The sequence below is a fragment of the Acomys minous genome (assembly GCF_964271855.1).
Source record: "Acomys minous genome assembly, chromosome: 2".
NCBI lineage: Eukaryota > Metazoa > Chordata > Mammalia > Rodentia > Muridae > Acomys > Acomys minous.
Genome location: NC_140484.1, coordinates 121,926,400 through 121,998,488, shown reverse-complemented (window position 1 = coordinate 121,998,488; position 72,089 = coordinate 121,926,400).

The window sequence follows — 72,089 nt, the reverse complement described above, 5'->3', positions numbered from 1 at the left end:
AAGAGAACTCCTTCCTGCTATTGTAAATGGGACCCAGACCCCATGGTTGACTATGTCATTGGCCCCAGGGGAGAAACTAATATTATTCCGTTTAACTCATAGTTAAATCTTTAAACACATGATTATTGAAAGCTGTTGCATAAAGTCTCTAGTTTCTGGCTTCTTTGTCTTTTTATTTTTCTTGTAGGCTGGTTTGCCTGCAACTAGACTTGATATTGACTTTTTTTGATGTTCTGAAAAGTCAAGAGGAGGATTGATGTGTAAAGAGGGCAGTACTTACGTTATACCCAACAGGGCACTGGCATTTGGCCAGGTGTCCCTCTTAATGTTGGTGTCTTTCCAATCTCAGAAATTTTTGCTGGACAAGCTGTGCCAAATGCAAACTTCAGGCCATTCTTGACATTCATGGAAGGACCTCATCTACCATGCCATGCCATGCCATAGGCTCACATGTCCTCTAACCTTCTACTCAAATATTTGACTTCATGCTTTTTGACCTCCTTGTGTGTTGTTAGACAGCACTGCTCATCAGAGCACCTGCTTTCTTACTCCTTTATGTGTCAGCTCTTTAGAGTTGGCTTTGTCTTTTCTCTATGAGCATTTTTTTTACAACCTTCCTCTCCAAATACATATTCCTGAAGTTGAATTTTACTAGTTATCAAGTTATTACCCAGAAAAACAAGACAACAAAATATGCAGCATCTCAGTTTAATGTAATAGGAGCATTTTTCCACATAGAGTAAGTAGATTATGGCTTAATATAAGCCCTGGGGGGAACAGATGGGATCCTAGGGAGAGCACAGATTTGCCCTTGGTGCTAAAGCTTAGCTAACGCACCAGGAGGGAAGCATTAAAATTTTAAACCATTTACTCCAACACAATTATGGGCACATATTTTTAAATGAGTTTTTTGGGGGCATCAACATAATTCTGAAGGGAAGCAGCAAACATTTCCACCACTTTTCTAAACAGCTGGTAGAATTTAGACTTGCAGTTAAAGCTTTAAAAACATGATTATTGAAAGTTATTGCATAAAGTCTCTAGCTTCTGGCTTCTTTGTGTGGCTGGTTTGCCTGTAACTAGACATAATACTGATTTTTTTTTTTGGTGTTAGGAAAAGTAAGGAGGAGGAATGGCAGTGACGGTCAAATTCATCGATTGCAGCCTGCTCTACTTTCCTTTCTGCTGTTGATAAAATTCTCTGACCAAAAGCTCCTTATGGAAGGGAAGTATTTATTTGGATTATACTTCCAGGCTGCAGTCCATCAATGCAGGAAATCTGAACAGGAACTCAAGCAGAGGCTTAAAGCAGAAACCATGCGTAATGTTTGTTGTCTTACTCAAAGACTCATGCTTAACCGGCCTTCTCATACAGCCTAGGACCACATGGCCAGGGAAGAGCATTGTCTACAGTGGGCTGGGCCCTCCTACATCAATTATCAGTTAAGACAGCTCTCCACAGGCATGCCCACAGGCCAACCTGATCTGGGTAATTCCTGAACTTCTAAAGTGACTGCAGGCTGGTTCCAGTTGACAGTTAAAGCCAACTGGAACACTGTTGGTCTTCTTGTTGACACTCATGTCCCCTTGTGTCCCTCTATCCTTCCTCCCCATTCTTCCACAAGACTCCCCAGGGGGCACTTGCAGAGATTGAAATACCAACCAAAGACCATGCATGGACTGGACAGAGGCCCCCTATGCAGTTGTAGCCAATGGGCAGCTCCGTCTTCATGTGGGGCCCATAGTAAAGGGAGAGGAGGCTGTCTCTCACACAGACTCTGTTGCACTCCCCGCCTGGTTGGGGCTGCCTCACCAGGCCACAGGGGAAGAGGACACAGACCATGGTCAGTCCTGATGTGACTTGATCTGCAGGGTGGGTTGGTGAGGGGCTCTCTCCTATTCTAAGGAGTAGGGAAGGAGGCATAGGGGGAAGAGGAAGGGAGAGTGAGGACCAGGAGGAGAGGAAGGAGGGGCCTGCGATTGGGATGTAAAGTGAATAAATAAATAAACATTAAAAATGCTGTGATAGCCACAAAGATTGTTGCTTGTGTCAGGCACTTATTAGGTATTTGGCTTCCATAAGATGTATTATCTGGTTTAGTCATCACAATAGGTGTTGGGGGGCAGGCTTTACTTGGTCTGTAGATAGATGAGCTTCAACAAAACTATGTCATTCTTTTTCCACAAGAGATAAGATACAAGCCAGTATTTATTGATTTGGTATATAATAGAGCCATTTTAAAACTTGGATCAAATTTAGTGTAGAAACAATTTATAGAGTAAAGAGGCATTTTTTTTGTAAAGGTCTACAAGTAGTTTCATATCATATTTTCTGAAAGAGGAAGGTAGTTCTAAACCTGTTATTCAAAGAAATAATTCCTGCTAACAAAAATGAATTTGAAGACTGTTTCATCTTTGCTCCTGCAGGCCCATATCTATACTAAGCAAAAAACAAACAACTGCTCCTCATTCCTGGAGTACTTGTTTGTCTTATTGCCGTCCTATTGCATCCAGTCACCGTCTTCAATGCATGCCCTTGACAAGGGAATTTTATAGGACAAACAGAGACCACAAGTCTCAGCTCTCTATCTGTAATTTGGGACAACAAAATTAGTTCATGAATTAAGTGACAAAATTAGGACTTATTTAGTAATTTTGGACAATAAAGAGAAATATGACACATGGATAGACTAATTGGTGCTGGTCTTGAAATCTTTCAAGAAAACTATACATATGTGTATGTGTGTGTGTGTGTGAGAGAGAGAGAGAGAGAGAGAGAGAGAGAGAGAGGGAGAGGGAGAGGGAGAGGGAGAGGGAGAGGGAGAGGGAGAGGGAGAGGGAGAGGGAGAGGGAGAGGGAGAGGGAGAGAGGAGTTGGAGTTACATACTCTTGTGAACCTGGATAAATTGAACTCTGGTTCTCTGGAAAACAATATATGCTCTTATCTGCTGGGCCTTCTTTCTAGCAGCTTAACTCATGATTAAATTAAAGTAAAAAAAATGATTTTTGCTTGCTGCTTATTGCAAAGAGAAGCTTCTCTAACCAAAGTTGAGAGTGTCCAAAGCCCATGGGTGTAAACATAAATACTTTGAAGGCATTTTGACAGCATGAGCATTTAGCAAAACAGCAATAGGTTCTATCCCAGGGCTTATATTGCAGCCACAGCTTTTGTGACCAGGGTGACAGTGCTAGGGATGCTAATCTCTCCTGCGGATGAGCAAGCCTAAAGTCCAATTAGAAGGCAGTTACTTAGCTCACAACATTTATGCTACCATGATACCAGTGGTTGCAGTTCTCCTGGCAGGTTGTTATGGTAGCATGCTGGGAACAGTGCTGGGTAAGATGCTGATGTCTTTTCTTCCCCAGCCACCAACATAGCTCTACCCAGCACTGTGAAATCTAGCCAGTAGGAAGGAAGTTTTCAGGTTAGTTTGAGATTGAGCTTTCTATGTCCTGCAGCCAAAGTTTGTGGTGTCCTCAGGAATGTGGTTTTACTTTATTGAATAAATACAAATCTCTGTTGGGCAAATTCAATGAAAAAATGAAAAGTGATTGAAACTAAAGATAAAAGGGATTTGCTGATACAAGTATAGAAATATTTAAAACCTTTAAAAATGTCTCACTAGTCCTATGAAGTGTTATACCTATGTGCCTAATTTGCACAGAAACTGCTTTTAAGACTAAGAGAAACAACTTAATGATTAGAGATGTTGCAAACATTTTTTGGTTCCTAAACTACCATTTGGTACCTTGTCAGTCACTTTTTAATCTTATATGCTATATCCCTATTAATCTATATTTCTCCTCAAACAGTGATTATAATGTTTTTTTTCAGAGTTTCTAGGCTTTAACCATTGTGCAAAAACAATGGTAGACATACTTAGTGTCTTATGTATGCCAGCCATGGTGCTAAGGCTACACAGACTCCAGTGACTCACAGGAAATCAATCTCCACGGACTTAGTCTCAAGTAAGTCTCATGAAGTTGAAGACTGTGTTTCCATTAGGTTTTGCATATTCAGACAAAGCTGACAATAGTCAGGCAAGAAGAAATAATACAAGTATTTTTAGTTTTTAATGACTCTGATAATAAGATATTAATAATAAGTAGGCAAGGCATGGGGCATTTTCATGTTCTCTGAAAGTAAAATAGAGAAAGTTGCTGGTACATGATGAATAGTGGGTAGGCCTTTGAATTTTGCTTCAAGGGCAAAAAAGACTCTAGATTTATTTTATCCTAAAGTAGGAAGCTTTTGTGATGTTCTTTCAGTGTAGATACATTATATTCTTGCTCTTTCTAAAGATTTATCATTGGAGCATGCCAAGCAAGAAACGATGAAAATATTTATAAAATGAAGGAGACTAAAATAAAAATGATGAAAAGGTAGAGGAGGAAGAGCTGAGGACCCGTCCAGGATTTTTATGTAATGAAACATGGGTTTGAGGGGCAGTGAAAAGAGAGTGGTCGGAAGTCAGAAGTGAGCTGACTGAAGACTAAAGGCCTGACTCTATGGTTAAGTAGCCATGTAACATTGCAGAAGATTCTGAGCTTAGCTTCCCAGTCACCTGATACTAGGGTCACATGATTGCTACGAGTGTCTTAGATAGATTTCCCAAATATCTCATGATGTCAAACATCTCTATTTGTGAGTAGGTAAATATTAATTTAGGTCAGAATGAGATGAGGTTATTTTAATTGCTAATCATATGTCTTTATTTTAAAATATGAAATTGTGTTCATTGGAAAGTACACACTGTATCCTTCCTGACATTTTTCTTTAAAATGATTCTACCCTTTGCTGAAGACTTGTCCTATATGGTCTTGCTAGAATTCTTTTTTTGTTTGTTTGTTTGTTTTTTCTTTTTTTTAAATTTTTTCTCCTTTATTAATTTATTCTTGTTACATCTCAATAGTTATCCTATCCCTTGTATCCTCCCATTCTTCCCTCCCTCCCATTTTCCCCTTATTCCCCTCCCCTATGACTGTTCCTGAGGGGGATTACCTCCCCCTGTATATGTTCATAGGGTATCAAGTCTCTTCTTGGTAACCTGCTGTCCTTCCTCTTAATGAATAGTCTGGAGACTTGTTTGTCCAATCCAGTCATATTCTTAATCTGGTATAGTGTGAATTTGTTCATATAATCTGACATCTTTCAAGTTGGTCAGTGTTGGGACACAGACCTGGAACAAGCAGCTGAGGTGGCATTTGAACTTAGGTGGACCTGACCTCCAGATTCTCCCAGAATTCCCCAGTTCCAACCTGTTACTGGGCATGACTGGCATACCCTTCCCTCTACCCTAAGCTCTCCAGCCCAGGGAGCCCCAGCCCCAGAGGTTTTTCACTATATAATCCAGAAATTTTGGTTCCTTCCCCCCCCTCTGTCTCTCTCTGTCTCTGTCTCTGTCTCTCTCTCTCTCTCTCTCTCTCTCTCTCTCTCTCTCTCTCTCTCTCTCTCTGTGTGTGTGTGTGTGTGTGTGTGCATTTCCTCTCTTCTCACTGCTTGCCCTCTTTCTTCTCTTTGCACTTTCTCTTTCCTTGCTTTTCTGTGCCCCACTGCTCCCACATGGCAGCTTCCATGGCCCAGGTCCTTTCCAACAAACCTGCATTTAAATACTTAACTGTGTCTTGAATTATCAGAAGAGATAACCTATCAGTCAGATATTAAAAATTAGATCTTGCCATGTATGTGTCAAGTTCTGGGTTTGACCCCTCCCCCCAGTAACACACACACACACACACACACACACACACACACACACACACACACACACACACACACGCTGGATGCCTGCTAACTGTTCTCTAGGAACATCAAAGGAATATCGCAGAACAAATACTAAACTCAGGGTTAGCAGGAGAATGCACCTTTTGTTTATGATTCTGACTGTCTTGATGGATTGATTAAAAGTGTTAAGAAGAATGTATCAACAAGAAAGGAAAATGTAGAAAATTCAAATCTTCTGATCATATATCTATTGGTTGTGAACTGAACTAGTATAGTCCATTTTCTTTTAGATAGTTCTTTAACAAGGCAGTTAACCTGGAAGGCTTGAAAACCTGGCTAGAACCTGTGGTAGGATGCAGGATGGAAATGCCTGGCTCAGTAAGTGAGGAATACCTGTTGCCGTGCTGCTTTGGGTAGCTGAGGATAAAAACTTCAAGAAACCATAAAAAGGACTAAATTGTGCTTCTTACATTATGAGAAATAATTTATTGATGAAATAGGACTTCTAACGTTAGCAGATTCTACAAGCCAGATCCAAAACGTTAAAACCCTGACAAGACTGAATACATTAATTACTAAGGCAGACTAGTCCCTAAAGTATTGTATTTGACATTGTGTAAAATTGTTGAATTAATGATCATTAAAGTATCAGAAGTTCTAGAAAACCCAACTTTGTGGTTGCATCGATGAAACCAAACCACCAAAAAGATTTGTTCTGTTTTGTCTCTTTGGCTTGTTTCCTGTTGGGCAGAGGGACAGATGTATTGATACGTAGGCAACCCCCCTTTGTCAGCTCCAATAAAGGAAGAATAGTTTGCAATAAAGTGCTGTGTGCTTAACAAGACATCTACTGTGCTTGCATTGTATGTATGATATAGCAAGTTGCTTTGTAATGTTTCTTATTGTAGCAGTAAAAGCTACATTTTCATATGGTATGGGATTCCATGCAATGGATTTTAAACATCTAGACAATCTTCAAATGAAAATTTAAAATAGAATGTTTCTTAATGATTCTCAGGGTCTTTGTCTTTATAGATCCAAGGACGTTAGAGCAGATGGTGGGGAAGAGGGCTCTCATAGTTGACTCTGCAGAGTCAGTTCTCAATGCTCATACATCAGTCTTCTTCTTGTGCTAACAGCCCTGTCAGCACAGCAGCCAAGCTACAGTGACTCTGTCACTCTGGAACACTGAGACTAATATTAGTCATAACAAAATTCTAGCTCTCACCTGTGTATAGTGGACTGGCAACTTCTTGTTGAATTCTTCTTTTACTGAGGCTTGGGAAAAGAAAATAAACCAGTCTGTTTTAGCACCTAACCTTTCCTCTTCTAGGACGTCTTTCCAGTCATTCCTACTTGCTGACTCCTAGGAGTGCCTTTTTATACATTTGATGTGGATTTTTTATATGTAGGAACGTCAAATTCTTTTCCTGTTCTTTAGCTGTTCTCTATGTGAATACCAAACTGAATCTTAAATCCTCAAACTGTTCCTCAGTCCTCTCCTAGTCAAAGGTGCTCTTAGTAGGTCTAGAATCACAAGCTACAGCTTTACAACCATGGCTTCAGCACAGAACCACTCTGATGCTGGTGTCAGCTACATCCCATTCCTGGAGGCAGCTATCAACCTATTCCTGTGGCCTTGTAGTTGAAATGGGGTCCTAGAACAGAGGCGTCTTCTTTGGAGCCAGCTATTGCAAACTTGCTGTGTGGTTTCTAGATTCTAAGAGTCCAAGACAATCCGTGATCATTCTTCTGATAGATTCAGTTTGCTCAAAATTTAGAATGCATTTATTCTTTCTCCTATGGACCCTCTAGTCCTTGGCTTAACAGCATTGTGGCCTTTGCCCATGCAGCACAGTACTTGAAGCAAGGAGGTCTCTCTATCAATATGTGTGCTTTACAGGGCAGCCACAGTGACAGGCACACCTGCTCTTATGCACACTCTGAAAACTACCTAATATGAAGGTGGAGCTCTGTGACAGAAGTTTGGGAGAGCCAAGCTTTTGTCTCATTTAGCATTTCTTATTTAAAACTAACACCCTGATCTTTTTTAAAAAAAGTTTGCTTTGAAGTTTTTCCTACCATATATATTGTTTGTTAAACTTATTCCTTCTGTAGCCTCCATCTTACCTTTCCTCATGTCTTCACCCTCCTGTTTGTCTCCCCTTCTCCTCTTCCTCTCTGGAACCTTGGACTTCTACTTTCATGTCATATACACATCTATGACTTTATGCATATATTTAAAATCTAGAAACCCCAAAAGAGAGAAAACATGTTATTTGTCCTTCTAAAATTGGCTTAATTCACTTAATATGATGCTCTACAGTTATTCCCATTTTCCTCCAGATAGCATGAATTTCAGAAATCTAATATATATCTTTAGATATATTATACATTATTATAAAGACTCCCCTTTGCCCGGCGTTTGTTGTCATTTGTTTTCTCAATGGCTGCCATTCTCAGAGTAGTGACAATAGTGAATTCTAATATTGAACACTCATTCTTCATTTTCATCCTCCTCTCCTTGTACTTTTACTGTTTACTGTTTTTGAACTACTGTAATACTTTCTTAATAACAGGCTTGAGTGAACTTGTTGGGTGCCACCATGTCAATTATTTCTTTAAAGAAGCATCAGGTTTTTCACTGCTCACAGCAACTTATTGTCGAAAGTGAGGGTCATGTTGCTGAAGCAGAGAGAATAGTTTTAATTTCATTTTCCTAATTCCCTTTTGCAGTCCCTTACAGGAAGGCAACACTCACTGCTGTCTTGCTTCCTTCTCTGTGCACAGCTCTGGAAGTGTTTTAGATTCTCACCTGCAGATGCAGAGGAATTATTCACTATGGTCCCTTCTCTGTAGTAAGAAACATAAACCTTTTGGTGGCTTGCAGGATCATCCATCTTCTACAACTATTACCTTTATAAGATGCTTTCTATTTTATATCCAGAGTTAACTGTTCTTCATAATCCCATGAACAAATTCCTATTTTAAAACTTATCACCCACGCTGTCAATCTTACTCTGTGACTTTAGTTTCATGCACGTATTGACAAATAAGTCAAGAGAGTGGTGCATTTATAACACACTATGATTACTACCTAAATATTTAACCAAAATGTTAGGATTTCAGAAGTCCAACCCCCACCCATCAAAAGGCAGGCTATCTCTTGGATGACATGGTACAATTTCACCTCAGTGTCCCCTCTTAATTAATTTCAGGGTACAACCCAAAGGGACCATGAAAAGGTGACATGAAAATAAGACACCTCAAGCCTGTTCAACCCCCCACTCCCCTCCCCTGAACTAATATCTCCTAAAATTGGAAGTCAGAATCCAGGTGTTGGCATAGTATTTGCCTCAGGAGATGTGAGAGTAGAGGTCATGCTGTAGAGTGCCACCAAAGCATGAATATTGCATGAGGGATTAATTGCTAAGAGCATGTGAGAATTATGACAGTAATATGCAGAGTCTGAGCAATCATCATTGTGGGAAAATGGTCGCTTGTCTCCAAACACAGGAGTGCTCTAAAACAGTGATGAAAAAGGTAATAGCCTCTCTCCTCATGGATGCTAGATGTTACAAAGGGAAACCATCAGCGGTGAGGAGCATTATGATACTTCACCGGAGTTCTTTACAGGTTCAGTTCTGAACAGTATGGTAATTGAGTCCCTCTTTACAGAACAGCAGAGGGATACCTTGAGGTGAACCTAGATTTAGTGGTTTACCTTCCAGTCAAGGTTGCTTATTTTGTGAATTTATAACAATAATGCTGTACGCTGAAGATCTACTTTAACCATCCAAAGCTTGAGGCATAATTAAACCTTAAGCACTAAATGGTAATTCAGTTATGTTCTTTCCATCCTATTTACCAAGGCAGCAAATTGAAATAATTTGTCTTGGAACAGGGTTTTTTTTTGCTTGTGGGTGGGTATGGGCCATAAGAAATGCCCCTTCCCCGCAAATCCACAGCATGTCCTTCCAGGGCGTATTTGGAAAAAATTTTAATATAAAACTTTAAAATTAAACACTACGAAGTACATTTCTTCTGTGATGTAAACCATGGCAGAAAAGCTGAAGGAAACTTCTAGGTTAATGAAGCTTCACAGATTAACTGTGCTTTATTTCTCAGGGATTCGGTTATGGAGAGGAGAGTAAGGTGTCTGGGTACAAAGTGCTAAGGGAGAAGCCCTGAGCATGGGAGGAGATCTTTACATCCAAGAGTGAACTTAGGTTTGAAAAAGGTAGAATCAAAGTCCTATGACAAGGATCCTGAGAGATAGGTCTCATATACGGATGTCATGCTTACCCTTCAGTTAACTGGGAAATTCAAGTTAACAGAGACTTTCTGAACAGCGTACTTAACAGAGGATCTACTGTCCCACATTCGATCCCCCTCCTCTTTGCATGGACTATTTTTGGTAGGATATAAACCTCACCTTTATGAAATGGTCTGTTTGAGGCCAGAGGGTATTGCAGAATTCTGTTCAGCTTGATGGGGCATAAGAGAGAAGAATTATAAGAAAGAAATAGCCCTTTTGGGTTGCTTCTGAGCAATCTGGAATAAGAGTGTTCAGCATTGCTTAGAGTATATTATATCTGTTTTCTTCCATAAGGTTTTCTTCCATCTTTTAATTTCTCACTAAGCTTGTTAGAATATATAACATGCAGAAGCTCCATCAAAAAAAATTTTTTTTTTCAAATCTAGCATGGTTTAAAGTTACAAAGCCACCCTGCGAATCTGAGAAAAAGAAGAAAACTCGGTAAGTCATATAAGTCTCATAGTTTGAGGAGTATTGGTTTTATCTATATTTTCATTTTAATCCCAATATCTTATGCCAATGGTGGTCTGTAATCTTCCATATAAGGTCAATAATCTAGGAATTTGTATCAGCTGAGTTCACAGGTAAATGTTGCATTAGCTTTGAGAATAATATATGTTCAGGGAATGGAGGGACAGCTCAATTGGCTAAGAATTCCTGCTGCTTTTGCAGAGGACTCAGGTTCAGTTCTCAGCACCCATTTGTAGGCTCACAGTTCTGTCTGTCACTTGAGTTCCAAGGGGGCTGGTGTCAACTTCTGGCCTCTCAAACACCAGATACGCATGTGGTGCACATATATCCCCATTAAAAATAGTATATTTTTCCTTTTACATTTTTAATTTGATGACAGTTCTGACAAGAAACAGTTTATAAATGTCAATTTTGTTTTTCTGATTGTTAGAAATGCCTTCTTTGATATGGATATAGATCAGAAGTGAATCGTGCTACATGATGCACTAATCCCAGGTGTAGAAAGACTCCTTACATATGGCTGGATTTCTCAGGTTAGGAAGAATCTGGAGAAATATATAATCCAGAAATATCAATAGAGAAGGTGAAAGATCTGAATTCCAACACGAAGGCCCACAAACAGATATTGTTTATGTACTTGGGAGGAAACTTGGTATGCCAGGTTGGGGGTCTAGCCAGTACTTGTCACCAAAGTTCTAAAGGCTTTCAAGAGAGAGGATGTTTGTGTGGCAGATGTGTAGCTGTCAACCATCTTGATAGAGGCATGACTTCTAAGCACTTATTGAGACAGATACCATGATGCAAAAATGTATGGCCAAATGTCACTCTTCTATGCAAACGTGTCCGCTTATGCCAGAGCTTAACAGAATAAACTGGAGGCCAGCCTGTGGTCTGGGAAACGTTTTAATGATCCAGACACTCAGCAATGTAATAATAATTGCAGTTCTCATGCTCATGTGAAATGCTCATGAGCTAAAACACAATTTGACTATGTAGTAAATAGGCTATCTTTTTCTACTTAGAAAAATACTACAGAATTTTCATAGGGAGGAGGTATTCAAAAAATACACAGCAAAATATATGAAGGAAATGCTAGAGAAGTAGATTCATAAATTACTTAAGCAGAGTTTTGTGATATTTATACTTGTTTAAATATCACTTATGCAATATTGTAATATTCATAAATAACTCAATTTTCTAATCCCAGTTTTATTAGAATTTCATTTTTGGTGAGTAAATCCTCAATAAACTCTAGCTTGGTTTTCTCTTTCAAGTTATTTTCCTATAAAATGCACTCTCGTTGCATAAGCACTCCTGACCAGGGTTTGGGAGTGTGAATATGCTGTATTAATTTGCAACAAGAGTGAGACTCTCTGCATTTGTTTTCAGAGGTCAGAAACTCCCAAGAAGGGCTCTATTGCCATCTCTGAAGCAGCACCTTGCTGCTGTCGGCAGCACCTTGGCTTTAACAGTTTCCCATTAGTGACTCTGGGCTGGATTTGGGTCCTGACAGGGCTCATGATTAAGTGGTTGATCTAATATTTTGTTCTCAGTGCTGTCCACAGGCTTAATTAAACATAAATTATCCAGGAGGGAATAAATCTTGTTAATTCAAATAAGTCTAAATAAGAGTAAAGTTTTTTTTTTGTTCTTGTTGAAAAATAGCTGTGAACAAAGTGCAGTGGGAGAGGATGTGAAGACTCCAACCAATAATAATAATAATAATAGGAATCTTGCAGGCATGAGCTATTGATAGTCTTTAGGTAAGTCTCATCTTGACTATCACTTGAAATCCATCGAAAAGCAATAATAAATACAGAGTGCAATGCATCCTTCAGCCGCTACTTATAGCCAGTCAATAGTTAGCATGGAATAAAGGCATGCTACTTTTACTCCCAAGGAGTGATTTCTCTTAAAACTTGAGAAGAACTCAGGTTCCTCTAGTGCAGGCATCAATGTTAACTGAATATACACAATGACCAAACACAGTAATATAAGAGAAAGGCAGCTACATAGCACAGTGTGAGTGGTTATAACCACATTTTCTCAAGAAGGAAGGCAGCAAAGCAAGGATAATGTCATTGTCATGGGTCCCAGGGTAATTGGGAAGCGCTTCTCTTCTGAATTTTGAGTTCTGATGTGCTGTACCATGCGCTCAGAGGACCAAGAACAGCAATGATCCTACCTGTCTTGGAGACACACTGTAGTCTCCTCTTTACTTCCACACCCACACTCTATTTGAAGTTCCAGCTAGCCTGGCCCTTGTGGGGGATGGTCATTCTAAGACCCCCCTGAGCACATAGTAAGAGCTACTCCTTTCTGGCTATAAACTAGCTTTTCCAGTAAGACTACTGGTAAAATCAGATTAAAGGCCAGCTGCCCATGAGCAGCAGTTCTGAGAACTTTTTCCTGACTAACCAGATCTTTTACAACTTCTCTCTCTCTCTGGAATTTCTCCCCCTTCTGTGGTTATAGCAGCCATAAATGTAGACACCTGCTGGAGCATTTCACAGTTAGGTATCCATAGCAACCCTTGCTTATGCAAATACCCCTGCCCCCGTGCCTATAAAAACCCTGTGGAATTTTTCAATTAACGAGGCTTGATCAGAATCCAGACTTGCCCTCATTTCTTCGTGTCCTGTGTTCTGTCCTTCGTACAGGTCGATTCTCCTCCCGAGCTTTAGTCTAATCCCAGCTGGCCAAGGCAGGCCCTTCTCTCTGCACTGAGTAAACTAACTACATTTCTCATAGCCATTTTTCATTTATTGTTTACATTATATTGATTATTACAGTGTCTGGAACAAAAAGGTAGTCAAACACATGAAGAATTATTGATCATAGTCATTTTACATAAATGATAGCAAATGAAATTTTATTATTAATGATGCTATAAAAGTGATATAAGAAAAAACAATAATGCCTACCTATGTTAATTGGAACTCTGAGCATGTTTTTGTTAAAAAATACTTAGTAATGTAGTTGTATTTATTTCTACTTGACTGTTGAAAAAAGATTCTGAAAATAGATAATAGAGCCAAAATAATGAACATAAAACAAAGAAGACATCTCTGTTGGGAAGGGTAGATATAAGTATTCCATTAAATATATTATTTTTGTATTATTTATTGAATAATATATATTATTCAATATGTATATATAAGGTCTCATATAAAATATTAACTTTACATATATATGCTGAATTATATATTATTCAATATGTATATATAAGGTTTCATGTAAAATATAAGTAACTTTTTATTAAGCTATACATTTTATTTATAACTATATTTAATATGCCATATTATATATGTGTCATGAAGCACTGCAACTGAAACACTGAGAAATGCCTTTCTTAGGGTATTTCAGACATCTGTACACACTTGTAAGAAGAGAAAAATCTAAAATTTCTTCTTACAAATTAGTATAGTATGTTCACACTTACAAATGTGCTTATGCAATTTAGAATGTATATGCTCTCTCACCATAATTTAGTATAACAAGGACAGATTTATCCTATTATTATATTTACAATTCCATGTGAAATCTACTAGTTTGATGAACCCATTGCTGAACTTTGATTTAGTTTCTCCTGGATAAGCTCTTCTGGGTATTTTGCCTGGATATTGAAACTGGTGGAATGTGCAGGTTTGATTTACAGAAGTTTTATTCAACTGAATAAAGTCCAAGCCAGGCTCCAAGCTATGCAGAGTGGCACAGGCCTGTAATCCCAGCACTCGGGGAGGCAGAGACAGGTAGATATCATAAATTCTTGGCCACTCTGGTTTACAAAGCAAGTCCATGACTGCCAAGGCTACACAGAAAAACTCTATCTTGAAAAAACAAACAAACAAACACACAAACAAAAGAAATGTTTAAAGTCCAATACAGAGCATAAAGTCACCATGTTAGAAAGGGTGAGATTTTATTTTCTGTAATAAAAGATAGATATAAATTAACTCTATCAAATCAATAGAGATATAACTATATCTATATAAACAGAAATAAATGTACTCATGAAATAGGTTAATGTTCACATTTAGCAATCTATTCCTATGTTCAATGACATTTGAAGTAAAAATCAACACAAATACATCAATTCGTGGTCACAGTAGCAAATGTTGAAAATATTAGGCATAAGGAAGTAATGTAAGTTATCTTATAATTCACAATTCAAGATTTTTTTGTTTTTGGTTTTTTCATACAGGGTTCTCTGTGTAGCCCTAGGTGTCCTGGAACTTGCTTTGTAGACCAGACTGGCCTCGAACTCAAAAGAGATCTACCTGTCTCTGTATCCCGACCACTGAGAGAAACAAAAAAGGAAAAGAAAAAACAATGCTTTAATAGTTAATACTGATTTTATACCTGACTAGATCTAGAATCACCTAGGAGACAAGGTTCCTGGTGTTCCAGAGAAGGATTGCCTCAAGTAGGTTAATTAGAAGATTCACTTTAACTGAGGGTGATGGGATTCCATGGGAGAAAGCCAGTAGAGTGCTCAAGCTCAGTGCTCACTGTGTCCTTACTGAGTAAATTGTGACCAGATGCCTCAGCTCCAGCTGCCAGGAGTTCCTGACATGGTGGACTGTACAAACCAACCGTGAGCAAAAACCGCTCCTTTTCTCCCTTATGTTGTTTTTGTCAGGATTATTTTATCACAGCAATGGGAAAAGTAATTAAGACAAAAGTAACTACCCTTCACAAAATCAGCCATTAGGCAACATGTACATTTTAGATAAGGAAGAAAGGATTTGGGAAGGGCGTACTCATACTTTCCAAGCATTGATAGAAAGTAATTCTTAGCCTAGGATTTTATATCCAGTTAAATATTAATATCCTTATAATATTTGAAAAGTGAGTAGAAATACTGAAGACACATATACTCCAAAGAGATGATAAAAGCAAAAAGTGCCTATTAAATTTGAAGAATAGAATTTTAGAGGGATTTAGCAAAAATGGGAGGAATTCGAGGGGGAAATGAGGGATATAAATACAGTACATATATATATTATTCCAAAATATAAAAAAATGAAAGAATTGAAGGAGAAAGATATTTTAATTAACTGCATAGCACATATTCAGTATGAATTGAACATGTTGGTATTTACTTTGTGAACACAGTTATATAAGTGTTTGCTTTATTGTCTAGATTGAGACTTTTTTTTTTTTTTTTTTGAGAAAGAAGGTGGTACAGTGACTAACAGAGCTAGGAAATAAGTACATATGGAATAATGTGAACGGTGATGAATGCAATTATTTTTCTTCCACAGAATTCTGTACTCTGTGCTCACTGTTCACTTTTCCTATGACCCTGCTGTACTTCAAATATAGCTTCTTTTGAATTTCCATTTTTTGATATTTAAAACTTAAAATATAATTACATCTCTTTCCCCTTCCCCGTCCTCTTCTTCCATGTTGTCCCTCACTTCCTCTCAAATTGATGGTCTCTTTTTCTTACAATTGTTGTATATGTGTATATGCATAAATACAACCTGCTGGATCTGTTGGATGTGGTTTTTGTGTGTGTTGGGTAATGAATTAGGGGCTCATCTCTGGGAGAAGTTATGTCTCCCTCTCTTAGCAGGAATTAGTTGCTGGTAGTTTTTTTGTCTATGGCTGAGAACCTATGATATTTTTGCCCTTCCATGTTAGCATGTCTGTTGATATAATTGTTGTTTGCATTTTGGGTAGGGCAGCCATACTATTTAGATATGGATGAATGTTCTGTTGATTTTCGGAGACACAACCTTTCAGCAGACTTCCTGCTTCCCTGTCTCACTCAGTCTTTCTGTCACTTCTCTTCTGAGATGTTCCCTGAGCCTTAGGTACAGTTATACTGTGGATGTGCCCGCTAGGGATGAGATCCACACAGTCTGATGGTCTATGTATTACAAACTGTTGTAGTTTCCTGTAGTGGTCTCTGCTTGCTCTAAAAAGCAGCTTCTTTGATAAGGAGTGAGAGCTACATTCATCTGTCAGTATAATGAAAAACTTTAGAATGTAGCTAGGAAATGTGCTAGTCTAGTAGTCTGAAAGCACTAGGTTCTCTTATAAGACCCACAACCACACTAGCCCCAGGTAGTCGAGTAGTTTTCTAGTGACAGACATGATATCTCTCTCTCTCTCTCTCTCTCTCTCTCTCTCTCTCTCTCTCTCTCTGGAACAAATTATAAATGAAGACTTTAATGCTTCTGTGTTCTTGACATTATGGTTGAACAATTAGAGAAAATGTGAATGACATTGACATTGTTGTCCAACTGGAACCAATCCATCACCGCAATAGAAATAGAACACAGTGTCCACAAAGCAGGTCCCAGAAACCTTTCCCATTGTTTTGAGTTCTCTTATATTGAGTTGGTCTTTTGTCCAAGCTGACAGATGTTGGTTATTGCCAAGACATGAGTGCCAATATTGCATCTTTAAGAATAAGTTGTCATGCTAGTCATTGTTATGGTTCACTGACCTCAAGGATGGATAGAACTATTGATTGGTGCCCTCCTTTGGTTGCTTTTGATAGCATGAAATATAGGCCACAGGGAGGCAACTTTCTTCTTATAGGTTGACAATTAGAGATGAAAATTTATTCAGTCCCCAGGACTTCATTTTCAGAATAAAAAAAAATATTGACTTACATATCTATAACCATCTTTTTTATATTTCTTTTTTGTTTTTATTTTTTACATATACATTTATTCTATTACACATATATACAATAAACTACCTACAGCAAAAACCCACCTTTTATATATAACATCTAGAAATATTTCCTTTGTTCCTGAGCCTGCCTATTCAGTGTATAGGATATGAAATTGACTTAGAATGAAATCTTGCTATTATCCTTAGTATACATACAGAGCTTGAAACCCTTTGATATCTGATAATGGCTGCTCAGTCTGAACCATCAAGGAAGATTCTGATCACTTTGTTTAACAATAGGGTCTGGCTGTGATATCATTCTCACTACTTAAATGTTTTTTTCCTACTTTCAACATGAACCGTGTCACAATGCTAACATCTATTTCTCTAGGTAAGGATTCCGAATCCTGTGCTTTCCACACACTGCCTTCCAACTGCTACGTAAACTGGGTTAGCATTTTATCTTCTTTTGTTGATCTTCAATTTCTCAAGTTCCTGTGGTTTAGAAAGAAAGGAAACATTTCTCTGCACGAACAGAATAATAAGAAAAAAAATCACTTGTATCTTTCATTATTCTATTCTCCAGAAGAAAGCTTGGCAAATCCCCCAAAGTCTCTAGGACCTGCTGAGCCCAATCAAGTGTGTAGCTGTGGTGGGTAATGACTATTTTCTGAGCCCAGTTAAAGGTGTTATTAGTTCATATCCCTGTAGAAGAGTTAGGAAGGAAGGGAGGAAGTAATCTTTCTGAATTTTTCTTTAAAATCCTTTTTCCTTAAGCTCGAATGAATAGATGCTACCTGGGCAATGAAGCAAACTTCATCAAGAAGAAATGAGAACCACTAAGTGGAGGTTATCATTACGGAAGCAACAATAGGGAGTATCTGTGGCAGAAGAGAATCTCTGTGGCTTTCTAATGCTTTATGTGTTCATGTGTTGACCTTTTGTTTTGTTTTAACTTTTCTTGCTTTTGATAGTCATATGTGTAAAAGTTACTTACCAGTGAAAATTATGCTTATTTTTCTTATTCATGTTTTGTCTCAAGATCCATGTGAGCTAAAGGGCTTTTCCTTTGCCTATAATGAAAGTATAGCATCAGCATTCATGTTCTCTTCTTTGAGTCCATGTAATGAAATGGTGATGTAACAGATTTCAATATTTTTTTAATCACTTTAGGTCTTTCTTCCACTTGATTTATTATTAAGAATGCTCTGTTAAAGAAAGTGTATAGTTCATGAAGGAGATGTCTAAATGACAACATTTGAAAGTTTGCCTAATTCTCAGAAACTGTCTCTGGAGCACTTTTATAAACCTAAAGTCTGTGCCAGAAAATCTAAGGCATAGAGCCCTGTCATTTATTCCTTCAGGTTATAAACCCAGCCTACCAGAGTCAGCACGGAGAAATGCACATCTTGTCATTCTAGGGAGGCCAGAGGAAGATAGATTGACCAAGTAGGTACCCCACTAAAAGAAAAGTGGTGGGAGCAGGCACATTGAAGTTCACATTGCAGAGATAGTGTGCAATAAATGTGAGCATCAAAACATACATTTAAGAGAAGAGAGAAAAGAGATGTTAAGTTTTTAGAAATCTATGCCTTTATGATTAACTTTTGTCTCCAATGACAACTCCCAGTTTTCTGTGTATAGCACGATGGAAAAGACCTTGATGTGGATTGAAGTTGGCAGAAAAGGAAAATAAGGCTCAGGCAGGCAGCATATCAGAAAAGGCTGAACATTTGCTGATGGAGGCAAGAGAGCATTTCCCACAGATTACTGTATCTGAGAGGGCACTGTTAGGCTCAACAAAACTGTTTGCACTATAGTCTAAGTATCCATGAGTGTCTTGAGATAGCTTGTGTAATTCCCGAGTTCAGAGCCAGAAGTAGGAGTTATCAATGTATCTGTTACATACCAGACTAGTAATGGGGGAAGACTGAGGATGGTCCAAAGAATTGAACTCTAAAGTCAGAAAGGGGTAGAAACCATTCCACAGTCAGGAGAGTCACTATTTAAGATTCAGGGTTTCAGAAAAGGAATTGATTTGAAGTTTACATGAGCTTTCTTTTTTATACCTGAAATCACCTTGTAAACCTAAGCTGAGGTTGGTAGGCACCCAGCTCTGTAATACATGATTTCTAAAACACCCTTGTCTGAGAAGAGGTTTTTGAGTCATGACAAAGTTGCCAAGATGAAGAGCAAGATGAATTGTGCTAGAGCGCATCTCCTTGGAAGACAATTGCTGAACATGGAGTGTGTTTTCCAAAAGTTCATGTGCACAAAGCTTCATCAGCTGGAGTTGTTGAGATAGTAGAATATTTTTATTTTAAAATAAAATTAAAAATTAATTGTTTTTGTGCTTATAATTACATCATTTCCCCCTTCCCTTGCTTCCCTCCAAAATGTCCTGTAGAGCTCCCATGCTAACTTTCAAATGTATGGTTTTTGTTTTTACTAATAGTTGTTACATGCATATATGCTTCTCTATATATGCATATATATTTCTAAATATAACATGCTCGGTCTATATAATGCTACTTACATGTATATTTTCAGGGCTGGCCATTTGAATACATGCAAAATTGATGGAGCAAACACTACAGGACTTGAATCCTACATGGAGAACGTCAGGCAACTAAAGAATGCTGAGTGTAGGAAAATAGTCTTACCTGGGGAAGGGGCAGTAGAGCTTTTAAGGAGTGGGGTGCAACCTCTTATTTCCTGCAACTCTATTGCATACTCTTTCATTTGAAGTAGAGCTGCATTCTAGACAACTGTGGTAAGTACATAGGTAATCCTCCTCTCCTGCCTGCCTCCAAAGGCTAATTTCCTGTTGAGATGGCTGAGAAGGTGAGAAATTCTAGGCTCCTATTCCATCACATCACATATTAAACCACATATTTGGTTTAAATTAAAACTTTCACATATGTTTTCTTTTTTAACATTTTATCAATTCTTTGTGAATTTCACATCATGCACCCCAATCCCACCCATCTCACTATCCCTTCATATCTACCTCTGTCCTTGCAAACTCCCCTCAAAAACTAACTGACTAAGTAAGTAAGTAAGTAAGTAACTAACTAACTAACTAAAAAACCAACAACCTCATCATGGAAGTTACAGCATGTTACAGTGTGTCCCACAGTATACATTTTTTCCATATATTTTTGCATACAATTGTTCATTGCAATGTGTCATCGGTCTGGTTTGAGGCTTCTGGCTTCTGCTACACTATCAATACTGAAACCTCACCAGGGTTCTTCTCTGATATCCTGTTGCTGCTGTGTGTCATGGAGATCCTGCAGATCCAGTGGCTCCAGCAGTTCATAGGTGGGACAGATGTTGGGGTTGGCCAACACAAAGCCCTGGATCTGGGTCTGGGTGCTAGCTAAGCCGGTCAACCTTCTAACTCTCCTACACTATCTGAACCACCAGGAGAGCTCTCCAGCACTGTCTCAGCTAGCTCCCTCAGTGCAGCAGCTGGCAAGGGCCAGGGCCAGCTCTTCTGCTCTCGTGTGTCCTGAGAAGCATGCTTGGGGCTGCATCACCTGTGCCTTTACCATTAGGGCCAGCTCTATTGTGTTGCCCAGATGAGGTGCAGGTGCTACAACTGGTGATGGGTGGGTGGGGCCAGCTCTTCAGCCTGTCCAGGTAGAAATGGGTCTGGGGAGAGAGTCATCTCTCTTTCAACCGCATTCTACTTCACAGCTAGAAATGGGAAGGGCCAACTCCCTGGAGTTCAAGCCCTCAGTGGCCAGCTCACTTGCAAGCCCAACAACCACGACCAGCTCTACTGCGCTTCCTAGGTAAAGTACAAGCCTTGTGCTAAAGCTGGGTGATCCCCTGCTCTCATGCCCTTTGGACAAGCTCTCCCATGATGCAGAGGAAAAGGTTGGAGCCAACTTTTCCAAGTGCTGGAGCTGATGAGGGTCAAATCCAGCTCTGAACAGCCCTCAGATATCAACATGACCTCAGATGGTAGGCCAGACCAGGGACATCTAAATGGCCTTTGGTAGTAACAGGTGCCCTCATCCCCTGCTGCTGGGCCATAGACCCAGACATGGTCCTAGGCGACACAATGGGCCAAAGCCTCACCATGGCCTCAGGTGGCATTGCAGGCTATTCACATTGGCTGTTCCTCACTACCCTTGAGTCTCCAGTTCTGCCTCTCTTTATTGCTCACACATCATTCTGCTTCTCTTTCTCTTCCATCTCTTCATTACTTACTTGCTCATCTTAATGGTGCTAGGGGACTCTGGGTGTCTGGGATTGGCACCTAGGCTATGCAACACCAGGGTCATCTGGGACGTGCTCTGCCCACCTGACCCATATGATATACTCATGTTTTCTTCTTGTTGTTTTTCTAAAGTTTGGAAATAATTTCTTTTCTTAAAAAAGAAGAAGAAGAAGAAGAAGAAGAAGAAGAAGAAGAAGAAGAAGAAGAAGAAGAAATAACGTGTATTACTTCCAGTTGATGCCCCACCTTCCCTTTCATCTATCTATCTATCTATCTATCTATCTATCTATCTATCTATCTATCTATCATCTATCTATCTACTTATCTATTTACTTTTGAGATAAGATCACTCCATGTAGCCTTGGGTGTCCTGGAATTTTTTATATAGACCAGGCTATCCCCAAACTCACAGAGACTCCACCTGCCAATGACTTGGTTGCTGGGATTAAAGACATCCCACTACTGCCAAATCTTATTTTCATATATTTTAAGTTGATTTTTATAGTTAACATTCAAGGAAATGTGTTTCATTTCAGCATATTTAAACATACATAACATTACACTTTTCATTTGCCCCCACCCAGCCTTCTATGCCTGGGTTATTTCCTTTTGAGAAATTCCCCCAATTCTAATTGTTTCTGGGTGTGTGTGTACTCCATTCTCCTTTTTAAACTCACTCATCAGTATCTCTTTCTCTCCTCCTATAATTCTTTTATGATCTACATACACACACACACACACACACACACACACACACACACACACACACAGAGAGAGAGAGAGAGAGAGAGAGAGAGAGAGAGAGAGAGAGAGAGAGAGAGAGAGAGAGAGAGACGACAGACAGACAGAGACAGAGAGACAGAGGCAGCCATACAATTTTACTTTTCAATATATTTATTTTCTACCATAGACAAGGCAAAAGAAACACAGTTGCTTTCCATTTTTCTACCAATGCTTGAGTCTTTATTATAAGAGAAAGTCTATTCTGCTGATTCTTTGGCTACTCTTCAGGCAGAGTTGTACGTGTTCTTCTCATACAATGCATAATGGTACAGAGCATGAACATTTCTAAATGCTGTTTAAAACAATAGAGGAGATTCTATTGCTTTCATCCCAGGTTGATAAAGAAGTAACCAGGGGAGTACAGCTCTTCCTTTTTTGTGACAGTGAAACAATATGATACATGACTGCCAAATGTGCAGACTAGTAAAGAGCCAAAACTCTGGCATATAAAACACCATGTTCTAAGCCAACCAGTAAACTAATGACAACACAGTTTTCCTTGTTTATGTTCCCTGAATGCAAAGCATCAGTTACAAAGAGCTTGTAAGTAACGACAGGAGACAAAGATGGCAGGGTAGTCAACGATGTATAGGTCCTCAAAGTTTCACATTGAATCTTAAAACTTTCTGAAAATGAAGTTCTTCAGTATTCCAAAGAAATCAATGGATTCTAAAGAATAAACTCCATGTATTGTTAAAGATTTTTTTTTCTTTTCCATGATATTCACAGTTTTTTTTTCTATGATTTTGGAACTCATTGTTCTTCTGCACTTTGTACTTACTAGAGAAGGAATCAGCTGACCATGTGTCTATAATGCCACCCTGATGACCTGGGGCATGTCTCAATCCTGCATTGGTACCACAACAGTACACCTTAATTTGGGTACCATCTTCTTTGGCACCCCAGGTGACTCCAACTGCACAGTTTTATATGGAGTATTTCAAATTATATTAAAAAGGTTATTTACTTATTTTTTTCACTTTACATCGTGGTGGTAGCCCCATACCTCCTTACCTCCCAGTTCCATCCTCCCACCCTCTCCTGCATACCCCTTCCCCTAGTCCTCAGAAAAGGGAGCCCCACTACCTACCTACCTCAGCTCATCAAGTGACGTCAGGACTGAGCACTTTCTCATCCCCTGTGACCAGGCAAGGCAGTCCCACCAAAGGGAAATAACTGAAAAGCTGGCAAGAAAGTACATGTCAGAGAAAGCTTTTGCACCCCTCAAGAGGGGACCCACATGAAGCCTGAGCTACCCATTGACTACATCTTTGTAGGAGGCCTAGGTCTAGTCCATGCAAGGTCCTTAGTTGGTGCTCAGTCTCAGCAGGCCCTATAGGGCCCTGGCTCTATTGGTCCTGTGAAGCTCCTGTCACCTCCAGGTCCTTTTCTCCTTCACCCTACTTTCCCACTAAACTCCCTATACTTCGCCCAATGTGAATCTCAGCATCTATTTTGAGGCACTGCTGCATGGGGCCTCTCAGAGGACAACTCTGCTAGGCTCCTGTCTGTAAGAATAGCAGAGTATCATTAATAGTATCAGGGGTTGGCTGTCTCCCATGGGGTGGGCCAGGCACTGATTGCACAATCTCTCAGTCTCTGCTCTATCTTTATCCCTGCACATCTTGTAGTCAGGGTGAATTTATTATAGAAGTTTTGTGAGTGGGTTGGTTGTTCCCCTCCCTCTACTAGGAGACTTATCTAGTTAGAGGATATCCTCTTCAGTCTTTATGACCCCTGCTGCTAGGAGTCTCTACTAGAGTCCCTCTCATATCACCTGGGAGCCTACCCTGACTTAGGTCTCCAGCTTGTCACAGAGATGCTTACACCCAGACTTTCTCTTTTCTCTACCAGGCCTTTTGTCCTCCTGCCCAGGCTCTCTCTAAGTCTGATCTACACCTTCATATCTCTCTGTGTTTCGTCTCGTACCTTGTTTCCTCTCTTCTACCACTATCTCTGTCTATTCTATTTCCCCCTTCTGAGTGAGATTTAAGCATCCTTCCTTAAGTATTCCTTGTTATTTATCTTCTTTGGGTCTGTGCATTGGTGTATGTTTATCCTGTACTACATGGCTAAAATCCATTTATAAGTGAGTATATACCATGTGTGCCTTTCTGGGTCTGGGTTACTTCATTCAGAGTGATCTTTTCTAGTTCTACCCATTTCCTGCAAATTTCATGATTTTTTTTGTTTTGAATAGCAGAGTAGTATTCCATTGTATAAATGTACCACCTTTTTAAAAAATCCACTCTTTGGTTAAGGGACATCTAAATTGTTTCCAGTTGCTGGTTATTATGAATAAAGCTGCTATGAGCATAGTTGAACAAGTGTCCTTGTGGTAAGGTGGAGCATCTTTTGGGTATATTTCCAGGAGTGGTATAGCTGGGTCTTGAGGTGGCACTATTCCCACTTTTCTGATAAAGTGCCAGATTGATATCCAAAGTGGAGAATATTTTCTGAGCCTTGGAGCTTGGAGCCTTTCCTTCTTCTATTTCTACTATTCTTAGTTTGGTCTTTTCATAGTGTCCCAGATTTTTGGATGTTTTGTATTAGGAACTTTTTCAATTTAACATTTTCTTTGACTGATGTATCAATTTCTTATCTCTTGTGTCCTGTTGGTGATGCTTTTGTCTGCAGTTCCTGTTCTCTTTCCTCGGTTTTCCATCTTCAGGATTGCCTCAGGCTGTGTTTTATTTATTACTTCTATTTCCACTTTAGATCTTGAATAGTTTATTCATTTCCTTATTCTGTTTGATTATATTTTCCCATATTTCTATAAGGGATTTATTGAATTCCATCATCTAGTTGAATGTATTTTCTTGTATTTCTTTGAGGGGTTTATTTTCCTCTTTAAGTATGTCTATTATTTTTATAATATCAGATTTAAGATTTTTTTTTCTACTTCAGGTGTGTCATGGTATCCAGGGCTTGGTAAAGTAGGATGGCTGGGTTCTAGGGTTGCCGTATAGTCCTAGGTTTTCTTTGTGTTCTTATACTGACCTCTATCCATATGGTTGGTCCTGGTGTTAGAAAGCCTGTTGGTATCTGATGGTAGTGGGCCTATAGGATTGTAGTCAGAGTTGTTAGTCCCAGGTGGTAGCAGATCTCTGATTTTCTGGGTTGTAGCAGGTCTCTGGAGATACAGGGAAAGCTGATAGTTTCTGATGGTTGCTGGTCTATGGGATTGCAGGGGGAGATGGGGTCCAGGAAATAGGGTGGATTGGGAGCTGTTGGACCCTGATGATTGTCTGTCTCTGCTGCTTCCTGATGGTTCATGCTGTTCCATGATGGCTGCTGGTCTCCAGGACTGTTTTTTCCCTGCTGGTTGCCATCCTCCAGGACTGCAGATGAGGATGGGGCCTGGGAAAAGAAGGATGCCCAGGATAGGATATGTGGGGTGGAACGTACCCAATGGTGGTGGAGTGTGTCTGGTGCAGGTAGCCTGGGCCAGATTGTGCCTCTGCTGGGTTCTGGTAGGCCATGAGTTTTGGGAAGGATCTTATGTGTAGCTCCTCAATGACTGCTTGCCTCTGGGACTGCCGATGGTGACAAGGCCTGGGAACTCAAGCGTACCCAGGACATGAAGAGTGGAGCACACTCAGCCAAACAATTTTAAATGTACACACTCATATTCCCCAATACAATTCTTAGTTTATGTATCTTTATCAGTGAGGAGAATTCTGTGAAGAAAAGGAGAAGGTGCTATGAACAGACATACAGGATGGAAGGATGGGTAGGTGATGGTCTGGTGCTATTTGTTCCCTACTAACCTTTCCAACGTTTTTTTCCCCCCACAATGTTCATTAAAATACATGTTAGCCACGCAGAGATTATTTCTCTTCCACCTACATGTCCTTCTATCTACCATCATGTGCTGTGCCTGGTTTTTAGAATGCTCAGACTGTCCTCTCCTCTGTCTACATGCACTCATTCTTCATGATCCAGTTTAAATTCCACTCCCACGAAAGCCTTCAAGGCCACAGCTGCATGTTATCCCTTTATTTTTGCTCATCCTTTTCTACTACCCTCCTTATGGTGTTTCCTGCTTAGTTGTTTATGTTCAAGGCAATCCTGCGGCCTCTGAAGGCAGCATCTGATTTTCAGTTTTTAAATCCCATCCTCTTGTCATAGCCACTTTCACAGTGTTTAGTTTATGTAAGCAAATATGGTTAAGGATTTTTATTCAGAGCTGAAAATGTTGGACTGCCTACATAAATTGTGAAGCCTCATATGGGCACACTTTGACCTTCTGAGAACTTTTAGAGCAATGAATTTAATTCTCTATGGTTTTGGGAACAACCATCCATGCTGAGGCACACAATTATTTAGAGGCAATAAAGTCCCTCTCCTATCAGCTGCCTTTAGAGCATGGCCAGTAAAAAGCATCCTTCTTCACCAGTGTTGTGATGGTTTCAGGGAAGACGTGAGTATTATTAATAAGCCTTTCTCATGGTCACAACAGCTTTCTTATGTAAGCAATGATTTGCACTGCCTTCCAAGAATGCAGTTTCAATTTTTTTTTACCAAGATTTATTGCTGATGCTCTCTCCTAAATTATCTGTGCCAGGCATTGACTTCTTTCTCACTCCATAAGGGTCTAGAAAATTTGTAACATAACTCTTATTTTCTACTTCAAGAAAGAAATCGATGGTCGTGTTGGTGTTTTTGTCTGTTTCTATAAGACAGAGAGTGTCATCTTAAAACCTGACTGACAAATGAAAAGGAACATGAGGTACATGAATGACAGTAATAGAATCAAGGTGCTATCAGTGAAGCATTGATGCAACTAGCTACTAGAAATAACGATCACAATTTAACTCATTAGAGAAGGGGCCAGTTAACTCAAATTTCTAGGCAAATGGCTCTATTGCTATGCCTCTATTAATTTAAGAAAGGGCATTGATGTTTCATCATTCTTATGACTGCTTTGGTAATACAAGAAGGTGATTTAAGTGAGGAGAATTCATTATTTATGTTAGGTTTTTACATCTGCCTTAAAATCAGTCATTCGATGTCACCTTATGTCTACTTCATTTGGGGCACTGATAAGCTTAGGTGGTGGACTTTCACATGTTCAGCATACCAGTAGACTGATTTCCTTAAAGTCAGACTGTGTGCAAATTCACTCAACAAACTGTGACTCCTATGCATTAAAGAGACTTTCTAAAAAGAGTAAATGAGGTATACTCCTTAAACACAAAAATGAACATCTACTAAAGATTTTTATTTAAGTAATGAGAGAGCTAGGCAGATGTGAAGCACAATCAAAAGAGTGTTTTAAGAATGTGTGTGTATATCTTGACTGTATATATATATATATGAAATAATTAGATGGATTTATGAATGGCAAGAAACTGTTTCGTAAAAGTCAAAGACAATTGAACATCTACTAAAATGAACAGTGTCTGATGTCTAGAGACAAGAATAATCCTCTCTCTCTCTCTCTCTCTCTCTCTCTCTCTCTCTCTCTCTGTGTGTGTGTGTGTGTGCTGTGTGTGTGTGTGTATGTGTGTGTGTGTGTGTGTGTGTGTGTGTGTGTGTGTGTAATGTGGGTGGAGGCCAAGAATTGATGTTGGGTGTCTTCTTTAATAACTTCCCACCTAAATTTTTTTGTTTTGTTTTTTGAGACAGGGTCTCCCTGTATAGCCTTGGCTGTCCTGGACTCCCTTTGTAGACCAGGCTGGCCTCAAGCTCACAGTGATCTGCCTGCTTCTGCCTCCCGAGTGCTGGGGTTAAAGGTATGGGCCACAATGCCTGACTTGCACCTAATTTTTAAGAACAGGCTTCAGTACTACATTTAAGCTCTTCAATTCAGCAAGACTGTCTGACCAGGAAGCAATAAAGATCCCTTAGTGTCTTTTTCTCAGCACTGAAATTTCACATGTGTACTGTCATGTCTACATTTTTTTTTCCTGTGGGTCCTTGATGTCTAAACTCCGGTGTACTTCTGGGTCAGGCACCACAAGCTCTATCTCCCTAGCCCCCAAATTATCTTGCATTACTGTCAGTTCCCTGTGGTTAACAGTTTCTAGATTACTCAACCACGAAGAAAGGGTAGATCAAATAACCTGAACTGTCATCCTCTAGAGTAGACAGTGTATAGTTTTCCATAAGGTATAATTTACTTTTATTTTTCTAAAAAATAAATTAGAGGATTTAGATTACTTACCCTAACAAGAATCAGAGATCCTGTGGGTCATTTGTGTGAATAGCTGTGTACCAGAATTTCTTTCTTGCACTGTGGTCACCATACTGAGATGTCTTTAAAATACAGAATGGATTTTACTTTCTTGCAAAATAATTATTTGGTAAGGTAGTACTTGACAATGTTATAAGACATCTCTGCACACATTTTTGTGGTCTAATATCCACTTAGTGAGATGATGAGAAAACGGGTAATTATTTGTTTATAATGACCACGAAGAAGGTTGACAGAACCTCTGGATAAACTAAAGGAATATAGCCCTCTGAAATTCAGACCTGTGATTTCAGATCACACACCTCTTGAAAATAGCCAAGATTATCTCTCTAATAAACTATAAAGGAGCCCTTTATGTTTATTAATATTTCAGACTTTGGCTGGAATTTTAATTGAGAAATGTCATATGCCTTCATTTTTATGAACATAAATACAAAATGTAAATTTACAGATCTTTTGTTTCTTTGTTTTTACAAGACAGGGTCTTACTATGTATGTAGCTCTAGCCTACCTGTTCTAGAACTCACTATATAGACCAGGCTAGTCTTGAATTCACAAAGATCTATCGGCCTGTCTCTGTTTCCCAAGTGCTGGAATTAAAGGAATGCACTACAGCACTCATCCAGATACTTTTTTTTTATGTCTTTCAAAACTCATTAGACAATATTTGAATGTTTTCAATACTACCATGTTGCAAAACCCAAAGGGCATCAAGTACCTCCCAACACTGAGCAATTAATATAACCTTTTTCTATTTCTAAAAACTAGAAAATGATTAAAATATCCTACTCAGTCCCTTTAATCCTTACTTTTGGGGCTATCCATTTCATGCTCATAATCAACATTATTGCCAATAACACTTATTCTTGGGACTGTGTTAATTTTCAAATCAATTTATTTTCTTATTTATTCACAAATTTAAGGGGAACACTCTTTATATACATCTTAGTGATAATAAAACTCAATTTCTATAAATCTAATAAGCTCTGAAGGATAGGGAAAAAGTTAGTTCAGAACCTAGAATTGTAGATCCCTTCCCTGCTATGTACTTAGCAAACCATAGTTCATTAAGCTGTGTCTAGTAGTTCTTTTTTATGGTGCAATTTATTATCACTGTGGAGAGTCATGGACATCTATGAAATGCTGCCACAGTGGGAGACATCTATTAAACTCAGATATCTATAACAGAATGCCAGGAGACTGGTGGACTGATGCTTAAATTACATAAGAACCTGGAAGTAGCCAAAAGGAGATTTTAAATTACATTCTATACTCAGAGTAGCTTTGGTGATACAGCTTGATCAATCTTTTAGACATGATAAACCCATGGTCAAACAGAACTGTTACTTCCAAGGCAACATAAAGCAGGTCAGAATCTATAGCTGGACCTTTCTGTTTTTCATTCATCACGTCACGTACATACACCCTAGCACTGTTTCTGTGGTTCAACAACTGAGTTCTTTTAATTTCTCTTCGAAAGTAGATTCCCATTTGATCAGCTTCTGTGCTTTGCCTTGCTCCAGGTCAGTTTGCATGCTCCAGACTTAGGCTTGCTTCTTTACTCTGGATCCTTTTCCATCTACTACAATTATTGCACATAAAATCAATAGCATTTTTCTGCTTAAATATTTTATAAAATGATGAGGGAGAAATAACTGATATTCTAGTACTTGTTGTTTGGCTGAGAAAGTTTTAGTCTCTATCCCATATCTTCCTCAGTTTCCTTTTACCTACATAAGAAAGCAAGCAAACTGCTGAGTGACCACCTTAAGCAATTAGCCATAGTCATGAAGGAAACCACCAAAATTTCTAAATTATTACTTACTTTTTTAAAGACTCTGCCCAGTTATGAAGTATAACACCTAAACTTTTTCTGGCTTGGTTCATATGCGGGACACTGTACAGAAGACGGAGGGTCTTATTTAAAAATTTATATTTGTCAAGAGAGGAGAGGCGGCTCGGCAGATAAAAGTATTTTCTGATCTTAAGGAAAACCTGGATTAATTTCTAGCACATGGTTCACATGTAGTGGCTCACAGCTGGCTGTAACTCCAGTACTAGGGTCTCTAACATGCTTTTTCGGGCTATAGTTGAAGAAGGAAACATATGTGACACATACATACATACATACATACATACATACATACATATATATATATATATATATATAATTTTTAATTTGTCTTTCTGAGTCTTACTGATTTCCCTCAATATGATGAGCCCCAGTTCCATGCATTTTTCTATAAGTTGAGTTAGTTTCATCTTGTTTATAGCTGAATTATGCTGCACTGTATGTTTGTACCTTATCCATCACCTGCTGATAATTACCTAGGCTGATTCTACAAAGTGGCAGTGCCACAGTAAACATGCATATGAGGCTGGTACTTTCTGTGGATGCTGACTTGATTTCTTTGGTTATATATCTAGAACTGGGATATCAGGATCACATTAGTTCTATTTTTAGTTTGTTTTTAAAGATTGATTTATTTATTACGCATACAGTGTTCTGCCTGCATGTATACCTGAGCACTAGAAGAGGACACTAGATATCATTACAGATGGTTGTGAGCCATCATGTGGTTGCTGGGAATTGAACTCAGGACCTCTGGAAGAGTAGACAGTGCTCTTAACCTCTGAGCCATCTCTCCAGCCCCCTATTTTTAGTTTTTATTGAGCAGTTCCATACTAATTTCCATAGTGTCTAGATTAATGTACAAACATTGAATGCTTTCTGTTATGTGCATAATATAGCTTTTTTATTAATTTATTCATATTACATCTCAGTTGTTAGCCCATCCCTTGTATCCTCCCATTCCTCCCTTCTTCCCACTTCTCCCCTACTCCCCTCCCTTATGTCTGTGTCTGAGGGGGAACTCCTCCCCCTGTATATGCTCATAGGGTATCAAGTCTCTCCTTGGTGACCTATTGTCCTTCCTCTGAGTGCCACCAGGCATCTCCATCCAAGGGACATGTTCAAATATGGGGCACCAGAGTTTGTGTGAAAGTCAGATTTCCTTCTCCACTCACCAGTGGAGAATGTCCTGTCCATCGGCTAGTCTGGGTAGGGGTTCGAGGTTTACTGACTATATTTTCCTTGGCTGTTGCCATAGTTTGCGAAGGACCCCAGGGCCCAGACTCGCCTGTAGTTTTCCAGGACCCACTGGATCCTTCTATTTCCTCATTCTCCCAGGCTTCTCACACCTAAAGTCTCAATAGGATGACCTCCCCTCTTACCCACTTTCCTGGTAGGTACAGTTTTTCATGGGGATGTACACCTTGGACTAGTGTCTCGATATAAGTGAGTATATACCATTTAGCTCTTTTTGCTTCTGTGTGAACTCACTCATTATGACAATTTCTAGTTCAATCCATTTGTCCACAAATTTTAGAAATTCCTTGTTTTTAATAGCTGAGTAGTATTCCATAGTGTAGATGTACCACAGTTTCTTTATCCATTCTTCTACTGAGGGACACGTAGGTTGTTTCCAAGTTCTGGCTATTATGAATAAGGCAGCTATGAACATGGTTGAGCATATGTCCCTGTTGTGTGGTAGTGTATCTTCTGGGTATTTTCCAAGGAGTGGAATAGCTGGGTCTTGAGGAATCCCTATTCCCATTTTTCTGAGAAAGCGCCAGATAGCTTTCCAAAGTGGTTGTACTAGTTTGCATTCCCACCAGCAATGAAGGAGTGTTCCTCTTTCTCCACACCCTCGCCAGCATGTGGTGTCAGTTGAGTTATTGATCTTAGCCAATCTGATGGGTGTAAGATGGAATCTCAGTGTCGTTTTGACTTGCATTTCTCTGATGACTAAGGAGGTTGAGCATTTCTTTAAGTGTTTCTCAGCCATTTGATATTCTTCTGTTGAGAATTCTCTGTTTAGTTCTGTGCCCCATTTCTCTATTGGGTTATTTGGTTTGGTGGTGTTTAATTTCTTGAGTTCTTTATATATTTTGGATATTAGACCTTTGTCAGATGAAGGGTTGGTGAAGATCTTTTCCCAGTCTGTAGGCTGTCGCTTTGTTCTCTTGACAGTGTCACCTGCCTTACAGAAGCTTCTCAGCCTCATGAGGTCCCATTTATTAATTGTTGACATTAATGCCTGGGCCATTGGTGTTCTATTCAAGAAGTTGTCTCCTGTGCCTATGTGTTCCAGACTCTTTCCCACTTTTTCCTCTAACTGGGTTAATGTCTCTGGTTTTAGGTTGAGGTCTTTAATCCACTTGGACTTGAGTTTTGTGCATGGTGACAAATAGGAGTCTAATTGCATTTTTCTACATGTAGACATCCAGTTAGACCAGCACCATTTGTTGAAGATGCTGTCATTTTTCCATTGAATGGATTTGGCTTCTTTGTCAAAAATCAAGTGACCAAATGTGTGTGGATTCATCTCTGGGTCTTCAGTTCGATTCCATTCATCCACTAGCCTATTGCTGTGCCAGTACCATGCTGTTTTAATTACTGTTGCTCTATAGTACAACTTGAGATCAGGTATGGAGATTCCTCCAGAGGATCTTTTATTGTATAGGATTGTTTTTGCTATTCTGGGCTTTTTGTTTCTCCATATGAAGTTGAGAATTGTTCTTTCAATATCTTCAAAATATTTTGTAGGTATTCTGATAGGGATTGCATTGAATCTGTAAATTGCTTTTGGTAAGATGGCCCTTTTTACTATGTTGATTCTCCCGATCCACGAACAAGGTAGATCCCACCATCTTCTGATGTCATTTTCAATCTCTCTTTAGATGCAGAAAAAGCATTTGACAAAATCCAACACCCATTTATGTTTAAAGTTCTGGAAAGATCGGGAATACAAGGCACTTTTCTAAACATAATAAAGGCTATATACAGCAAACCAATAGCCAACAATAAACTAAATGGGGAGATACTCAAGGAAATCCCTCTAAAATCGGGGACCAGACAAGGCTGCCCGCTTTCCCCCATATCTCTTCAATATAGTTCTTGAAGTTCTAGCCAGAGCAATAAGACATCAAAAGGAGGTCAAGGGGATCCAAATGGGAAAGGAAGAAGTAAAATTATCCCTATTTGCAGATGATATGATAGTGTATATAAGTGACCCCAAAAATTCTACCAGAGAACTCCTACAGCTGATAAACACCTTCAGCAAATTGGCAGGATACAAAATAAACTCAAAAAAGTCAGTAGCTTTCCTCTATACAAATGACAAACAGGCAGAGGAAGAAATTAGGAAAATTACTCCCTTCACGATAGCCACAGGCAATATAAAATATCTAGGAATAACCCTAACCAAGCAGGTGAAGGACTTATTTGAAAAAAACTTTAAACCTCTGAAGAAAGAGATAATATAGCTTTTTAAAACGCATATTATATGTCCTCAGGGAAGGGCCCGCTCTCCTGCTCCCATGTCCGTGTCCTCAGGGAAGATCCAGCTCATGTCCTCACGTTGGGGAGCAGGTGATCCAACCCTGCCCTGAGGACACGGGAGCAGGAAAGCTGGCCCTGTCATGATGATGTAACGAGAGAGCAGACCCTGCCTTGAGGACAAAGGAGTGGGTCCTCATCCAGGGCTCTGAGTGAACCTCACCCCAACATCTACCCCTGTATGACCTGCTGGAACACATGAAGGGGCTGGACCTGCAGATTCAAAGATTAAGAATCTCCTTGACACACAGCAACAACGGGATATCCGACAGCAGTCCCAGTGAGGATCTGGTAATGACAGTGTAGGCCTCCAACCAGACCCATGACTCGTAGCAATGAACATTTGAAAGTAAACATATGTGGACAAAAGGCTATACTGTGTGATACACTATAGCTTCTGTGACAAGATTTTTTTTGTTTGTCTGTTGGTTTTATTTTACTAGGGGCAGGAGAGGGATTTTGTTGCATGACGTGTAAATCATAGACATTCAATAAAATTTTTTTAAAAAAGAAAAGATTTCTGAAAAAGTACGTAATATGATACACACTTATGAAAACTCATGATTAAACCTATTATGTTGTACAATTAATGTATGCTAATAAAAAGAAAAATGTAATATACTTTGATATTGCATGTATTTCTAATTTTAGACTACTTATCCCTATTCAGCTCCTGACTTTTGACCAGAGACTTTTTATTTAACCACTATGTCTCAGTTTCCCCATCTAATGGTTAGCAATATATATAAAAACATGTTTTCCTCCCACACCCCAGCTTCTAAAATAATGACTTATCCTTAAATATATTTACAAAAGCCTAGGCCAATACAACTAGGCATGTTCCTTGAGTTGCTCATAAGTAGTATTCCCATTTATTATATTCTAAATTCTGTCATATGGCTGTTTACCTCTGCTCAGGTTTCATGAGTCTATCCTCCTCAGTGTCTTGTGACAAATCCCTGCCTCTGACTCTATCCCAGAATTCATCTCTTTCTGCTGGAACTATTTGTTGCCTCAGCTAATAAGCCATCATCTTTTTATTGACAGGTGATGCTGCCATATAGTACACAAGAGATTCATTCTACAAATATATTCTCTAACTTATTGTGAGAACATCTGTTATCCTTGTGTTAGCCCTGCTGGTCTCTGAGAAGATTTATCTTTACTCAAGACATATTGATAACGGCATATCCACCTTTATATAAGACCTTCGGTTCTTTAATTGCCATCCACATGACACTCTTCTACTTTATTGATTTGAAAACAGGTTTCTAGACATAGGCCAGGTGCATGCTGCTCTCTACAAAGGATCTCCTAGTTTATGGCATAGATAGTTTATGACATCTATCACAGTTGACTTGCATCACCTCCTTAAGATCAATATCAATAGCACATGTGTCATTTTGATGTGCGAGTAAAATACTTTATTAATGCAGATTGCTCTTGAGGACACTGGGGATTTGAATTAGGAGACATGAATTTAAGCATCAGTTCCAGTAAATGCTGGTGTTTTGTGTTATGAAAGCAACTTTTTAGTTTCTAGAAAATTTGTTTTGTGTGTGTGTGTGTGCAAGCAAATAATTATAACAACACCTGCTTCTTATATTTAATGGGAACATCACTGAGACTGAAATACTTTCTATTAGATTGTTATAAAATTGTTAGAAACTTTATTTCTTGGGGAGGGGGAATCCATTAATGTAGTCAATAAGAATGGCATATGAATAATTCCTTAGTGTTTGAAGTTTTTTTTGTCTGGTGCTGTGATTCCCAGAGATTTATGTGAAAATCTTATTCTAAAGAAGTTTGGCAGTGCTGATCTTGTACTCACGTGCCCTGTGAGGACAAATGGGATCAGCTACGACCTTGGCTCTTGTTAACTCCGGATTCTGCTTCTTTATTCCTCAGAAACTTCCTTTCTTCTTGTTGCTGCATCTTAAGATGAGTTAGTTATGTCTTCAACACGAGCATTCTCCTCCTGTTGCTGTCACTTCTGTGAAGTTGAACAATAAAATAACTGGATTTAAAAACTTACTTTTTTTAGTACTTACAAAAATTATAGTAGAGTTGGTTACCCCATTGTATTTCTATTAAAGAGCTTACTAGTTGAAATTTGTTAGAGAGAAATTTGCTTTTTCTCAGTAATCATTATCTATAATGTGCAAACATTTGGAATGTGTCTCTGTAGAATTATTTATTATTGTGCTTTTTATTTAGCTGTAGTAATTCATTTAATGTTTACCTCTAATGGTTCTCTTATTGTCCTTACATGTGGTAAATATTTCTTCCAATACAATTAATAATTTGAAAGCATATTATTCCTTTATTTTCTTAGAATTATGATGCTCATTTACAGTAGTATTGCTGTGTCTGATTTTAATTGTTTATGTTTCATCTATTTTGTTTCAGTCACAGATGAAAGGAAATCTGGAAAGTCATTCAATCAGTTTCTCTGCCTTTGGGCGAGAAAGAACCAAACAGAACTGTTTTACGGGAACTCTGAAAAATGAGAATTTCATGCTTTCAGACAATAACTGCTTTAAGATACAAAATTTCAAGTATATTTTGATTTTTAATCTTTTGGGGGTCAAGTACATATACATTTTGACAAAATTAAAAATTCCCATATGATTGCATTGTTTGTCATAGCTAAATTTTGGCTGTTGCAAACTTTTATGCTTATAGTGTATTTTTGGTGTCCTTTGATCTCTATATTTTTGTCTTTATTGTACAGTGGCCTGTAAACCATCAGTTCAGTCATTAAAGGTAACAGATAAGGATAAAGATTAACAGACATTTTCAGTTTTGCCTGTTTGAAATCGAGAACCAAATAACAATTTGTGACCCAGCTGGTGAGCAAGATGGCTGTTTCCCCAAGTTGCAGATCATAGCCTTTATCACAGCAATAGAAACAAACTAAAACAGCTGCATAAGTCATTGTTATCTGCAAACCTTCCCTCTTGGCACTCAATTAATAACCAACTCAGTTATTCAGTCAACAGATGTTCACTGAATCTCTATTTATGTATTGAGTACTTCATAGGTTATCTCTGGCAGAAAAGAATGTTCAATTAACAAAACAGATAAAATACTCTGACTCCTTGTAGTTTATCTTCTTTTTGGAAAAAGGTAGATAAGAGAAGTAACATTGCCTACAAAATGTTGTAGGCAATATATGATGTGGAGAAAAATGGAGCAAGCAAGAGGTGTGAAGAATGTCGGTTACAGTAAGATGATTCCAGATGGTGTGGTAAGGAATATTCTCATTGAAACATTGGGATTAGAGTAAAGAATGGAAGAAGATAAAGCAGGAAGATGTGATGCATTGAAAGAATGACTCAGGTAGACAGGAGTCTGGAGAAAAAGAGATCCAGTGAATCTATTTCTAAAAAGGAAAAAGGAAACCATTTGAGGGGAGTTAAGAGACAGGGATGTGTTAAAGACCGTATTGCTTAGGGCCTTGTGGGCATTGCACAGTCTTTGCTTTGGCATCTGGTTGTGGATCTACAGGACCAAGGAAGAAATCATCTTACCTATGTCTGTTTTAAAAATTTTATTTGTATAGGATCTTTCTATGTGTCTTGGTGCTTAAGATCCACCCACTTCCACCAGTAGGGTGAAGTATGTCATTTCACCCAGTCCCTGACTTATGTCTTGAGGATGTCACTGGCTGCTGGGTCGAGGTTATTGAGAAGTAGAAAGAGGCAGATTTCATAGCAAGTTACTGACAAAGTTCAGGTGAGAGACGAAAATAAATTATATTAGAATAATGTGTGTATAACACACAAGAAATTTTATTCGTGGGTAGTTTGGAAGTGGAACTGAGTGCATTTTCTGATGAAGTGAATATGAGGATATGAAAAAAAGAGAAAACTCACAGATTTCTCAGATTTATGTTGTGACAACTCAAAAAAAATTGCATTGTAATGAACTGATACAGGCAAAACCATGGCCGGAATAGGTACAGAGTGAGGGATCAGAGGATGTTTTGGAGCATGTTAGACTAGGGATCTGCTTAGTGTAGATATGTGTAAAAACTTATGGGTTAGTGCCATGGAGGAGAAATACAATGCCCCGATACTGCAGGTGAAACAAGCTACAGAAGAAATGAAATACACGTACTAAGCTTGGGAAACTCAGTGACAGGCGGACAGAAAGAAGAGAACACACGTCCATGACTACCAGAGCAGAGGTGAAGGGTAAAAGGAAGAAAGACAGGACAGTATGAACATTTGGAACTTAAGAGAAAGTTCACGTTCAGATATGGACGTAGATGTGATTAGCTGGATTGAGGACTGACTATAATATATTGAAAACTGCCAAGTTGCCCTTACGTTAATCTTCTTTTCCATCTTGTTACAGTGCCATTCCTTTTCATAACTCACTTAGAAGTCTATGTAAAAATTTCAAGCAGATTTTTGGGTTGACCCACCAGCACAAGTGGATTCTTTCTTTAAAAAGCAAACATGCTATTACTTACTTATATGTGTGTACAGCTATGTGTTACTGATATGATAAGCATTCTATCATATTAAACCACTTTAATTTATCATATGTTAGATCCTCTATAATGTCAATATCTATGTCCTGATTTTCTTTTTCTCACATTTCTCCACATCCTCAAAATACTGAGCATGGAGAACTGTACATGTTAAACTTTGAAGAAGTGTCATTTTCTAATGATTACTGTGAATGACAAAAGCTGCATCAAGGAAAGCCAAGTCTCAGGGGCACAAAGTTTCATCTATCTGGTTGCTGTTTAGAATATGACAAAATTGGTGAGACAGGCCAGCATGAGAAAACTAAGTCTCCAGAAAAAGCATTTCTATAGTAAAGGTCTGTGCAATATGTGAAAAAATGGACATGTCAGTCAAACACAAATATCATTATATTTCATTCTTGGATAACTCATCCTCTACACCATTTCCTTTCACCCTCACTAGTCCTGTTCTATCCTCAAATGCCCTACCTTATATTTCATATCTAGTACATTCCGTTGTTCTCTGCTTTTTGACCTTTCTTTTAGACATCTTTCTTCCCTCTCATAGTTACCTTTCTAATTCCAAGTTATACAATATCTAACTATCTATCTATCTGTCTATCATCTATCTAATCTTCATATATACATATGTATATGAATTTAAATATATAGATAATGCCTACAAGAGAGCATGGTGTTTGTTTTTCTGAGCCTGGCTTTTTTCCACTTAACAGATTTTTTTTTTTCTGATTTCCATTCACATTCTTGCAAATGTCATTGTTTCACTTTTCATTTAAAGTTGAATAAAAGTTCACTGTGTATATATTCCACATTTTATCCATTCGTCTGTTGATGGATCTCTAGGTTTGTTACATATTGTGGCTGCTGTGAATAATGAAGCAGTAATCATGGATGTGCTACGACTGTCTCTGTGATATACTAAATTAGAGCCCTTCAGATAAAAACACAGGAGGTTACATCTGGGTCCTATGGTAATTCTAATTTTAGTATTTTGAGGGCTGTATACCTATTTACAGATGGGTTGCACCAGTATATATTCCAAACAACAGTGTCCACGGTTACTTCTGTCTCTACATTCTCCTAGCATTTCTTGGTCTTTGTTTTATTGATGATAGCCATTCTGAATGAAGTGACAAGGAATCTCAAAGCACTTTAAATTTGTGCATCCTTGATGGTTAAAGTTGTTGGACACCTTTTCAAATGCTTATTAAATTTATTAATCCATTTATTGGTTAGATAATTTAGTTTTTATTTTAATGTTTAGTTTTAGACTTACTCGTAGATTTTATAAACTAATACCCCAATGGATGTACAAACAGCACATTTTCTTCCATTCTGTTGGCTGTATCTTCATGCTACTAATTATCTACTTTGTTATATAGAAACCTTTTAATTTCATACAACTCCATTTGTCAATTTCCTGGAATATTAGAGCCATTTTTGAACTTTTAAAAATTTGGTGTGCCTTTTTTACTTCTATCTTCTTCTGGAAGTTTAGACTTCTTGGTTTTATAGAAACATCTTTAAAATACTGAACACACAGGAAAGAATGTATATTTAAAAATAGTACTTATATTGATGGTAAGGCTCAGATAGTGCATGGCTGGAAGAAAGACAGGAAGATGTTTGCTGTCAAGACTCAAATCACTTCAGCTAAAATTTTATTAGTATCTGATAGTTTTGGGCAGAAATTCAACAAGGGAAGTATGACCTTGAAGGTGGCTCTCTTAAGTTAAGCTTTCCTGGCAATAAATGAGAATTGGTTGAAGGCTCAATGATGAGGTCATAGTAAAAACTTCTGGAACTACTGCTTAGTATTTGTCTTAGTCCTTCCTGCCTTGGGGCTGCCAGCTTTTATCATTTGTGTCTTTATGGTACAGATAAAATAGAAATAGTTGAAAGGGAGAAAATGAGATAGAGGGCTGGTTTCAAATATATAGAAGTGACGAGTTTTAGCTGAGATTCCATTACAAAATTAACTGAGATATACCATGAATTCAGTAATGCCCAGAAAACACTCAAAGGGCAATGGACCCATGCTATTCTCAGTGTAGGCTGCAGTTGCATAGATTAACAAAATGACATTCTTATTGCAGATGGCAATCTCATGGGGAGATAAAGAACAGAAACAGCACAGTGTCAAGGGCATGGGTTGAATTATGAGCAGACACTTATATGGCATAGAGTCTGTTTTGCTTTTTCTACATCCATTATAATCTATAGTTGCATGAAACTGACTCTGAGACACTACCCTTTCTTTCATTAGTGGCCTTAGCTTCATAGCAAAATGTAAATAAAAATTTGATGCTGCTTTGCTTACATTGTGTATTTTTTTTCTTTTAGGCATTACAAAAGAACATGTGTCAACAAACCACAAATGCCATAAAATATGTAAACTCCCCCCACCCAGACCATCCCTTTCTTGCTTCCAGGGATGAAATGTCATAATCTACATCTTTGCTCTGGTACACTGTAGCTTTGACAGACAGGAATGCTTCATTTGATTCTTGTCTGGGATGTATGAATCCTTTGATGAAGTAATGCCTCATGCTTCTGTGGAAACTGAAGCTGGATATCCCTTATTTGTCAACCAATAACTTTTTTTTTGTTGAGTTGGGTTTCCTAGCAACCTCAGGTTGTGAATTAATGAATAAAATGAAACATCATCTTTCAAAATTAGACCTACATGAACAGGTTGATATTTTTATTTTTTGTTAGTGCCAAAAATTCCATGAGTTTGAGATGAGGTAAAAATGTAGTTACTTTCTAGTTTGTAGCTCTAAGGGACACCGTTATTTCAAACAAAGTCCAGATGAATTGAACACTTTGGGGTTTGACATAACATTATTCTAGGGACAATTGTGTTTGTAAGCTTCTCTCATTGAGAATCAATGATGATCTAAGAGCACAAAGAATGCGTTATGTGAGCACAGCTAGTGAGAAAGAAGTTAGCGTCTCACCCCACAACTGCTCTACATACCCAGATCTCCGCAAATCATAATACAGTTGCGATCATACAGGCTGTGGAAGGCTGTCCATGATTCTCAGTGTGTTCTCATGAAATCATCTCTGTTTTGCGCATGATCATCTCTGTTTTGTTTGGTTATTTTTGTTTCCCCCCTCTATTCGCTTTTTCCAGCTAGCTCCCTTCCCAAGAATGAATGCCACCAGGCAGTAGAACAGGTGAAGGAAGTAGACCTATTCTACTTGTGCTACTTTTTGCTTACATTAAATTCATTTTTCTGTGTAGTTAGTGACTAGCCATGGTGTTAAGAATGAAGAATCTGTTTTTCATGTGAAAATGCTATACTTCCATGTTATAATCAGCATCAAGAATAAGAATGCTTAAGCTGTTACTTGTATGTCAGGAATTGTGGGCAAAATGTGTAATCATGTGTCGTTGTTGTGGCATAAATGGATTCTGTGCCTTCTGAAACAACTGGGCAGCTGTTTGCATCTTCAGCCTTCAATTGAGAGTTGCATCATTGCTCTAACACTGCTGACTAATTTTTTTTTCCTTTTGTTTTAGAGCTCTTAAATAACTAACAGGGACTATAATGTTTTAGTTGCAGCTCTATGCCAAGTAAAGCATGCTTAGCCATTAGAGGAAATAAAAAAGCCAATAAAGGAAAAGATGCGACCAGACTGCTTTGATTTAAGCTACCCAATCATTATTTAAAGACCACTGAATTTAACTGTAGAGATGATTTTTGCTTTGGATGCAATAAATGTGATTACACTGTGGGTCGGTGTTTCTGTGATCAGCTGTGGAAAGCTATTTGCCACCTGCTTGGCTGACTGGACACTTGCTCTGCTCTTGTTGTCTGAGGCACTGCTAACCAGCTGAGAATGGAGCACACTCAGTTGACTTCCTGAAGATCCTGTGGGTCATTTCTCCATAGTAGGTTTTTTTTTTTTGAGCGGGGGGAGAGGCATATAATGCTTACATAAGCATGGGGTACTTAAATTCCCTGGCTTGGATCTTGACGTTTGGCTTAGTTTGGTTTTGAATCATGGGACTTTTGACTATACAGCTCTTTTCCTGGTTTGAATATGTGTTGGCTCAAGGAGCTGAGCTGGTAAAGTGTCCGTCCCTACCTCCTTGCTGAAAATCTCCTAGCAAGGATTTTCCTCTAGTGTAGTGATGTGGTTTTGTCAGACTGTGACTATTCTCATGCTGGGCTATGTATTCAGAGTGGCCATCTGCCAGTGTTTTCATCTGGAGGAATTCTGGGTTCTTTGCTGACAGCTGAGCAAAGCATAATTTTGGAAAGAGCCTGAGTAAAAGTGATAGTGGGGCATGGAGAAGGATGACAAGACATGGGTGTGAGATCAGCAGGGAGCAGGCAAAGCAGTGACAGCATGTCTGTGGATACTGCCTTGTGGCTGCCAGGATTGCTCGGGGTTATAGCTTTGGGTAGTAGCAATCATTTTTCATTTTCAGAGGACCCACCAAGAAATATGATGACTCTATCACATGGAAATAATGCCTCTGCCCTGTTATAGGCAGCTGAGACCCCTCTACATTAAATGAGGATGCTAGCTCATGAGGGAATGATGCACAGAATGTACTATAATTTTCTGAGAATGATGTTTAATATTTTCTAAGTACAGTAAGATAGACTCTGATGTTCTAATCATGTGTGACCCTGGTCAACAGGAATCTTCCTAGCATAATAACAAAAGAAGCATATGTTATTGAAGGCATTTGATTTAAAAATGTTAAAGGCTGGATTGCTTTGGAAACACCTATTCTAAAGATTTTTATGAGTGCTGAGCTTTTCTGGGTAGGAAGGTGGTAATTAAGGAGCTGGATGAAGAACAAATCAGATTGAATGGGCAATGAACCTGTGTTTACCTCCATTTTATAGAAACTGAGGTCCAGATAGAGGAAGTAACTTACCAGAAGTCTCATGTCTCGTAACTCCCAGTGAATATGAGTCACAGACCTGTACTGAAATATACTTTCCTTCCACTCTCAAACCAAGATGATGCTACAAAGGCAACCTCAGAGCTCTTCCCTTGTGGTATAACCCACTGAGCATAGAGATTCTGCCGAGTCCTTATCACTTTCTTGGATTTCAGGGCTTCTGTAACCCTATAGTATGCTGATACTAATGCTAGCGATTTTCTCCTCTATGACTCTTCATTTCTAACTCAACAGTCTTGCATCTTCTATTAGCACCCAAATAACTGTTAAGGACTAGCCTGCTGACTTCTGAAGTTCTCTTGCTTCTATCCCTGTTGTGTGCATCACACTACTTAAAGAAGGTGAATTTGTGAGTATCACAAGGGAGCACTTGATACTGCCTAAATTTAGTAGAACAAAGAGAAACTTTGAAGTGTAGAATATAATTGTTCTCTTATTTTATTTTCCCACTCACTCTTACAGAAAGCACAGTTTTGTTTTTGTCAGATCTTAAGCCCCAGTAGATGATATTGATAATATAGCACTGTTTTCAGCAAGGTATTTATGAAAAGCAAAGTCTTCTATAATAAAGAGCTAAGCAACGTGTTAAAAAAAAATCAGCGTGTTTCTAAATAGGCTCACACAAGAACAAAATGAAAGCCAATTCTGCAAATTTACATACAGTTTAGATAATGTGGAGAAGGAAAAAGGCACTGATGTCATGTGTAACTTAAACTAGACGCTGTGTGAAAGCATATAGTAGGATAGTTTTTGAATGTGGTCTCTTCTAGGCTCGGGTTGTGTATCATCCACTCTGTACACTTGGGGAGGAAGGAAAGCAGAGCAGTAACACACAGAGCATAGGGCTAGGGCTATGTATAGGATTAACTAAAGACTCAATAAAGTTTCTGCCCTGGATTTTGCAAGACTTGATCAGATTGCACCTTAACAATACACAGGTTATTTGAACTAGAATATTATGTGTTAACGAGTATTTCAGGAAGACAGAGCCAGAAATTGCTGTTAGCATTAAATCACAATTATAAAACAAATCCAATATCTGGTACACATTCTTTTCATATTATTCTAAAAATTTAAAGTGGAATAAATTCTTCCAAATACATCCTATGAGACCAGTATTACTCCAATATTAAAATGAACATGGAAACAACATTGTAAAATATAAGCTAATATCCTTGATGAACTAGACTAAAGATCCCCAACACAGTATTAGATAACCAAATACAATAGCATACTAATATCATGATACAGATGGATTAAATGGTTTATCTTGGCTTTCAAGGATGATTCAATATATTCCAGTCCATAACTGCATACCACATCAACAGCAGAGAAACAAAAACATTTAATAGTATGCAAAAAGCAAAAAGAATACTTAACAAATAATACGAGGAATGACAAAGTTACTCATAATAAAAACAATAAACTGACTTAGATACAGATGTAACATACCTATACTTGCTAAGGCCTCCTTATGATAAGACAATAGCTCACCTCATATTGACTTGTATATTGCTCTTGGAGCAAGCTTCAAACATTTTTGTTTTGAGTTGAAAGGAATCACATCACAGGACAGGTGCATTAGGCTCATTGATTATTTTTCAGTATTGCCAACTCCACATAAACCTGAGAAGCAGTTCAATGGTCCACTCATTGAAGAAAATGGTAGATAGTGTGCAATTTTTACCTACACAGCAAGACATGTCAGGAGTGCAAGATGCTTGTAGCAGATTGACTCCATCACTAAGGAACTACAAGATGCTGTCATGTGCCGTAGTTACTTTGCAGATCAGACTGAAGTGAAGTGAAGGTGAAGTGAAATGACATAGCCAAGCTTATGCTTATGGTTTATGATGCTTCCAGGACAGAAATGAATTTCTTCCAGACTATAAGTAGCACTTTTCACTCTTACTTTCTGTTTCTATATTGCTCATTTCCATATACAGTAGCCTCACAATTTAAAATCATCCAATAGTATTCTGTTTACTTGTTTTTGTTCTATACACCGCCCCCCCCCCAAACAGCATCATGATGTCATGGTGTGGGACTGAAGAAGCATTGCTGACTTTTTGATCTTAGCAATTCTGACAGGTGTAAGATAGAATCATAAAGTCGTTTTGAGTTGTATTTTCCCGATGACTAAGAATTGTCAGCATTTCTTTAAGTACTTCTTGGCCATTCGAGATTCCTCAGTTGAGAATTTTCCATTTAGCTCTGCCTCCCCCTTTTAATTGGGTTATTTTGTTTGTTGGTGTTTAATGTTTTGAGTTCTTTATATATTTTGGATATTAGCCTTTTGTCAGTTGTAGGATTGGTGAAGATCTTTTCCCAATCTGTAGACTGTCATTTCTTTCTATTGACAGTCTCACTAAACAAGACTCCTAATAGAAAGAGGGGAACATCAACCCACCCACAAAAACTTTGACCCAAAATTTATCCTGCATACATGATGTGCAAGGATAAAGATAGAGCTAATAGAGCAGAGATTGAGGGAATGTCTAACCAATGGCTAGCCCTACCTAAGACTCACCCCATGGGAGAGAGAGGCAACCTCTGACACTATTAACAATACTCTGATAAGCTTGCAGTAAAGGAGCCTAGCAGAGCTGTCCTCTGAGAGGTTCTACCCAGCAGTGGTTCAAAACAGATGCTGAGACTCACAGCCAAGCACTGGTTGATGCATAGGGATTCTTATGGAAAAGTGGGGAGAAGAAGAAAAGAACATAGAGGTGACAGGAATTACACAAGACCATCAGAATCAACTAGCCAGGACCCAAAGAGGCTTTCTGAGACTGAAGCACTAACCAAGGACCGTGCACGGACTGGACCTAGGCCCCTACACAGATGTACCCAATAGGCAGCTCAGGTTTCATTTAGGCTCCTCTAGTAAGAAGAGTGGGCGCTGTCTCTGATATGGACTCTACTGGCTGCTTTTTGATCCATCCACCCTGGTTGTACTGCCTTGCCAGGCCACGGGGGAAGAAGACATGCTCAGGTCTGATATGACTTGATGAGCTGGGATGATGAGAATGGGGGCTTCTCTTTTCTGAGGAATAGAGGAGGGGAGATGAGGAAGACAGAGGGAGGGTGGTACTGAGAGGAGAGGAGAGATGGGGCTATGAGCAGAATGTAAAATGAATAATAAAAAGGAGAAACACTTGTTGAATTCCTTCCATGGAAAACAGGCTCAACAGAAGAATATTAATCCCTCAAGCATATCCAGGAAGTTGTGAATTCTCAGTCCCATTTCCTAGGAGTCATCATTTTTTGGAAAGGATGAGACAGTGGGTAAGAGCAATGGAGTCATTGCTCATTAGACTCATGGTCCTTGGTTAAATTATCTAAATTTGATGATCCTTAACATTAAAATAAACTTATGTGTTTTGAAAGATTTAACTAGGTCTCATATCTTCCACCACGTTATATGAAAAATGAGTTAACATATTTGAAGTACTTTGCACATTGGCCTGTGTTGTGGTTTGAAGAAGAATGAATCCTAGGGGCTCACAAATTTAAACACCTGATCCCCAGTGGGTGGTGCTGTTTAAGAAGGTTAAGAATCTTTTAAAAGTAAAGCATTGATTTAAGAAATTGGTTGGCAGGGATGGTGTTATCCTTGAGGTTTTATACTTGACCCCACTTCCTGTTCTTACTGTCTGCTTCCTGGGTACAAATGAAATGTTATCAGTCCTCTGCTATCTAATTGGTGTGCTAACCTCATGGTCTTGATGTTCTGTCTTCATAGTTGTGGTGGTATGTGCCCCTATCTGGAACTGTAAACCCAAATAAACCCTTTCTTTCCTATATTGCTTTTTGTCAGCAAATTCTATCACAACAACAGAAAAGTAAACAATGACACATACAACTTAGGATACAGGCTCTGGGAAGTCCTGCATGAAGAAACCCTAGCAGTAGTGTTTCTTGACTTCAATTTGACTTTAAATTTGACTTTAATTTTTATTTTGTATTATTCCTTCATGATCCCGTACATGCACTGCTCTGAAAGATACATTTAATAGAAATGTACTGGTCAAACAAGAAGCGTCAGGCTATAAGAGAAAGAATTATACTCCACAGGAGGGAGCTAAATTTCTTCAGTCATGTCCCTGAGCAGTCATGCAAAACAGGTAGAATTGGGCTTCGTGTTCTTCTTAAACTAGGGTTATGTTTCTACAGCTGCTGAGATGGCTGAAAGCACTGCTACTTATTGATTTTTACTGTGATCCACCAAAGAGGCTGATTTTATTTTGTGACTACAAGGGAAATGCTTCTGACAGCAGGACCACTGAATCTTTATTCAGAAGGTGTGTAGGTGAAGATCATTCCAGCTCCTAATGTGGAATGTTTTTCAGAGACACAGATGAATGTAGGTGGAATGCAGTGGTGAAGTGCATTGGAGCTCACTGACAAGGCAGAGCACCTTATCTGCAATTTAATGTATCCTGCTGGCTTTTGATTAGGGGGAGAATCTTTCTTTTTTTTTTTTCCCTTTTTTATTAATTTATTCTTGTTACATCTCAATGGTTATCCCATCCCTTGTATTCTCCCATTCTTCCCTCCCTCCCATTTTCCCCTTATTCCCCTCCCCTATGACTGTTCCTGAGGGGGATTACCTCCCCCTGTATATGCTCATAGGGTATCAAGTCTCTTCTTGGTAACCTGCTGTCCATCCTCTGAGTGCCACCAGGTCTCCCCCTCCAGGGGACATGGTCAAAGGTGAGGCACCAGAGTACGTGAGAAAGTCATATCCCACTCTCCACTCAACTATGGAGAATGTTCTGCCCATTGGCTAGATCTGGGTAGGGGTTTAAGGTTTACCGCCTGTATTGTCCTTGGCTGGTGCCTTAGTTTGAGCGGGACCCCTGGGCCCAAATCTGCCTATCATAATGTTCTACTTGTAAGTTTCTAGGTAGGGGGAGAATCTTTCTATTTAGAAAATTTGTACTTGAAGGCAGAGCACACATGGAAGCTTTTGTCGATACCTCTGAAATGATACCCATTTAGGCCAGTGAGCACTGACTTTTGGTAGCTGACTATACACTCATATTCAAGGGGATCTTGTTTCTAGCTTGATGTCAGTCTTGGTGTAAGTCTTCAGGTCACAGAAATCTGTAATGCTCATAATTAAATTCCACAGGTCTGTCAGCTGTTTCCCACACTTCTTATCAAAGAACCTCAGCTATGTACAGATGCTTTGTTACTTGATCAAACTGAATCAAAAGCGTTGTTTGTATTGCTCATCAGTCTTGGAACAAAATCCTAGTTTGATTTCTGGTGTATATTTTCATCTAGCTTGTTGGTAGCATTTATTGCAGGAGTTTGCTTCTTAGATGAATTAATGATCTCATGAGTCACTTATGTGTGATGTTTTTTTCTTCTATGAGAAATGTAAAAAAAATTGTGCAAGCACATGCTTTATGTTATCAAACACTGTGGCCAGCTCAGTTGAAATATTTATTCTTGTGCTTCTTTACAGTATCTGGAGCAACTCCAGGGAAAGTTAGTATGGTATATATCTTTATTCCTAGGACAGGCTTTACCTGATTTCTCTACCATCTCTCTAGTAGATGCTTAGTGGAGGATATCAGAGCTAAGTCTAATTGCTTTCCCAGATTACCAGTACTTCCCTTTCCCTCAGGGTCTGGAGTCAAGTGTTTCCCATTAGGAAGATACTGAAGTTCAGCTTTTAACAGAACCCAGTTACTCATTTAGATAGAATATTTCATGTCAGCAATCCATCCACATGAACATGTAAATAACATGTACGTGTAAGGATTCATGCCATTGTTGTAATAATAGATACCCCACACACAATATATCTGGCATAAAGAAAGTTTATTTGGAGGAAAGAAAAGGGAGAGGAGTTAGGGCCTCCAGGAGGAGGGGTAGAGGTGGACGATTAGACATGCAGTCAGGCGGGCAGACAGTTGTGGACAGAGCCATGAGGGCAGAGAAAGACAGAGAAAGAAAACATGGGGACAGAAGGAGAGCAGAGAAATTGTGAGGTCCAGAGTTAGAGACTGAGAGACTGAGAGAAAGAAAAAGACCAAGAGAGACAGGAAGAGAACCAAGAGAGACAGGGAGAGAGAGAGAGAGAGAGAGAGAGAGAGAGAGAGAGAGAGAGAGAGAGAGAGAGAGAGAGAGAGAGAGAGAACTGAGGTGGCAGATGGGCTCTCTTTAAAAAATTAGTTATTTACTTTACATCTCAATTGTGGCCCCCTTCCTTCTCTCCTCCCAGTCCCACTCTCCCTCCTTTTTCTTCCTGTGACCCCTTCCCTACCCCTCAGACAAGAACAGCCTCCCCAAACCACCCCAGTACATTGGGTTGTACCAAGACTAAACATATCCTCTTTCATGGTGGCCTGGAAAGTTACCCCCACCAAGGGAAAGTGATAAAAAAGCACACGTCAGAGTCCATGATAAAGATAGCCCCAACTCCCCTTATTAGGGGGCTCCTAAATCTCGTGTATATGGTGTACCTGGGGCAGGTCATGATGTAGGTCATTGTCAGAACCCTGAAGGCCCTTGAGGGCAGGCCAGTTGAATTGCCTGTACTCCAACAGCCTTGGCATGCATGTGACATTCAGAGGACAAATCTATAGAATCAGTTTTGTCCATCTAACTCTATGTGGGTTCAAGGAATTAAACTCTGATTCTAGACTTGTCAGCAACCATCTTTATACACTGAAACATTTTGTTGTCTCTATAATTGTATTCAACTCTATATTAAAAACAAAAAAGTTCCAAATGATGCTTTTTTTCAAAACAAAAATTTGAGTCTAAGTTATAAGCAATAGAATTAAATATTTTCTTCTGTGTTCACTATAATTCCACAACTGTACTAAATCATTTGCATGCTTATCAGTGCACACCAGGTAGGACAAACTATCTGCCCTTATTTCACAGACAATAAAATAGAAAGTCATAGTGGTGGCATCCAATATTCGTGATCATATAGTGGCTGAGAAGCAGACTGGAGCTTGTACCTCCATTGCTTTCTTCAAAGTGAAGGTTGCTAACCAATACAGCATCTGGCTTGCCATTCCATGACAAATTCAAAGAATGACTAATAAGCATGTATACATACCACCACACACACATGCATCTTACTTCTGAAGAATGTCATGCTCACATTCAGCTTTCAGTAACATCATAGAGAAAATAATAGGAAAATTACAATTTTCTTCCAGAATCACCCTTCTTTCCTTGCTGTGGCCAAATTTCCTGAAAGTGCATGTAATATTGTGAAGTCACAAGGAACAAACTTGAGAGGCTGATGTTCCGGACCTTTATTTATGTGAATATAATCTTGTTAGAGGAAGTACATACTTATTTCTATGCATTGAGCATGCCTACTGAAAGCAGAGTTTTATTGTCTCAGACCCAAATTCAATCTCACCTTTGGCATCTAATTTTGATGTTAATTTTATTACATTAGCAATTCTCTATTCCAAAATGTCATCATCTATGACATGAAGACAGTAGTATCTACTGTTAGGATTCTGCCCTAGGCTGCCTACCTGTGATGTCATTACCTACCTGCCACTGTGTGTGGCCCTGCCCAGTATGTGAAAGGACAAAGCCACCTTGCCCCTCCCTCTTAGCTCTTACCTCTTTTATCCCAAAACCAACTTGGTGACTGCCACGCACTGTGAGCAACCAGTGGTAGGCAGACTTGAAAATGCTTTCAGGCTGTATCTCACCCCTCTTAATTCTTACTCTTTTCTTACTTCTTCTTATCTCCCTCTTCCTTATTTCTCTTCCTCTGTCTCTGTCTCTGTCTCTGTGTCTCTGTCTGTCTGTCTGTCTTTCCATCTCTCAAAACATTTCATGACATTGATGGCTAATATAGAATGCTGAGAGACCAGATGTGATATTTTTTCTATATATCAGTTGCCAAAGAGATAGAAATCAGCATTTGGTCTTAATTCTTTTCCACAGTTTGTCCAATATTTTGTTGTTTTTTTAACCACTACTTTATTCACCTTACTACCTTGTTTTCACCTTTTGAATGAGTCCTGGATCTATTATTAGTTATCTTTCCTTTAAAAAAAAATCTAGGAAAATTCTCAGGAGATTTCAGATATTTCCCGGCTCATAATCACTGTATAAATATAGTAGAACATTACACTTAAATTTCTGACAAGCTTTTTAGCTCATGCATCAATCAATGTGCCCATTCAACATGTAATCACAAAGCACCTACCATGTTCTAGGAACTAGAGCTACATGACAAAACAAAAGCAGCACCATGAAGCTTAAGAGGGCCCAGAACACACTTCTCCTGAATTTCACATCTTGGCATGTTGCTTAATTTAAGCTGAAGGAAATTGAAGGAGCAGAAAGGTCACATTGACTTTATGTAAATTTTTCCTTAAGCAGTCTATAAAACCCTCAGGTAAGAATTCTCTCCATAAACCAGGAGAGGACGAATAGACTTATTTGTGAGTTGACAAAGTATGCAGAAGACCTCACTAAATAGGTCTTGCCAGTTTTTCCAAGTTTATTAATGTTAGATCCTATGTTTAGTCCTTCACTACTGTCTACTCTTCACAAAGCTTCCTATAAAAATACAGAGTCAACTGCTTCATTTACTCTCATTTCTCAGTGAAGGATCCCATGATATTTAAAATATATATTGAATAAGCTTGTATGATTTTCAACTGTCACTCTCCTTTGTCCCAGGATTGTCAGCTGTGAATGCAAAGCAGGTGTAGGGAATGATACTGTCTTCATGTGAGTAGGTTACACAATGGAGGGAGTAAAACATTGATTAATATCTTCAAGATAATATATAATCACAACTTTCAATAAGAGCTGACCAGAAGAGCAAAATAACAAATGAATACTATCTGAAGCCACAGGCACAGCAGAGGTCTCTAACCTTTAACTTGAACTCTGAACCAAGCCTAGCCTTGTCTTGGAGTCTAAGATGTCTATTGCTTTGGGCTTTATTACTGATAGAACTGTGCTTACAAGAAATAGTACCCAAACAGGAAATGTGTGTTTCATTGCATATTATTCTTTTGTTCTGACAAAAACAACTTAAAGAAGCATTTATTTTGGTTGTTAATTTAAAGGAATAGTCTGTTGTGGAAGATATGACATGTCAACGTGAGCATGAGGAAGGATGCAGAGGGGATGAGAGTTAATGCTCCACTTACTTTCTCCTTTGTATTTACCCTGAGACATCATCCATAGGGTTCCCCATGCAGAGTGCATCCTCCTTTATCAGTTGATCCATGTGAGCCTCCAGAGATGTATCTAGAGATGTAGCCCCTTGGTGATTCCAAATCCAATCTAATTGACAAATAAGATTAATCATTGTAAGTGTCAGTTCCGTTCACACATCCAGAGTTTTTCTGTCACACTCTTTGAGAGCAAATACTTATGAACAGCACTTCTCTCTCTTTTTGATCCAAGTGTTTATGACAAAGACTTCCTTTACTCTATAAGTTGGATGCATGTGTGATCAGAGAGCCCTTAATGTCATGAATATGGCAGAAGCATCTGGAAAGCAGCTATGCTCACAAGTGGTTATGCCATGTGACTTGGTGATATAGAAAAAAAGTAGTAGAAGGTCTACTACTTCAACCAAATGCAGGAAATAAGCTAGAGTCTTTATGTTCTTGATATCCCAGTATCCTCAAAGATACACAGCTTTATGCACTTAGCCCTCAAATCTGGTTTCAGTTCAGACAAGTGTTTTCTCATTTACTTTAGTCTTTGTTGTGTATACTTTGCTTCCCAGTTATCTGTGCTTAGTTAACAACTTGATGATAATCAGTTACTAGTCAGAATAAAGAGAGGTAGAACTTCTGTTACTGAGCTTGGTGTCTGAGGTAGGGACTATGAGGGAGAGATGAAGAAGAAAAAGATGGAGAAACAGTACATGGTTTGATGGAGAAGATCCAGCCCAGGCAGGATGACATATTGGCAAGTAACTTGCGTAGTGCAGCTGAGAGGTAGCCAGATTAATTTAGAAAATTAGTTTATAGTCTGGGCGTGGTGGTGCACTCCTTTAATCCCAGCACTCGGGAGGCAGAGGCAGGTGGATCACTGTGAGTTCAAAGCCAGCCTTGTCCACAAAGCTAGTTCAGGCAGCCAAGGCTACAAAGAGAAACTGTCTTTAAAAACCAAAATAAATAAATAAATAAATACATACATACATACATACATAAAATATAAATAAATAAATAAATAAATAAAACAAAAAAGAAAATTGGTTTAAACCACACCTGCCCAGTAACTGGCTGTTAGCAACTTTATTAGCTAATCCAAGATAACTGGGGACCAAGGTTTACACAACAAAGACTGGTGTATACAGAAAGCACTTATCTGGACTGCAACCAGATCTGTGAGAACAGAATCTAGCATATATATATATAATCTCCACATCAACCTCCATTTGGAGTAGAACTGAATTGTCCACACATCTTGGTTTGCTTGAGAATAATAAACCTTTCTGCCCATTTTCTTTCTTCTGAAGTATCATGGTTTCAATGGTCAATTATGTAGCTCCCTTTGGGTATCACAGTTCCTGAACTAATAACCTAGCTGTACTGATGTGACCTTGGGCAAGCACTCTGTTACTTAGTTCCACCATTTCTCATTTAGGTTAAAACAGTAAATCTACCATTAGGATTGTGTACAAATTAAGTTATTAATATATAAGAAACACACAAAATGATATCTGGAATGTCAAATATGTTTAATAAACCATGATTATTGTGTATCCCATGTTTGCTGTCTTACACAAGTGGTTTTTGTGTATAAATGCAAAATATATCCATAAGAGTCAACTTCTTAGAATAGGAAAGAGAGAATGGGGCTAGGTGTCCCCAGCCCATAATATGAGAGACTGTCAATTAATACAAGCCATTATCACTTCTGAGCATAGGACATGGTAGGCTTTGTGTTACATGGTTTATGGGTGGCTTTTCATTTGGTTACCCAACAACTAATGGGGTTCATGCACCATGGCTCTAGCTTAGTGAAGAAGCTAGGGTGACTATGGATTACTCTGATCTAACAAATCAACAATGTGGTCTTGTCTCCGAAATCCACGATACATAATCCGAACCATCATCTTTCAGGGTCTGCTGGTACTCACCTTAGAGGCAAGCGAATGCTGGCTTCCTCTTAGGAGCCCACTAACACTTTATGTTCATTTGGTAAGACCTTCTCTCATTGAGACATATTTATATTTTCACTATGCAACAGTATCTGAGAAGAAATGTAATCATGAAATCTGCCACATACTAGTTTACATTAGAAAAGGTCCAACTTAACTGGCCATAAACTCACTCATCTTACTCACCTAAATGTTTTTTTTCCCCTTTTTCTGTCAGAACAGTGGAAGCTACGGGGATTCTGTTTAAGCATGGTAGTGTTGGTATTGCAGCTTTTGAGCATGACCTTAGCTGACCTTCCTCTCTCTTACTGAAGAACTATAACCTTTCATTGTATCCTCACACATCAGTCTAAGGTTTGTTACCTAATTCCTGTCCATGTTGAATCGATAAAGGCTGTGGTTTATAAAATAAGTTACAATACTGAGGCTCACTTGTTTCTTTTTCATGGGTGATTTAATCTGTTGTTCATTAAACAAGTACATTGTTCTCAGAGCTGAACAGACCTTGAGTGAAGTCTTCCCTCTTCTGTTTACTTAATGTACATACTTTGACAAGCCCCTTCACCCCCGAAGCCTGCTTTTTTCATTTGAACAAGCACAAGTAGGGCAGGGACTCATTGTACCCATGAAATGTCATTTAAAGCCACTTTACAGTCATCTTCTCGTTGGAACATTTCCATAGCCTTACTCCTATGGGGCAGTCTGTTAGCAGAACTGGGGAGTTCTCAGCTTCCATTTCTATGTCTAGGAAACTTCTGGTAAAAATGACACAGTTTTACAATTTTAGGGGAAATTTGTTCCCCTTATCTAATATCTTAAGCTTTCCACAGCTGGTGAGTCTAAGTTACAGAGTGTGAAACAGCCATACAAATACATTACCCTTTGGAACAGTGGCTTTCCAAGGATTCCTCCATGTTTATTACAGAACCTGTCAAGATATTAGCCTACATGACGAAAGGGTCTTTGTAGATGTGACTGAGTCTAGTGTCTCAAGGTGGGAAGAGTATTCTGTTCAGCCTGATCAAAATAGCAAGAGTCGTTATGAGGAAAGGACAGGAAGGAAGGTCGGATGCAGAGAAGATGGAGTACTGAAATTGGAGATTGAAATAAAGAAAGAAAGTGGCCATAAGCCAATGTATGTAGGGACCTCTAGAAGCCAGAAAGAAAAAAAAAATAAAGGAACAGGTTTTCTTCTGTAGTCAGAACACAGGTCTGTTGACAGCTTGACTGTAGGTCTTCTAACCTCCAGGGATGGAAAAGAACCTGGTAATTAATAATTCTTCTCAGTGTTAAATTATTTTATAGTTCTGCACACACACACACACACACACACACACACACACACACACACACACGCACACACACACACACACAATGATTTTAGTCACTTTAACTCCCATTTCCTTCTCTTTTTCTCACTCTTTTTATTCTGAAGTAGTTTCCCTGGTTGGTTCCATGTGTTTGTGTGTATATGTATGTGTGTATCATATGAGACATTTTATTTAAATCATTATGCCTTATGTGTATACATTACATTTATCTATTTCTTATGTTATATATTTATAAAGCACAGCATCCTCAAAAATGAAACATTTTGCAGATGGTAAAACTGAGGCAGAAATAGGTAGAGTAACATTCTCAAAGCTACATAGCTGTCCAGCTAGGAATGGTAAACCTGGCTTTGCTGTTTGTTTGCTTTCTCATCCGAAGGACAGTGTGCAAGGCCAGGGCTGGACCTGTCTTCAGCTTCTCTCTGTCAGACTGCTCTGGTCTGGGGAACCTTTCTCTGCATGAGACCACCTGGCAGATCTGCTTCTTACAATTGCAAAGCATCCCATTGGGAAGGCGGACTGGAGAGGAGCTTCCTGCAGAGGTGCATGACAGGCTTCCCTGCCTAGCTTCTGAGCTCCCTGCTTTCCTGGCATTCCGAACCATGACCTTGGATGCTTAGGGTTGGTGGGCCAGCTGGCAACTAGGGTGAGAGGAGTCGATGTGAACCTGTGCTCTGTCCAATCAGCTAGCTGCCTCCTGCTTGGCCAAGCTCAGGCAAATCTGAAAAGAATTCAAATAATCTGGGGGATGGCTGAGCTTGGCAAGAAGGGTAAGCAGGGCAGGATGTGGGGGACCTCGAGAGCCCATTTTATTACAGTTGTTAAAGAAACACTGAAGTGAGAAATTTTGGTTCCTTAAAAAACAAACAAACAAACAAAAACAAAACAACAACAACCAAAAACCAAAAACCAAAAGCAAACCAAAACAAAAAAACCCCAAAACCCAGTTATATTGAGAATATTTTGTTTGTTTGTTTTAATCTCAGGCGTGGGGTATGGGGATGTTTCATATTATCCACAGCAGCTGACTATGGTTTGTCTCACACTCTCAGAGGGGTATGATTTTTGCCAGCTGAAGATAGTTTACATTTGGAATTCTGGGGACTCTTTGGAGGGAATATAAATCTAGGAGCCCCAAGAGAAAGGGCAGGTGCTGCTTCTCCTGCTGCTGTGGGCCACTCCTGCCGCTGTGGGCCACTCCTGCTGCTGTTGCTGGTTGTTGGTGTTGCTGGTTGCACATATCCTGATGATAAAGATCAAACTTGCCCCAAGGAACTTCAAGCCCCTGAACAGCAGTATGTAGTCTAAAGATATTTACACCCCCTTTCTCCTTCTCTTTTTCTTTCTCTCCTACTTATTATGGGGGATTGGAAATGTTTGGGGTGGTGTGGGGGGAAAAGGACCCAATAGAATAGCCAAAATGCCATCTACAAAAAAACCAGAATTTGAACCAAGGGAAGCTGTAAAGTATTTACAGAGATTCTGGCCCGTACAGCCTCCTGAAGAACATAGCATACTTGTTATTCCTAGTCTTACGTATAACATGGTCTCTGATCCTACCCCTCTGTGAGGAGCAAAGACTGCTCTGCTAAAGCTTGCCTCTCATGGTGACAGACAGGTTGCAGAACAAGTGCCTTCCTGCTCTCAGGGTCAGAGGAGGCCCCTTCTGCCTCGTGTCTGCGAGTTTCCGCCCCAAGGAGAGTGGATGTGCCAGCTCTTGTGTTTGTCCCAACACTCTTCCTCCATTGTAAACCACAAATTGACCAGCAGAATCTCAGTGACAGAATGATGGAGCTGCGCTGGTGTCCACAGCTGGGCTGAGTCAATAAAAGTGATAATGAACACTAAGGAGAATTTGAAAAATGAGTGGAAAAATTGCTGCTATTGATATTTCTGGCAGCCATTTGCTATAAAACCATCTGAAAGGGCTTCTCACTCAGCCCAAGATCCCTTTGAGACACACTGCAGCAGCAAAGAGAGCTCATACTTGTGTCTTTTTAAACAGTGGTTTAATATACACTGTCTAATTTTATTTTTAAAAACCAAAACAAGTAAACAAAAACAAACCAAACAAACTTATAATGAGTCTCATTTCATACATGAAATAAAATAAATTCAGATGGGTTAATTTTATTAACCCTGTTTTTTCTTTTTGTAGTATCTTTATTTTTTTTAATTTTTTTTGAAATCACACTAGTTTATTTATTTTTTATGATTATCATAAATTTTTTTCCTTTATTAATTTATTCTTGTTACATCTCAATGGTTATCCCATCCCTTGTATCCTCCCATTCTTCCCTCCCTCCCATTTTCCCCTTACTCCCCTCCCCTATGACTGTTCCTGAGGGGGATTACCTCCCCCTGTATATGTTCATAGGGTATCAAGTCTCTTCTTGGTAACCTGCTGTCCTTCCTCTGAGTGCCACCAGGTCTCCCCCTCCAGGGGACATGGTCAAAGGTGAGGCACCAGAGTATTGCAGTATCTTTAGAAACAGAATAATTTTTGCATTGTTTAGTAAAGATTGTGTTTGTGTGTGTTTGTGTGTGTGTGCGTGTGCGTGTGCGTGCATGCATGCTTTGGGCCTCTGCATGCTAGGCAAGCGCTATGACGCTGAGCACATTCTCAGCCTACAACAAGCTTTTGACGGGCTTTGACAGTGTGTTCCATTTAGGAATATGTGACTGTGACCAGTATGTGGCTTTGGCTTCATTTCTCACAATTACAAGAGCAGAGTGGAGCTGAGCCCATTGGGAATTGGTTCCAATAAGAGAAATAGAAGCCAACATCCAACTTTCTCCCTGTAACCTGATCTCCACACTTAACTTACTTTGCCGGTGCTATTTTAGTCCTCTGCTCTATACAGTTAATATTCCCTGCTCTGGGTCCCTCATTATTTCCTAGACCACAAAGTTTACCCAGACTACATGTACGGCAGGGTAGTTTTTGTTACTTTACTTGTTCTGTGTGCATGTGTGTGCATGTGTGTGGGTATGCTTATGCTCATGGCTGGTATTTTATCAGAGGATATTTGTAGGAGATGGTTCTCTCCTTCTACCATGTATATCCTGGGGATTGAACTCAGGTCTTTAGATGTGCAGCAGACAACTTTACCAGCCAATCCATTTCTCTGATTCTAAGCCTTTTTTTTTTTTTGATTGACCAAATAGTTTGAGGGAAAAAGATCCAGGAGACACAATTTTTCCATTTATGATACTGTATAACATTTTTATAGTGAGATGTTTTCAATTCACATTTTCAGTCTTGATTTGTAAGTTTTATTTCACAGTTATGTAAGAAACCTGAATTATTTATCAGCCTTGCAATGGAGCCACAGTGTTCATTATTTTAAAATCATAGCCAGGATGTTCTGGCTTTCAGGTGAGAACACAGGGCTTTGGAAAGAGGGAATTCAAGGTCATGCAATGAATTATTGGTGGAACCAGGACTTGAAGAGGTAACATTCATTTCCTTTACAAAAAGCACCATTACAGTTCATAGGCACACACATTATTTTGTTTAATTCTTGACAGACTTAAATGGGTTAGGATGATTGAGTGACTTGCCTATAATAAATGCTTTTTAGAGAGAAAGAAGGAGCGAGGTTCATACTTAGGCCATGTTGAGCCAGAGCCCTGATTTTGGAGAACAATTTCTTTTGAGCTTTCTTTATGAGTTATTTTTATTATTGCATATATTAATTATGCAAAGTAGTTTGTTTTATTATGACATTTATATATGCACAGTATCTTTGAGTCTCTCTTTATACGTCCTGTTGTCACATTATCATTATTTCCTTTTTTTATACAAATAAATATAACTTTTAGTTAGGAAGAGGATAGATTTTTCTTTTTACTTCAGATATTCAGAAACTTCAAATGAATTGCTGGCATTTGTGAAGGGTAATGAATAAAGTGAAATTTATAATCTATGTTATCAGAACTTGCTGTATTTGTTATCAGCTCCTCTTTCACTTTTTTTTTGCACTTTGCATTACACAAAAATATTCACATATATTACTATGTCTGATGCTTTGACAACCCTCAATTTTTTGTGTTGTCCAGAGAATGACACCAAGATCTAAGGAGCTTCACTGCCTAAAGTCATAGAGCCCAAGGTCAGGACATTAGGAAATGTACATCCCTGATCAGCGAGATCTACGAGCTCCATCCTTCCCTATAAAGCCCATGACTATAAAGTGGCTCCTGGAACGGTGTGTGCAGGAATGCAGACACATACACAAGACAGGTTGGAGGAAGCAGGTGTGCCCACATGCCTACAGCAAGCATCTTGGTGCCTGGATTCAGTTGGTTCTGATGTAAGGCATGCAGTATTCTGCTCAGTCCTTTTAGAAAACACTAGCACAGGACTTCTGACAAAGCCCTGGGCAGGTGGATAACTGATCAGCTTACAAAGCTGTAGAATGTCAAAGACTGGATGCCTCAAACAACCTAACTCGATTTTTTTCACAGTTCCAGACTTAACGTCTGAGGTTAAGGCAGTTGCATGTTAGTTTTGTGCTATGACCTCTTTCTTTGGTTTGAAGATGGCTGCTCTCTCTCTCCTTCTCTGAGTCTGTCCTCTATGCCTGGGTACCCGTCATGCCCATCTTTTCGGGTACCCGTCATGCCCATCTCTTCTCTACCTGCAACGCTAGCCATGCTGAATTAGGGGACTAATCTGATTATTTTCAGCTCAAAATAAACTCAGATTGGAGGTTAAATGTCAACATAAAAATCTGGGGAGGGGCCAAGATTCTTGATCTTTTGGCAAAGCTTAAGTGAAACATTTGGGCAGGGGAAAAAACTCAGTCCAATGGGCCACACACAGTGGAGACACATCCTGTTCTGCTCACTGTCAACATGTCCTTTCTTGAGTCTCATTTAAACATCTTCTCTACAGCTGACAAATTTCTGAGAGTGGATGAATTGTTTTGAAGCTACCAAGTTGTATTTCCTTTCCTCCCTAAATATTGTGCTTACAAGCACACAATTTACAAATTGAAACGAGAAAGCAAGAAGGAAGAAAGGCTGCCATAAACCTCTGAGCAAGAGGAAAACTGCCTTTGGTGAAATGAAAACAAGGAAGCCGGGAGTTCTCCTGTAGCTGGGAAAATCAATTGTTACCTAAGCAGCCTGACAGTGATCTAGTTGTAATCAATTCTGTTAAAGTTAATTATACCTGCGTGAATTCCACTCTAGCACACTGCCAATTTTATTATCAGCACTGCGAGTTATGGGTGCCAGCTTCTGAAATGAGTATCGATAATTGTTGGATTTAAGACCATTACAAGAGGATTTTTAAAAATAGTTTTGGAGTTCTTTATAAACTGCCCAGGAAGGTAGTTAGCTTTTTGTGTCAAATCACTCCTAAGAGTCGGCTTGTTAGAGTCTACATGGATGTGCTGCCTGCCCTGGAGGTTGGACAAAGCACAGAAAAATGAGACAGGCCTGGTGCTGTCTGACTTTGATTAATGATGGCAGCATTATTTCACTGTCACCTTGCTATTTTATTTTTGCATTTCATCATGGACTTTCTAGAAATGAGAGAACTTCAGCTGAACAGTTTTTGCTGGATGTCTGAGTTTTGCTCTTGACCCCAAAAGTTTGAGGCTCTGGGTCAGTCTAGCACACGAGACTGGGAACACATGCTCTTTTCTACAGAGATTTAAAACAAAAACAAAAACAAAAAATCAGAGGACTTATTTGCTATTTATTTAGTCCTCTGATGGTTTGGGGACAAAGCTATTGTATATGTGTTTGTCCTACTACCTTTTAGCATGCAGTTACCTGGTCAGGTACTTTGCTATGTAGCCTAGTGTCTGGACCAAAAATCACAGTAAGCCTCTTACCTTGGCTTGTTGAGGGATGCTATTACAGACACATGCAAATATGCCCAAGTGGATTTTGACTTTTTAACTAATATTGGAGAATCGTCCAATGTGTACAAAACCTAAGAAGGACCATTTTCTATAAATTCTTATAAAACCATATTTTCTTTTTAGAAAAGTGTTGAATTATATTTCAGAACTTATTTTTAGATATCACATGAGTCTGAATTTGAGTTTTAATTAGTAGAATATGGATCTAAAGTTCCTATAGAAATATATAAGCTATCTAGTCATATTTAATGATCTCATACATGGAACAAGATATGTATGTTCCACATGCTGCATGTGATACACTAAAAATACATGGTTGTTATATAGATTTCAAATTTCAATGAATTAATTATATGATTCATGTTCTGCATTTTTATTTTTTAAGTCAGGAAAAACCCTAAATGGCAGTGACAATGACATGCTCCTCATGTACTCATATCTCATAAGCTCTATCCATGCCATGTCCTGAGGTCCCTTCCCATTTGAGCAGGTTGGAATGGAAACAATATACAAATAGAGTTTGGAATCATGCACTTGAGGATGTCAGAGCCACAGTTCATTTGGGTTGTTTCTGGAATCAGTTCCTTCATTCTGGTTCACTGGAGTCTGCATGAAGAATAGTCATCTACTCATTTCTTCAGCTTCTCTGGCTGGTTAAGTGAGAGAGAGAAAAAATATGTGCTGCACCTGAAGGGCTGTAAATATTGAATCTGTTTTCTTCAGCATGTTACTTGCTCAGTTAGCACCCTCACCGGATGGCAGGACCACATGTAGGAAGCACTAGTTAAGCCTGGACACAGCTCCCTAAGCCTGTATCCTCTCTATTTTACTCACGGGGCCAAGAGGGCTCAGGATTCCCAAGCAACTCTTCAAAAATCTTTATCATAAACATATTAAAAGTCTATAAATATATTTTTAGGCTGGTTACTTTTTGGAGAATTTTATGGTCATTTGTGACTCTGAATGAATATTCTCCATAATACATAACAGTTACCTCTTGCCGAGCCTCAATTTTTGGATGAGATGTATGTAGGTAAATACCCAGAAAACATAATTTATCGAGAATGACATATGGAAATTGAAACATGAACATACCAAACCCAAGAAAGAAAATCCAATCAGCAAAATAATAATAATAAAAAATTTAATAGTCTAAGTGTGTGTAGCACTCAGAGGTGGAGAGCACTTGCCTACCATGTTCCACTCCCAGAACCATAGGCGAAAAATCTTGTTTAGATATATGTCAAACCAAAAGTATCCCAAACCAACTCATTATTTGGGTTGGTAAGATGTTTGGATGGTGGTGGTGGTGGTGGCAGGTGCCAATCCTGGTGATCTGAGTTTGATCTCTTGGTGCATACATGGTGGAGGGAGAAAAATGGCTCCTGATGTCTTCTTAGCTTCACATATGCACAGTGGCACCCTGCCCCAATAAGTCCACAAACTAATAGAATGTCTTAAAGAAATCCTAACACATGAAAGCTGAAGATTTGATAGCCTGTATCGCCGCTATTTTACTCATGGGGCCAAGAAGGTTCAGGATTCCCAAGCAACTCAACGATGACATGTTGCTTCAGGAAATTATGTGAAGCATTGAAGAGAATAATTAATGTCAATCCTTTTGAAACTCTTCAAAAAAGAAAAAAAAACCCAAAAAGTTAAAAAAAAATTCCCAAAGAAAATTGCTACAGCATATTTAGCAGCAAAAAGAAAAGTAAGAACACTTTTTTTTAACTTTTTTTTCTCCTTTATTAATTTATTCTTGTTACATCTCAATGGTTATCCCATCCCTTGTATCCTCCCATTCTTCCCTCCCTCCCAATTTCCCCTTATTCCCCTCCCCTATGACTGTTCCTGAGGGGGATTACCTCCCCCTGTATATGTTCATAGGGTATCAAGTCTCTTCTTGGTAACCTGCTGTCCTTCCTCTGATTGCCACCAGGTCTCCCCCTCCAGGGGACATGGTCAAAGGTGAGGCACCAGAGTATGTGAGAAAGTCAGACCCCACTCTCCACTCTACTGTGGAGAGTGTTCTGTCCATTGTCTAGATCTGGGTAGGGGTTTGAGGTTTACCACCTGTATTGTCCTAGGCTGGTGCCTTAGTTTGAGCGGGACCCCTGGGCCCAAATCTGCCTATCATAATGTTCTACTTGTAGGCTTCTAGGACCCTCTGGATCCTTCTACTTTGCCATTCTCCCATGATTCTCTCATCTAGAGTCCCACTAGATTGTCCTCCCCTCTGTCTCAGTTTCCTGGTAAGTGAAGGCATTCGTGGGACATGCCCCTTGGGCTAATATGCAGATATAAGTGAGTATATACCATTTGAGTCTTTCTGCTTCTGGGTTAACTCACTCATTATGATAAGAACACTTTAACAGCATTTACAATACAGGAAGTGAGGTGTATCCCTGAATAGTGCTTTCCAAATGATAAATAACAGACTTCCATTTTAGGTGCTCTATGAATGTAAAGCAGAAAGGATCATGAAGAGAAATTAACTTAATATGAAACGACATGGAAGGCTGTTTTGGATTCTGCTTTGGCTTAGCAGAGGAGGGCAGATGAAGGCAAGAAGGCTCGTCTGGGCCTCTGAAGCAGCGAACGCTAGCTTTATCCTACAGGAACTCAGAGAGGCAGGTACAGCTGCGGCTGAGTGTAACCAGACAAGGCTTTCATATAAGCCTAGGCTGGGGGTGAGGAGGATGGGGCAAAAAACAGGAGGCGAAGAGGGGAAGACAATTTCTAAGAAATATCTACCATTTGTATAATGCAGAGTGCTTGATCTACTTGTGTAGAGGCCTAAAATCCACTAATTTCTTTATGAGTCGGTGTAACAATAGCTGTCAATTATCGGGTGGTTATGTTGGTTCAGACATCTTTAAATATACTTTGCATGTTCAAGTTAATTTGACTATCACCATTGAGTAACATGAGGGAGCAGGAGGTCGTGAAGGTTCTATGGGAGATTGTTCAAGTGGTAAGTGGCAGAGGTCCCAGAACTTAACCCTAATCCTGTACTCCAGCGCTTACAGTTGTCTGCAGTGGCAGGCTAAAGATAAAGGAGGCAAATGGCAATCAGGTGGTGAATTATCTTAATTAATTTATTCCACAAATATGGGTTGAATTCTAGATTGTATGTTAGGTATGGTCATTGCAAACAGAACTCTCAACTGAACTGAAATGAGAGAAAGTTTATTCCTGGAACAAGAGAGATGGCTAAGTCAGTAAAGTTTTGTGCTATGCAAGCATGAAGATCTGAGTTTAAACCATAACAACCATCCTTTTAGATGGTCATGGCAGCACAAACCTGTAATCCTTGGTCTGGGGGAGGCAGAGAACAGCAGATTCTTAAAGTGCACTGACCAGCCATCCCAGACAAACTGGAAAGCTCTAGGTTCAGCGAGATATGCTGGCTCAAATTATAAGGTGGAATGAGAGGGAAGAAGACCTGTATTAACTTCTGACATCAACATACATGCACAGAGGACCACAGAGGACCATGCGCGCACACACACACACACACACACACACACACACACACACACACACACACACACACGAGAGAGAGAGAGAGAGAGAGAGAGGGAGAGAGAGAGAGAGAGAGAGAGAGAGAGAGAGAGAGAGAGAGAGAGAGAGAGAGAGAGATTAGTTACAGAACAAAGAAAGTCATGAATCAAAGCATTTACCAGGCACTGTTGGTAGCTACATGTAGGCAGTTATAGCCTAGCAAGGGAAACTGCTGACAGGTTTCAGAAATCACCTAATAACTGTCCTAGTCTTTTTATTTCTTTCCTAAGAATACATGCTTACTCTCTCTCTCTCTCTCTCTCTCTCTCTCTCTCTCTCTCTCTCTCTCTCTCTCTCTTTTAACTCACAACAATATAGATGAGACACACAGGAGTGGTGGATGGATGGATTTAAGGGGGAAAAGCTGGAAATAATTTCAGTCTGGTCTACAACATTCTACCTCTCTGCAAACACAAATTTCACTCATTCTGCCTTGTAAATTATTTAACATGGGTGTGGCTTTTTAATGTTCAGAGAACTGTAGTTTAAAACATCAGAGATCCAGTTGATCCAATAGGGCTCTTATCCTCACTATGGTTCAGTATAAATTGTGTTGTTCTCACATTTGGAATGTATTATAACCGACAGCTGAGCTTTAATTGACTTCATTTATTTAGATGGCTTGGACTCAGAGGCCCTGTGCTGTTTAAACTATGCAGATGATTGTGATTGAGAACCATTCTTTGTACTTTGTACCAAATAAATTTGCCATAACAATCATTTAGAAAAATATTAAGAACCCAGTCTCATCTTGTCACCTTCTCTTATTTTCCTGACTAATGTAAGAGTCTTTGAGAGTAGAAACCAAGAGCCTGTGCTGTTAAGGGCACCCCTTATGAGTCAGCTGCTAGTGTCTGCAGAGCCACACTTTAGAGTCATCAGACTGTTGCCAACAATAAGATAATAAGATTCAAAGGCGTTAAGAAAGCATGTACAAAGAGGTGGTGTGGTGAGCTGGATTTATGAACTGTGTCATTCACAGTGGTCCTGAAGAGAGGGTAGACTTAGGTATTGGAAAAGGAATAAAGGAGTTCTCCCATGGTATCTGAAAATAACATTATCAGTGTCTTGCCTTAAACATGTTTTTCAGTTGTCTTTCTGTAGACTGTGTTCTGAGATCAATAGAACCTACAGAACCACAGTAGAACTAAACCTTGGGGCTATTCCTTAACTTTAGACATCTCTAGGTGATTTGCCTGGATTTATGTGAATGTTTGAGAACCACTGGGCCTTCCCACATGGCCAATAAACTGTACTATTATTGAGGGCATTGAGTAGGACTTATTAGATTCATTGAATTAGTTTAGAGAGTTATCATTATTGCTGTTGTTTTAAAGCAGGGTCTCACTTTTAGTCCAAGCTGGACTTGAATTCTTTTGATTAATTAATTAGTTATATTTTATGTATGAATGTTTTGCCTCTATGTATGTGAACCTTGTATATGTTCACCCAGTGCTCACAGAGGCCAGAAGAGGGCTTTGGATCCTTTGGGATTGAGTTACAGACAGTTGTGAGCCTCTACATGGGGTTGGGATTGAACCAAGGTCTTCTGGGAAAGCAGCCATTATTCTTAACCACAGAACCATGGCTCTTTGAATTTCTGTTGATCTTCTTTTCTCAACCTCGAAGATACAGGAATTACAAGCTTGACCTGCCATGCAACACTTAGAACCATATCACTTAATCACTCCAGCAACTTTATATGGTGCATTATTGTTAAGCCCACTTTTAAGGATGGAGGTAAGTGATCTGTTTTTAAGACTATGATTTCCTTTACTGTTCACTATCAGCTTGAACCTCCAACAGCACGATAAATATAAGACTGTTTAAAATTTAAAAGGCATAGAGTCTTGTAATGTTACACATATATTTAGCAGTAATGGTGTCAGAACATGTTACTTCAAAGTGAAGACACTCTGAACCAGAAGAGGTTACGGTGCTAGTTTGTGAGTGGCAGAGTGAGAGTGGTGTCCATGGCTCCTGGATCTTCACTCTAGGGCTACAGTGTCAGCCTTTACTACTGCTAATGCCTTATGCTGCCTTTTACAAAGACAGTTTCTCAGAGTTATCTGATTTTCAAGCCTATTGTAAAACAGAGCCAAATAAGCACTTTGGGTACGAAACGGCTTTAAAATGTACCTGGGTAGAAAATTACCTTCAATAGATTATATTTAGAGTCACCATATGACTTCTAATTACTTCACAAATGCAGGAGAGCAGGGGACTCCTATTCAGAGTTCCTGATCACCATAGCTGCTTTTTAAGCTCAGCCAACTGGGTTCCTGCTGGCCTTTTTACTTCCTTAGAATATCTTCCAGCTTTGAATACATGGTGAGTCTTTGTCCCCTTTATAGCATGTAGAAAATTGTCTACTGACTTTTCTTTTTTTATTAATTAAACATTTTTATTTTTACATATACATTTGTATTATTACACACACACACACACACACACACACACACACACACACACACACACATATATAATGAACTACCTTTAGCAAGAGGAACCATGAAACAATCAGGAATTATATAACAGTTACATTCTTAGTGTTTTGGCTATTTGTATTTGACAGCCTTGAAGAAAACACCTTTCCTATCTTGGTGCATCTAAAATTCTGAATGTAAATCAGTCTTCATCACATCTTGCCATTATCAACTTAAAACATCTATCTAGACCTAAAAACATCTTAACCCCGAAACAGCTAAGCACCATTGTAAAACTAAGCTACCTGGTCTTCAACTCCATCAGAGACTTGAGAAGGAATAAACTTGATTACTGGAGTATGCCGGGAGTGCAGGTTAGTAGCTTTCCAAATAAGAAGATGACAGGGACAGTTTGCTACCTTAATAGTCACTCAAAGCTCTATAATGTTGGAGCACCTTCTTCAGACTTCTGGCGCCCAATATATCTGACAGACATATTTATGAGGCAGGAACGATTGAGGTCTTGCTTACGCTGCCTTGGCCGAGTTTGGCTGTTGACTCTGCCTGCATCCAAACTTACTCCTTTTTAGGGAGAATTCTGTCTGTGGTAGAAATGAGGACATTTTGGCCAGTGGTTTGTTTGCCACATTTGAAGCCATCTCCACAAGGAGGTTCTTTGATGCTCATCATCCTCTTTGAGTTAGGCTGAGTGTTGCCAGGAGTTAACCCGTGTCATTGTCATTGAATCTTTAAAATAATAAAAACAATTTAAATGCCATATTCTGCATGTCTCTGAGGGTTTTGAAGTCCTTATTTAACTATCCTACCTTATCTTTCTATAGAATCATATCTATCTGCTGCACCTAAGATGTACATTCTTGTAATAAAAGTAGGGTAATTGACGTGATCCATAATTTGATCAACCAACAATTAACTTGTGTAACTTATTTATTCTAAACAGCCTTAATAGCACTTTCAAAGTATAGGAAGTAAACCTTGTATTATAATAGAGTTATAGGGGTACAATATCTCATATGAGTATATATATTGTGTGTGAAGAATAATCTTACATTTGAATTCTATACCACTGTATCTAAAATAAACTTATTTTGCATCTATATACAAAATTATATACCAGTGTATTAAAAATAACCTGTGTGTGACAATTAATGCATTAAGTTGGGAAGAAGATTCACTGATCTACTTTTTGTTCTATCTTCCCTATATATTTCTATATTCCCCGTTCTTTCTTTTCAACCCCTATCTCCAAATCTAAGAATGTAAGATAAAGGAAAAGAGAGAACTCCCAGAGTCTAACCTTGTTTTCTCTCTAAATAAGACCAATAATAACTTGTAACTAACTTCAATTGATAATAACCCTCTATAGCCCAAGAAAGCAACCAAAAACCTGCCAGACCCCATTAAAGGAAATGGGGCATCATTCTCTTAAGTTTTTTTCTTCTGGCTGGTTTGGGATGAAAAATACCTTTGTAGGGGCCCAAATAAAATTGGGGAAATGGTTAAACAAAGTAGGAATAGCATTTGTGGTCCAGTTTTTGAATGTTGAGAAAATCCAGGCTTAATTAGAGTCCCATGTGGGACAGCCTGAAATTCTGGACCAATTGGTATTGGAAGCTTTCTTTGAAAGTATCCTGGGAGCTGCCTTGTTCTGATGAGGAACAGCAATTGAAGTATTTGGTGGTGGAACATGAAGGATACAGGATGTCAGTGTCTAGCATGCTGAGAGGAATAAATCCTGTCAGGTCTGATCCAATCTCAGTGTCTGGTTCTTTTGTTCTGAAAGCATATAATTTCTCATAAGCATTATACAATCCTAAAGTTATAAATGTATGAGGTGTGCATGATGCACAGAACAATTAAGGCTGGTTTTCTGCTCTCTGTATGAGCAGGAAAAAATATATATCTGTAAATCTTCATTCGTGCCATATGAAGAATGGCATGTAATAGTGATTCATAGGGGTTCTGTAGTCAACAAGAAGCATTGTCTATGCCTAGACATTTATCTCTCAGCCAATCTCAGAGCTATTCCCACCCAGTAGGATTAGCAATATAACTGCTTGTCCTGCAGTTGAAAATTCTCCACATCCCAATTGTATCCCCCTCCTTCATTCCCTCCCAGTCCCCTCTCTCTCCCTCAGTCCCTCTCCTTCCCTCCCTTAGTCCTTAGAAAGGGGAGCCCTCTTTTTCTAACCTCTGACCTCAGTCTATCAAGTCTCTTCTGTACTATCTGTAACCCCTGTCCTGCTAGGGGGAAGTGATCTAAGTTCGGTAGTCAAAGTGCATGTCTGAAGTAGTCTTTACTCTCCACACATGGGATCCACAGGGAGACTGTATTACTACATCTGATCTGAGGATCTAGGTCCACATCATACATGATCTTGGTTGTTGTTTCAGTCTCTGTGTTGAAGTGTAGTTATCTGTATTATGTGGCTAATATCAGCTTATGAGTGAGTATATACCATGTGTGTCTATCTGGGTCTGGGTTACCTCACTCAGGATGATCTTTTCTAGTTGCATCCAGTTGCCTGCTCATTTCAAGATCTCCTCATTTTTAATAGCAGAGTAGTATTCCATTCTGTATATGTACCACAGTTTCTTTATCCATTCTTTGATTGAGGGACATCTAGGTTGTTTTCAGATTCTGGCTATTACAAATAAAGCTGCTATTTACATAGTTGAGCAAGTGTCCTTGTTGTGTAGTGGAGCATCTTTTGGGTAAATTCCCAGTAGTGGTATGGTTGGGACATGAGGTAGAGTTATTTCCAATTTCCCGAGAAAGCACCAGATTGATTTACAAAATCAATGTACAAGTTTGCACATCCATCAGCAAGGGAGGAGTGTTCCCCTTTCTCCACATCCTTGCCAGAATGTGCGGTCACCTGAGTTTTTGATCTTAGCCATTCGGAGAGGTGTAAGATGGAATCTCAGAGTCGTTTTGAGTTGCATTTCTCTAATAACTAGGGATGTTGAGCATTTCTTTAAGTGTTTCTCAGCCTTTTGATATTCCTCTATTGAGAATTCTCTGTTTAGTTCTGTATCCCATTTTTTAATTGGATTACTTGGTTGGTTTTCCTTCTAGTACCTTCTGTAGGGCTGGATTTATGGTTAGGTACTGATTAAACTTGGTTTTGTCATGGAATATTTTGTTTTCTCCATCTATGGTGATTGAAAGTTTTGCTGGGTGTGGTAGTCTGGGTTGGCATCTGTGACCTTTTAATGTTTGCGTGACTTCTGTCGAGGCCCTTCTAGCTGTCATAGTCTCTGTTGGGAAGTCAGGTGTAATTCTGATGGGTTTGTTTTTATATGTGACTTGATCTTTTTCTCTTGAAGCTTTTAATATCTTTCTTCATTCTGTACATTTAATTTTTTGATTATTATGTGCAGGAGGATTTTCTTTTCTGTTTGAATCTCTCTGGGGTTCTGTAGGCTTCTTGTATGTTTATGGTATTTCTTTCTTTAGGTTGGGGAAGTTTATTTATATGATTTTGTTGAAAATGTTTTCTCAGCCTTAGAGCTTGGAGTTTTCTCCTTCTTCTATTTCTATTATTCTTAGATTTGGTAATTTTATAGTATTCCAGATTTCTTGGGTGTTTTGTTTTCAGGAACATTTTAGTTTTAATGTTTTCTTTGATTGATGTATCAATAACTTCGATTGTACCTTCCATATTGAGATTCCCTCTTCCATCTCTTTTGTTCAGTTGGTGTGGCTTATGTCTGTCCTTCCTGTTCTCTTCCCTATGTTTTCCAACTCTAAGATTGCCTTAGCTTGTGTTTTCTTTGTTGCTTCTAATTCCCTCTTTAGGTCTTGAATAGTCTTATTCATTTCTTTCTCCCATTTGATTGAATCTTCCTGTAATTCTTTGTAGGATTTATTAAATTCCTTCATCTGTTCGAATGTATTTCACTCTGTTTCTTTGAGTGATTTATTTTCCTCTTTCCAAGCTTCTATCATTTTCATCACCTCATATTTAAAGTCTTCTCCTTGAGCTTCACAGGTGTTTATATCTCCAGGGCTTGCTGTGTTAGAATTACTGGTTTCTGGTGTTAGTATATGGCTCTGAGTTTGTCCCCAGTCTTCTTGTGCTGTCCTCTAGGCATCTGGTTGTTTCTGGTGTTAGCAGGCCTAGAGGTTCCTCCAATGAGATTGCTGTCTGTGTCCCATGTTGGCCAGGCAGGTTGGGAGCAAGTAAAGAGTGTTCCAAGCCAAAGGTTGTTTGCTAGGGCACCCCAGAGGCCTCCTCAAGATGTTGGACAGTGGGTGTTAGAGCCTTCAGCCAGCTGAGATCATCTGGGTTCCCTGACTATATGCCAGTTGGGTCAGGCAGGAGAGGAGTGAGTTGATAGATTTACAAACCCAAAGTTGCTCAAGTACCCTACAGTCCTTTTCAAGATGGCAGGGCTTTGTCTAGCTGCTGTGTTTCAGATGGGCTAGTTCAGTTAGCAGCTAGGTACCTGTGAGAAATTCAATTTTGAAGCTGCTTGGGTGCTCCACAGGCCTTTTTGAAATGGCAGCAAATGTTGAGTCTTGGTCTGCACCAG